The sequence below is a fragment of the Salmo salar genome, chromosome ssa27, assembly GCF_905237065.1.
Source record: "Salmo salar chromosome ssa27, Ssal_v3.1, whole genome shotgun sequence".
NCBI classification, from domain to species: domain Eukaryota; kingdom Metazoa; phylum Chordata; class Actinopteri; order Salmoniformes; family Salmonidae; genus Salmo; species Salmo salar.
Window position 1 is genome coordinate 13,522,164 of NC_059468.1, and position 72,089 is coordinate 13,594,252.

General features: G+C 43.0%; 1 protein-coding gene across 1 annotated transcript; it reads left to right on the forward strand.

Annotated features, from left to right (window-relative positions):
• The first annotated feature begins 30,785 nt into the window (after window positions 1-30,785).
• LOC106588300 (zinc finger protein 516) lies at window positions 30,786-44,853 on the forward strand. The gene is made up of 6 exons (XM_045709196.1): window positions 30,786-31,077; window positions 31,180-31,989; window positions 32,048-32,323; window positions 34,199-35,563; window positions 40,196-40,260; window positions 40,949-44,853. Exons 1-6 carry the CDS (start codon window positions 30,786-30,788, stop codon window positions 40,997-40,999), a joined length of 2,859 nt encoding a protein of 952 aa, XP_045565152.1. The 3' UTR covers window positions 41,000-44,853.
• The last annotated feature ends 27,236 nt before the right edge of the window (window positions 44,854-72,089 follow it).

A 72,089-nucleotide genomic window follows, 5' to 3' on the forward strand; every position in this document is an offset into this window, starting at 1 on the left:
CATTGTTAGCTACAGCTGCAGCTAAGACTCAATAGCCAACTTGGCTAGCAAAAACAAGTAAAATGCCAAAACAAAGCTAAGTGTAAACAAAATTCAAGAGACCGTGTATAGAATAGGAGGTTGGAGCATTTGCAGAGTTATTTCATAGAAGTGATTTCGCCATGAAGGGCCTCCAGTCCCCCTCTATATCAATCACTGACTGCTTTTATCTAATTGAGGGCCTTAAATAAAGTTTCAATAGATTCAGAGACAATGATCAGCACTACAAACACTTTTAGAAATCATGAAACACACTTCTCCACTTCGACTCACATTCTCTCCCTCCATCCACTGAGACATGACCATCAATCCAGTGAAATGTCAATTTATGCTCCAATGTGCCTCGCAAGTAATAGGCTAAAACGAATGACCTATTACCAGTGTTATCATATAGCCTAGCTTGAGACTCAAGTTTTGAAATATACTGTGAGACTCTACGTTCTTTATAATAAATCAGACCCGTCTTAATATACAGTGCCTTCAGAAAGTCTTCATACCCGTTGACTTATTCCACATTCTGTTGTGTTACAGCCTGAATTCAAAATGGATTAAATGTATTTTTTCTCTCACCCATCTACACACAATACCCCATAATGACCAAGTGAAAATGTGTTTTTAGACATCTTTGCACATTTATCTCAAATGAAATACATAAATATATCATTTACATAAAAATTCACATCCCTGAGTCAATACTATGTAGAAGCATATTTGGCAGTGATTGCAGGTGGGAGTCTTTCTGGGTAATTCTCTAAGAGCTTTCCACACCTGGATTGTGGACCATTTGCCCACTATTCTTTTCACAATTTTTCAAGCTCTGTCAAGTTGGTTGTTGATAATTGCTAGACAACCATTTTCAGGTCTTGCCATAGATTTTCAAGTAGATTTAAAGTACCAGACAAAAGTTTGGACATACCTAGTCATTCCAGGGTTTGTCTTTTTTTATTTTTTATTCTACCATTGTAGAATAATAGTGAAGACATCAAACCTATTAAATAACACATATGGAATAATTTTTTTGCAAATTTCTTTACATCCCTGTTAGTGAGCGTTTCTCCTTTGTCAAGATAATCCATCCACCTGACAGTTGTGGCATATCAAGAAGCTGATTAAACAGCATGATCATTACACAGGTGCACCATGTGGTGGGGATATTTAAAGGCAGCTGAAATGTGCAGTTTTATCACACAACACAATGCCAGAGATGTCTCAAGTTTTTAGGGAGTGTGCAAATTGCATGCTGACTGCGGGAATGATCACCAGAGCTGTAGCCAGATAAGTTAATGTTAATTTCTCTACCATAAGCCTCCTCCAACTTCAATTTAGAGAATTTGGAAGTTTGTTCACAACCCCAGACCACGTGTATAGTGTCTTGTGGGCGAGCGGTTTGCTGATGTCAAAGTTGTGAACAGAGTGCCCAATGGTGGCGGTGGGGTTATGTTATGGGCTGCCATAAGCTACAAACAACGAACACAATTGCATTTTATCAATGGCAATTTGAATGCACAGAGGTAACGTTATGAGATCCTGAGGCCCATTGTTGTGCCGTTCATCCGCCGCCATCACCTCATGTCACCCATTGAGCATGTTGGTGAGGCTCTGTATTGACGTGTGCAACAGCATGTTCCAGTTCCCGTTAATATCCAGCAACTTCGCACAGCCTTTGAAGAGGAGTGGAACAACATTCCACAGGACACAATCAACAACATGATCAAATATATGCGAAGGAAATGTGTCACGCTGCATGAAGCAAATGATGGTCACACCAGATATTGACTGTTTCTTTGATCCACACCCCTACCTTTTTTTAAAGGTATCTGTGACCAACAGATGCATATCTGTATTCCAAGTCATGTCAAATCCATAGATTAGGGCCTAAATAATTTATTTCAATTTACAGATTTCCTTATATGAACTGTAACTCAGTAAGATCTTTGAAATTGTTGCATGTTGCATTTATATTTTTGTTCAGTATAAATAGCCTATCATTTTTACCAATTTAATTGAATTATAAATATAACTTCTCCGCCCATGCACTATAATTAGGTATTAATAAGCTATTAATAATTTCATTAATATCATTCAATACATTGTAGGCACACCTGATCTCTTGCGCCCAACAGAGAATTGCACTCACTTGCATTTTGACTCATGAAGTGATCTCGACTAACATGCTGACCAGACCGCTCGCGTGCGTGCGTGCATCCGCCATCGCGCACATGTTGATTTTGTCCACCCACACCAGACGCGATCAGGACACACAGGTTGAAAAATCTAACCAAACTCTGAACCAACTATATTAATATGGGGACAGGTCAAAAAGCATTAAACATTTATGGCAATTTAGCTAGCTAGCTTGCTCTTGCTAGCTAATTTGTCTTGGGATATAAACATTGTTATTTTACCTGAAATGCACAAGTTCCCCTACTTGAACAATGAATTCACAGATAACAGGGTAAACCGAGTTTGTTTCTAGTAATCTCTTCTCCTCAGGATTCTTCTTCTTCTTCTTTGGACTTTATATGGCGGTTAGCAACCAACTTTAAGGTGCATTACCACCCTCAACTGGACGGAGTGTGGACCTCAGTTCATCTTTCTTTCAATCACCCATGTGGGTATATGCTCCTAAAAAATAATGAGGAGATGGGAGAGGCAGGACTTGCAAGGCGTCAAGCTTCACAAATTGAACCAAGTTCTATTTTAGCACCTGGCTACACAGACGCTCATTGACGCGTGTGAGCATTGTGGGTGCAATGATTGAATAACATGTATGTGTACATTTATTTTGCAACACTCGCGCAAGCGACGTGAGTGGTGTGGTCAGCATGCTTCCCCGGGATGATCAGGGGGTTCTTCTCGTCATGTCCGAGTTTTGCTTCTGTGTTGCGACCCCCAACTCTCAGGCTATGGCTGCGTATTGTGATTATTACTGTTATATCAGGGAATTATGTTCTAGTATTAGTCTATTCATTATAGGCCGATGGTTTATAATGTGTAGGTGTACTGTCCTCCGTATGCGTTATTGCACATATTTTGACCGCAAGATAAAACCCTTCACATCAATAATCCTCAAAGCATGATCTCCATGTTCACAAGATTTATTATTAAGTTGAAACAGCATGAAATGAAAAAGCTTCCTAAGTCATACAACATAAAGGATGGATGAAGATAGTAAGCAGACAACTAAAACAGAGCACTGAGCTCTACATGAGGCAACAATGACCAACTTCCTCCAAACAGGTCACACGACGGATCCTTTTTAGGTAAAGTAAAATACTCCAGATCAACACTAGGGAGAGCCAAATTCAAGGTAAGTAATATAGGTAAGTATTAGAACTAAAACAGAGCACTCCCCACCTGGCGTGATAGAACGCCACTCTGATAACTATGGAATGTCCATATAAGAGACCTTGTTTGTTTAGACCTCTGAAGGGAGGAGAAGGACCGTCTATGTGACGGGCCTAAGAAAGAGCTTAGTCCCTTCTTGCTTGCAGAGTCTAACCTCGACTTTACGGACTTTACCATCCTTGCTGGGAAAGACCTGAGTGATCAGTCCAACAGGCCATTAATTCCTCTTGACTTGTTTGTCTTTGAGGAGCACAATGCTTCCATGCTCGAGGTTGGGCTGGTTTGACTGCCACTTCCTTCTTATCTGAAGTGAAAAGAGGTATTGTTTCCTCCACCTATCCCAGAAAGTATTTGCAAGATGTTGAACCTGAAGCCAATGCCGCTTAAAGAGGTCCTTGGCGCCGAAGGGGCACTCACTTTCTGTGTGAGGAGAGTAGCAGGTGTAAGTATGAGGAGGTCATCTGTATCTGTAGAGACTGGAACCAGAGGTCTGGCATTGATGATGGCAACCACTTCTGCCATAAGAGCAGTGAGCGTTTTGTGACTTAGCATTGAATGACCCTGTTGGAGGAACATAGAATCCAGGATTCTCCTTGCTACACCAATCATCTTCTCCCAGGCACCACCCATGTGAGAGGCATGAGGCGGGTTGAATATCCAGGTGCAGCCCTGTTCTGACAGGTAGGTATCCACAGAGTCGTCGTTGATTTTCAAGGGGATCTTAAGTTTCTTGCAGGCCCCAATGAAGTTGGTCCCATGGTCGGAACGAATCTGCTTTGCTGGGCCTCAGATCGAGAAGAAATGCCTTAGGGCGTTGATAAAGCTTGATGTATCCAGTGACTCAAGAACTTCAATATAAACGTCTCTCACGCTCACACAGGTGAATATGACGGCCCACCGCTTACTGTGAGTGAGGCCTCCTCTTGTCCGGTGAGAGGCAACGGTCCATGGACCAAATACATCCAGGCCGACATGGGTGAACGGCGGTTCGGGGGAGAGACGATCAGCAGGAAGGCTGGCCATCTTCTGTGCCTGTGGGGGACTGCGAAGTCTCCGACAGGTGACACACTGGTGGATGATGCTGTTCACACACCTTTTACCACCAACTATCCAAAGACTGGCTGTAGGAATGGCTCCCTCTTTGAAAAGGCGTCCCTGGTGTTGGATCCGTTTGTGGTAATGCCTCACCAGTATAGTTGCAACGTGTTGCTTCCCTGGGATGATCAGGGGGTTCTTCTCGTCATGTCCGAGTTTTGCTTCTGTGTTGCGACCTCAAACTCTCAGAAGGCCGTCTTTATCAATGAATGGATCTAAGGCTCTCAGAGAGCTTTCTTTGGGGATTGTTTCCTGGTTCCTGATGCACTCAAACTCTCTTGGATAGGTTTCCTCTTGGACTGTCCGTATGATTATATCCTTTGACTGAGAGAATCCGTCTGGTGTGCATGCTGTCTGACAGTAGTGCCAGCCCTTACAGTTGCTGTTTTTTTTGTCGCTGTAGTGTTGTTGAAGAGACGAGCGATGTGGACGAGGTGAGTGATGGCACGAGTCAGCGACTTCCACGTGGAGGACCTTGAAAAGCGTAAGGATCCAAGCTGCTTGGGTGAAGTTATTGTCTTCAGTGTAGACACTTGATGGCGAATATCAGCATCTGAGGAGGGGTTGATGAGCTCAAAAGCATCCCTTTCAAGACTGAGAGACTGGCGTGTCAGAAACTCTGGGCCAGAGAGCCAGGTTGTGTCTGAGAGGTAAGCTGCAGGGACGAATGTCGTCACATGATCTGCAGGGTTCTGATCTCTAGGTACATAACGCCACTGTTCTGGACGAGTAGATCTCCTTATCCGATGGACTCGATTGCTCACATAGACGTAGAAATGTTGGGTCTCGTTGTAGACGTAGCCTAACACCACCTTGGTGTCTGTGTGGAAGGTTGTATAGTCAAGCTCGATGTCTATTTCTGAGGTGATGAGCTTGGCCAACTCGACTGCCAAGACTGCTGCGCAGAGTTCCAACCTTGGAGTCGTGTGTTCTGGGCGTGGCGTCAGTTTTGCTTTACGCAAAACAAAGCCCATGTGACTCAATCCTTTGACGTCTGTCACTTTGAGCTAGGCAACTGCGCCTATTGCCTTTGTGGATGCATCCGGGAATATGCATAGTTCTCTTCATCCTTAGTGAGACCTTAGTGTAGGCCCTAGGGATATGGAGGTTACATAGCTCTTTCAAAGACTCTCTCCATGACTCCATTTCTGGAGGCAGGGGGAGTCCCATTCACTGTTGGCCATTGTGATCTCCCTGAGAATAGACTTGCCTTGAATGGTGACAGGGGCCACAAAAATCCCAGTAGGTAATACAGACTGTTCACAGTTGATAGCACTCGGCATGTGAAGGGCTTCTCATCTTCAGCTATCTTGAAGGTGAAAGTGTCAGTCCTGAGGTCCCAGTTGAAACCCAAGCTGTGCTGCATAGGCAGAGTGTCTGACCCTATGTTGAAATCTTTGAGGTCGCTTGAGCGATCTTGAGATGGAAATGCTTCCATTACCTCCTACTTGTTCGAGGCAATCTTGTGTAACCTCAGATTAGAGTTAGCGAAAATCTCTTGTGTTCTCTTGAGCAGGGTGACTGCATCTTGGACTGCAGGAAATAACTTTAAGCCATCGTCGACATAGAAGTCATGTTCCACAAACTGTCTGACATCAGGATCGTAGTTTGTTTGTCCTTGTTGAACAGACTGTCTGAAGCCGTAGATGGCCACTGCTGGAGAGGGACTGTTGTCAAAGACATGGACCTTCATGTGGTAGTCGATGATATCTTTGGACAAGTCGTTGTCCTGGAACCACAGGAATCTCAGGAAGTTACTGTCTTCTTCCTTTACCAGGAAGCAGTGGAACATTTGTTGGATATCTGCTGTCACAGCGACAGATTCCTTACGGAAATGAGTAAGCACCCCAAGGAGTGTGTTGTTGAGGTCAGGCCCAGTCATGAGAACATCACTGAGGGATACTCCATCGTATTTGACACTAGTGTCACAAACCACATGGATTGGACCAGGCTTCTTTGGGTGATAGACACCAAATGTAGGCAGGTACCACCGTTCTTCTTCTTTTTTCATGGGCCGAGTCACTTCAGCATGACCATTCTCGAAAATCTTCTCCATGAAAGAGACAAAGTGGTCTTTCATCTCAGGCTTCCTAAGGAAGCTGCATCTGAGGGAGGAGAAGCGTTTCAGCGCTAGAGGTCTATTGTCGGGGAGACAACGTCTTGATGACTTGAATGGTAATGGTGCCACCCAGCTGTTGCTGTCGTCCTTTCTCATCCCTTCCTTCATTATTTTCAGAAAAGAGCTGTTTTCAACAGAGAAGGCCACTTTATTGTTGTCTCTTGTTTGCTGGAACACATTGCAGCCCAAGTGAACTTCCTCTTTGTCGCAAGGAAGACTTTTGTAGCAGCATAATGCAGGTTGATCGGGAGCTTGGGCATTCTGCAATCTTTCTTTCACCAAGAAGAGGTTGAGATAAGGCTCGAAGAGATTAGGGCGTCCTTTCTCCAAAGTGTTTGTGTAAAAGGTACTCACTGAGAGAGGCTTGTGAACGCTCCCCAGGCAGACATTGCCTATTATGACCCATCCGAGGTCAAGCTTCTGGGCATATGGTGAGTCATGGGGCTCATTAACTTGCTTGCGCACCTTATGGACATTATCGGAGCATGATGGGAGCCTTGGGTTCGAGTTCTGGGATGAGGTGAGCAAGGGGCTTCAGGTGAGCATGGTAGAGTGCTGCGTCTGGAGTTGGGATCTCAGATCGGTTGTTCGGGATCTCATTACACTCGATGAGAGTTAGCAGCGGAAGACTGACTTGCCCATCCATAGATTCTACCTGGTAGCCGTTGGCTCATCTTCATACTGTCTCCATCACCCCGGCGCAGGTCTTAAGGGAGTAGGGAGAGCTGGGGCCTTGTACCCTGAAGATATCGAAGAACTCAGAACTGTCACGTCCTGACCAGCAGAGGGCGTAATGGTGTTAGTTTTGGTCAGGAGGTGGCAGGGGTTTTGTGTGTGTGAATGGTTGTGTTGGTGATTGGGACTCCCAATTGAAGGCAGGTGTGTTGAGTTGCCTTTGATTGGGAGTCCTATATAGGAGTGTGTGTTTTTCTTTGGGGTTGTGGGTAGTTGTTTTTGCACTGCGTTTGATAGCCTGCAAAACTGTTGCTGTCTTCTTTATTGTTTTTCAGGTGGATGCTTTACTCTTTTGAATTAAAATATGAGTATCCACATACCCGCTGCGCCTTGGTCCATTTTTGAAGACAGTTGTTACAAGAACGAACCAATGATCTGTTGCTTTGCTCGTCGAGGATGGCATAGAATTTCACTGCTCTATCTCGGTAGGCTGTTGGGTAGATTTAGACGAGGCAGATCTTAGAGCAAGACCTGTCAGTGATGTTTCCACTGCAGACTTGCGTACACTGAGACGTTACATCGAAAGGAAGTGTGAGCTCTTCCTTCCCACCGTGCTCTGTAGGAAGGTCTGCTTTTTTGACCCAGGGGGGTGGTCCTGGATGAAGGGAGGTGTTATGACTCTCACTCTCACATTCTGCGCAGCTAACGCTTGACTTGCAGTTCTTGGCAATATGAAAAGAGGATGAACAACATCTAAAGCGTATGCCATTCTCTTTCAGCCTTGCGTTGGTCCAGTGGTTTCTCGTGGAAGGCGCAGCACTTCCGTAAGGGGTGAGGCTACTTGTGTATAGGGCACTGCTGTTCGGAGTTCTCGGCTTTCTTGATAGGCTTGTTTGAGTCAGAGGAGGTAGTGGGGGATACCTCTGTTTTGTGAACTGAGACTTTTCTCTGCCTGCTTTGCTTCCAGGGAACTGTCTGCTTTAGCAGGAATGTCGGCAACAAGGTTGAAACTGAGGTCGTTCCTGATTCTGGCTTGCTGGATGACGAAGTCAACAAAGAAGGCAAAAGGAGGGAACGGAACATGATATTGTTGCTTGTAGTTGGAACCAATGGAGATCCATTTCTCTTGTAACCCGAAGGGCAGTTTCTGGACTATAGGGTTAACAACTCGAGCTGTATCGAGAAAAGCTAGACCACGGAGGTCTCCTTTGGCCTTGGTGGACTGAAGCTCCATAAGCAGGTTTCCCAACTCCTTCAGCTTTGGGTAGTCCTTGTTGCAGATCTTGGGGAAACTGTTGATTTGTTTGGTGAGCGCACTTTCTATCACCTCTGGCGAACCGTAGCATTCCTCAAGTCTATCCCAAACCATCCTCAGACCTTGTTCTGGATGGTTTACATAAACGGCTCAGATTTGTTTTATATGTTCAGCAGACTCTTTTCCAAGTCACTTAACCTGTTATGGATAGGGGGCAGTATTTTCACAGCCGGATAGAATATGCATATAATTATTAGCTTTGGATAGAAAACACTCCAAAGTTTCTAAAACTGTTTGAATGGTGTCTGTGAGTATAACAGAACTCATTTGGCAGGCCAAAACCTGAGAAGATTCTGTACAGGAAGTACCCTGTCTGACCATTTCTTGGCCTTCTTTGCCATCTCTATCCATTACAAAGGATCTCTGCTGTTACGTGACACTTCCTACGGCTCACATGGGCTCTCAGACGGCGGAAAAAGTTGAATCGTGGCTTTGCAGGCTCTGGTTGAAACAAAGTAGCGCGTTTGGGTAGTGGCTGGTTACAGTACTGTGAGACTCAGGTGCGTGCCCGCGTCGACCGAATGCTTTGTTTACTTTCCTCTGTTTACCGAAACGCAGATTCCCGGTTGGAATATTATCGCTTTTTTACGAGGAAAATGGCATAAAAATTGATTTTAAACAGCGGTTGACATGCTTCAAAGTACGGTAATGGAATATTTATAAATCTTTTGTCACGAATTGCGCCATGCTCGTAACCCTGATTTACCATTTCGGATAGTGTCTAGAACGCACGAACAAAACGCCGCTATTTGGATATAACGATGGATTATTTTGGACCAAACCAACATTTGTTATTGAAGTAGCAGTCCTGGGAGTGCATTCTGACGAAGACAACAAAGGTAATCAAACTTTTGTAATAGTAAATCGGAGTTTGGTCAGGGCTAAACTTGGTTGGTGTCTAAATGGCTAGCCGTGATGGCTGGGCTATCTACTGAGAATATTGCAAAATGTGCTTTCACCGAAAAGCTATTTTAAAATCGGACATATCGAGTGCATAGAGGAGTTCTGTATCTATAATTCTTAAAATAATTGTTATGTTTTTTGTGAACGTTTATCGTGAGTAATTTAGTAAATTCACCGGATGTTTGCGGGGGGTATGCTAGTTCTGAACGTCACATGCTAATGTAAAAAAAGCTGTTTTTTGATATAAATATGAACTTGAACAAAACATGCATGCATTGTATAACATAATGTCCTAGGGTTGTCATCTGATGAAGATCATAAAAGGTTAGTGCTGCATTTAGCTGTGGTTTTGTTTTTTGTGACATTATATGCTAGCTTGAAAAATGGGTGTCTGATTATTTCTGGCTGGGTACTCTGCTGACATAATGTCATGTTTTGCTTTCGCTGTAAAGCCTTTTTGAAATCGGACAGTGTGGTTAGATTAACGAGAGTCTTGTCTTTAAAATGCTGTAAAATAGTCATATGTTTGAAAAATGGAAGTTTTCGGATTTTATAGGAGTTTGTATTTCGCGCTACGCCCATCATTGGATATTGGAGCAGGTGTTCCGCTAGCGGAACGTCTAGATGTAAGAGGTTTAACTAGAAGATCCATTTCTTCACTGTAGGTTAAGTCTAAGCCTCTGATGGCGTTGTGAACAGAGCGCCGCCAAGCCCCGTTGCTCTTCGTTTTTTTGGTATTTTGGTATTTTATTAGGATCCCCATTAGCTGTTGCAAAAGCAGCAGCTACTCTTCCTGGGGTCCGCACAAAACATGAAACATAATACAGAATGACACAATACAGAACATCATTAGACAAGAACAGCTCAAGGACAGAACTACATACATTTTTAAAAAGGCACACGTAGCCTACATATCAATGTATACACACAAACTATCTAGGTCAAATAGGGGAGAGGCGTTGTGCCGCAAGGTGTTGCTTTATCTGTTTTTTGAAACCAAGTTTGCTGTTATTTGAGCAAGTTCCATGCAATAAGGGCTCTATATAATACTGTACGTTTTCTTGGATTTGTTCTGGATTTGGGGACTTTGAAAAGACCCCTGGTGGCATGTCTGGTGGGATAAGTGTGTGTGTCAGAGCTGTGTGTAAGTTGACTATGCAAACAGTTTGGGATTTTCAACACAATGTTTCTTAGAAAAAGAAGAAGTGATGCAGTCAGTCTCTCCTCAACTCTTAGCCAAGAGAGACTGGCATGCATAGTATTTAAATCAGCCCTCTGATTACAATTAAGAGTAAAACGTGCCGCTCTGTTCTGGGCCAGCTGCAGCTTAACTAGGTCTTTCCTTGCCGCACTGGACCACACGACTGGACAATAGTCAAGATTAGACCAAACTAGAGCCTGCAGAACTTGCTTTTTGGAGTGTGGTGTCTAAAAAGCAGAGCATCATTTTGCAATCATTGAATCTATATGTTTTGACCATGACAGTTTACAATCTAAGGTAACGCCAAGTAATTTAGTCTCCTCAACTTGTTCAACAGCCACACCATTCATTACCAGATTCATGTCTAGCACTTAAGGAATGATTTGTACCAAATACTATGCTCTTAGTTTTAGAGACGTTCAGGACCAGTTTATTACTGGCCAACCATTCCAAAACAGACCGCAACTCGTTGTTAAGGGTTTCAGTGACTTCTTTAGCTGTGGTTGCTGATGCGTATATGGTTGAATCATCAGCATACATGGACACACATTCTTTGTTTAATGTCACTGGCAGGTCATTGGTAAAAATAGAAAAGAGTAGAGGGCCTAGAGAACTGCCCTGCGGTACACCACACTTTACATGTTTGACATTAGAGAAGCTTCCATTAAAGAAAACCCTTGAATTCTATTAGATAGATAGCTCCGAATGCACGATATGGCAGAGGTTGAAAAGCCATAGCACTTAATTACGTTTTTTCAACAACAGGTTATGGTCAATAATATCAAAGGCTGCACTGAAATCTAACAGTACAGGTCCCCCAATATTCCTATTATCAATTTCTTTAAACCAATCATCAGTCATTTGTGTCAGTGCAGTACATGTTGAGTGCCCTTCTCTATAAGCATGCTGAAAGTCTGTTGTTAATTTGTTTACAGAGAAATAGCATTGTATTTGGTCAAACACAATTTTTTCCAACAGTTTGCTAAAAGCTGGCAGCAAGGTTGGTCATCAAATTGGAGTAGACCCGTGGTGATGAGCTCACGACAAGCGAAGTACCTCACAAAGTTGTTAACGTTTGGGTTCTCACTTTGGGGTTCTTCCCATGTGCGCTTGTAATGTGGAGCAGGTGGATGACTTCCGTCATTGTGCATACCTCTTTGGGTCCAGCTGTTGTTCTGACCTTCTTGAAGGGAACCGTGTATGCTTGGGGTGAGGTGAAACTTCTGGGCTGGCCTTGACTCCGGATTAGGGAAGCGGCGGTCTACAGCGGTAGTGGTGTCAACAGGAGGAGAACTGATCTCAGGCTTGAGACGTTGTAATAGGGTGTTACGTGCGGGCTCTGGCCTGATATATCCCTGTCTTGTCTCGTCATCAGAGGACGGCTCTACTCCTGTGATTGGCTTGGGAGTGTAGTAGGATTTATCTTGCTCCATGAGAAACTCCTTAGTTCGCTGTGTGGGGTCGAGTTGGGTGGAGTCGAGCTTGAGTCTGCAGCTACTTTTCTGACTGCCAAAGACAGCAGCGGCCTCTAGAGCCTCAGCTTCAGCCACTGCTGCTGCCGCTTCCTTTTCCTCTTTCAGCACATCATTAGATGCTTCTAATTGTGCTTTTTTTATTTTCATTCTCCTTTCTTTCTCCACAAAGGAGAAGCGAGCTTTTGCAGCTTCTGCTTTTGCCCTTGCTATAGCGTCTGCGGCTCCTGTAGGTGAGCTGTTTGAATGGTAAGATAAGGCTGAGGCACGAGACCTAGACTTGAAGGTGCATGCCTGCTCCTCGGCCATAGTGTATTGGAAGTTGTCTGTACTCTGTCGTAATTATCGTAGGCCTCTCTTGGCGTTGTGACGGTTAGCAGTGTCTGTTGCTTGATCCAACTTGTGGTCCTGCTCACTAGAGACCTGTCATTTCATGATAGGCCGATGTTTTATAATGTGTAGGTGTACTGTCCTCCGTATGCGTTACTGTGCATATTTTGACAGCAAGATAAATGCCTTCACATCAATAATCCTCAAAGCATGATCACCATGTTCACAAGATTTATCGAGTTGAAACAGCGTAAAATGACAAAGCTTCCTAAGGCATACAACGTAAAGGATGGATGAAGATTGTAAGCGGACAACTAAAACAGAGCACTCTGAGTGTAACAGTATTGCTTCCGTCCCTCTCCTCGCCCCAGGGACCCTCTGCACACATCGACAACAGTCACCCTCTAAGCATTGTTACCCATCGCTCCACAAAAGCCGCGGCCCTTGCAGAGCAAGGGGAACAACTACTTCAAGGTCTTAGAGCGAGTGACGTTATCGATTGAAACGCTATTAGCGCACACCCCGCTAACTAGCTAGCCATTTCACATCGGTTACATGAGCTCTACATGAGGCAACAATGACAAACTTCCTCCTAACAGGTCACATGACAGGTCATTTTCTAGCTAAAGGAACATCTCCAGATCAACACTAGGGGGAGCCAAATTCAAGGTAAGTAATATAGGTAAGTATTAGAACTAAAACAGAACAGTAGGTCTATGTGAGTTGCATTTTAAATGTTACGTAGGCCTACAAGTCTATTTGGTCTGTAATGCAAAATCACATGTTAGATGGTTTGTTGTGTGTGATCAATTACAGTAGGGTAGGCTTTTATGATAATTTAATAATAATTTGAGTTGCCACATTTTTGCTGGCCCTGCCATCAACAGATTTCTGCGTATGTCCCTGCCTACCTCTACAAAAACATGGTTACTTGGAAGCATATAAAGACATTTTGGGAATATTTGATTGTACGATAAAGTAATCAAAACCACTATTGATTATGACCAATGTGTGATTCTTGTTTTGTTTGACCCTCTCCATGGGACCATGGGTAACACTCCCAGCTATTTGCCCAGTGATTGGGGGGTGGCTGGTGGGGGAGAGATTATGTTTCTGTGGGGTAATTGGAGATTAGGGGATCGTGTGGCATGTCTTTTCAGACACACACACAAAACTGGAGCATTTGCTTAATGGTAGGGCGAGACAGCGGAGTAGGCTTTGTTCTGTTCAAGCGACAGCTGTTGCCCACATTGGTGAAATGATATACTCAAATCTGTACACTCCCAACTGACATGGCAACCTCAGAAGGTTTCATGGACATTCTAGTTGTTGTGGTGTGTTACTTTCATTATTGGATTGTAACTTTGTATTTAACATAATAGCTTCATACTCACATAGACAATTTTATTGTTTCGTAAATCTAAGATGGAACCAAATATGTTAATGTTAATGAATACAAGTAATATTGGACCAGATGGGTGAATCTTATTGTCTTCTCCTTGTCCATTTCCACTGTTCAAATTGTCTTCTTTCGTGTTGGATTTTACATGCAAAGTGTTTGCCTCCTTTTACAAATTAATTTAATAAAATAATATAATTCTACCTTGTGCTTTGTATTTATTTTCTAAACATTGAAATCAATGTTGCATCCGTGTTTGCACTTGTGACAATACAGTAGGTGAGATAATTGGAGGCATTATTTGAGCAGCTAGTGGCAATAGTAGGTAGCCTACATTATTTTTTATTTATTTTACATTTTAGTCATTTAGCAGACGCTCTTATCCAGAGCAATTTACAATGAGTGGATACAGATAACTTTCCCAATCATACCGCTCAAGAAATGTATGTCGGTCTATTAAATAATTACATTATATTGACACACTAGTTTGAAAAACATTTGGCTTGTATAGCCAACAATGGAAACCCCCGAGTATTCTCCTGTGAAATTCCATTCAACCCACATAGGATTGCTGAGAGCTGTTATTAGGCTACGTGAGTCAGGGTAGCTAGCCTACTTTATTACACATCCAAAACAGAGATAACGTAACTATCAGCCACTGTGGAGGTGGCGTCACGCAGACATCTTCACTTTGAAGTATGCCATCGATGCACAGTCATCTACCCTGCCCTTAGGTTTTTAATAACATCAACAACGTACAGGTAAGAAGAGAACGATTATAGGCTAACATTACCTACATTTACAAGCGTTTTTATAAATGGTGATGGGTTCGCGGGTTATTTTATATAATTATTTGTTTATTTATTAGCGGTGGATGTCCGTGTAGAGAGGCAGAGTGGAGGGATTATTTCAACACCACATTCCATTGAAGAAATTAGATCAAATCTAGCCTAATTTTGTCATAAAATGTTTTTATACCTAGGCTACAGAAACTACGGTCTGGTGGAAGCATAAGGCGGAGCTTAGCTCCTACTTTTTTGTTTTGATGCGTTTTTGTCTTGAAGCCTATTGCTTGTAACTGTTAAGTCTGTCGAGTACTAAGCCGATTCTATTTCAAGGGTAGCGAGTCGAAACGGGACATGGAGACCATGATTAAACGACCCGACTAAAATTTTGCACTTCGGGCATATTGAGCGCAGCAAGAAATCACGCCAGGAATTCATCTGGGAGCAGTAGGCTATAAACATATAATTGGAGGATTATCCCCGCTAAAATAATTGGGCAACTTTTAACGGATGTAGGCTACTGTCATCGTGTTTTTTTTTTTTTTAACCTAGTGTGTTAGGCTACTGGAGGACAGAACAGATTCGTTTAGCCCTTGATTATAGTCAGGTAAGGGACTTTTTTAACTTAAAAGATGGAAACACTCAAGTGATATTAGGTTATGCAACGAAAGTCCATATGCAAATATTTGCCATTGTTTGAATTATTGTTTTTCATGGTGTCCCCAAAACGGTTGAGCACAGTGCATTGTTCTGAAGAGGAGGGGATAAACCGTCCTTCAATGGTTAATTAATTCACAGTGCGAACTTGATGTTCAACAGGCAGTTTGGAAGGTTCTATAATATCTAGATCTATAATGTCTACTGAAGACAACTTGACTTGATTAGAGACAGCGTTTCATTTTTGACTTGACTCCACAAGATAACGAAAACAGGCTTGGCCTACTCTGCTGTCACACAATTGCTTATCCTTTTCACATATCTTTCTGCCTCTTTACATTCATAAGGCCGACTATTGGTGCTATCATTGTCAGTGCACATACACAAACTTGTGTTTGTGAGTGGCCCTAACAAGAGACAAGGCGCCTATTGTACAAGACCAGCAGCAGATTACTAGAATTCCTTTTCTCTACACTTGCTCAATGGCTTCTCAGTCTACTCCATCTGGACTGCCTAAAAACCCACACTGGCAACTTTAATATTTGAACGTCTTTGTCATTCTTCAACTGTTGCTGCTGTTTAACCTTCTCACCACAGTATGTTGGAGACCTATAACGAAGATATGGACAGTTTGGCTAAAGACAGTTAGACCATCTCCATGTTGAGATGTATTTCTGTATTACAGGTAGGTATCCACACAGCATGCTGTAGAATGGTCAGCCAGGGCCAGAGACACTAAAACACCACTTTCAAATCTAAGTCTCGTGACTAGGGAAAATGTACAAAATCTTTGGTCACCCAAGTAACAATGGCTTGGATGACTTGCCTCCTGGATAGCCCTGCACTTTGAAAGAAAGCATAACAGGGTAGGCCTGATGCAGTGGACATCAAGCTCGGCAAAATAGGATGTGACATATAGTAATCTGATGATTAGAGGTCTGTAAAAGTAATGATGTGTGTGTGTGTGTGTGTGTGTGTGTGTGTGTGTGTGTGTGTGTGTGTGTGTGTGTGTGTGTGTGTGTGTGTGTGTGTATATATATATAGATAGAGAAAGATGCCTGTAGATGGATCTGGATGGTTGAAAGAATGTCTGTCTTGTCTGTCTATCTCCAGGCCATCAGACTGTTAAACAGTCACCACAAGCCGGCCTCCGCCCAGTACCCTGCCCTGAACATAGTCACTGTTACTAGCTGACTACCACCCTGTACTCTACCCTGCACCTTAGAGACTGCTGCACTATGTACATAGTCATTGAACACTGGTCACTTTAGTAATGTTTACATACTGTTTTACCCACTTCATCTGTATATCCTGTATTCTAGTCAAGGCTAATCCTATATAACTACTGCTGTACACACCTTTTCTATTCATATATTGTCCATAGTGTCTATATACACCATCATGTATGTGTGTATTTACATTTTTGGGATTTGTGTGTATTGTTAGGTATTACTGCACTGTTGGAGCTAGAAACAAGTATTTCGTTGCACCTGCAATATCGGCAAAATATGTGTACGCGACCAATAACATTTCATTTGATTTGACAGACATATTTTTTTGTACAGACAGATGCAGACAGACATATATATTGTAGGTAGACAGGCAGACAGATACATAGTAACTAGAGATAGATAGATGGATGGATGGGTAGATAATTATTGAAAATACCCCCCCTACCCCATACACACACACCATCCCCCCGCGTGTGGCCAACATGTGGGGAGGTAATCCGCTGCTATTAGGGTAATCTTCTCAGCATGGCGATCAATCGGGAGTATGCTCAGCAACTATCAGGCAGGCAGAGTATTGCCGTCCCCAACAAAATTAGGGGCAAGGAAAAATGATTTAATCATACAGATTAAGTGGGAGAGACATGGCGGCGGCGGGGGGGTTGGGCGGAGACATGGCGGAGGGAGGTTGTGTGTTGAGATTGTTCAGTGATAGGGTTTATCACTGTCCACATGTTTTGAAATCATGTGGATAGGTAGGATCTTGAAATCATTGCAGTCGTGTGTTATTACCATGATGGGGGTATTCATGACGCTTAGTGCTGCGGTCAATGTATGGTACAGGACAACCTGCTTAAAAAAAAGATAACCTCATATTATCAATAACCTAATAGTAATGGTTAACCCCCATCTAAGTCATTGTTATTATGCTGAATAGAAGTAGGATCCAATCTACAGCATTGTAAAAATTTACTGCACTTTACTGTAGGGTCAGTTTTCTGAATAACCTACCTCCCGTATCAGGCACAGGGTACAGTAGTGGCATCATTAGTAGTATGCAAATTCTCTGCTGTGCCACTGTGGACCACTAACTGGAAAAACACCACTCATAGTCAAGAATGACAGTTTAGCATAACATCGTTGACATGTTTCAAACTCAAACTGTGAGTGTGCTTTTGCTTAAAGTTCTTTGTGCAATAATGTGTGTAAAGGCTGTAGAGAAAATAAGAGGGGTTTTGGTGTGTGTAAGTAGAAGTGTGTTATTTTTACATGCTAATGACAGTGGGCAGTCAACGTATTGTAGCAGAGAGAGAGAGAGAGAGAAGAGCTCACTTGCGGCAGCTGTGTTTAGAACACACATGCTGGTGTCTGGTGAAGACCTTGGCTCTGGTCAGTTGGCAATGCCACAACTGAGAGCAATGTGGGCAGGGGACTTTGTCCTGGCATGGTGTGTGTTTTTTGTTTGTTTGTGTGTGCTTGTGCATCCGTTAGTGTGTATGTGCATCAGAGAGATTTTGCTGAAGGTGCATCTTCTCTTTGGATGTTGGTACTAAATAAAGTGACACAGAAGGATCGACTATCTAACCATAGAGGCTGTTCATGTGACTGTCTTGGCAGCATTCAGGATGCTTACTGTCCCTGTTTTTGGCTTTCTAATTTTGGGATAATTTGAGCATTACCATGCTTCAAATGAAGTCCTGGTACAGAGCTTTCAATCAGGTTAAACAAATAACCAGATGGGTTTAAACACAATGTATATGCAGTACACAATGGCACTTAAGGGCCAATATTAGGCATCTTTAATAATAAAAAAAAATCACTAAGGTCTCCCACTCTATATAGATGGGGAACATGTTGCCTGATTAGTGAATGGATATAGGTGCCAACATTTGTTCTTCTACTTGTTATTCTGCAAATTAGGCCTTGTCATTTAAGAGAACTATATTGGGAGGTGTCATGTAGTTTTAAGCTATTTATTATTCATATGGTTTCATGCAAGTGGTTGCATTGTTACTTTTTAAATCTGCAAATTGCCTTGTTCTACTGCTAATACCAGGGGTGGGAAAACTACAGCCTGTGGGTTTTTGTGGTAAATTATTATTTTGGGTAAAAAAACCCACTCAGGCCACACTTGAACGTCTACAACTAGATAGAAAGCATGTAGAAATTATAATGGAACAATATAGTTTCAAAATAACTGCCCCTTTTCTGACCCTCATTGATTTTGACCAAAAAAATCGGTCCCCAAAAAATCTGTGCAGCACTCTGTTGAATTTCAAAATCCCGGCGTGGCCCTCGAGCCAAAAGTTTGCCCACCCCTGACCTATGTGGTACATTGTAGAGACTTTGGGGGCTCTATCCAATCTGTATTGCTGAAGCGTTACAGATAGCGCGATAGAAATGAAAGGTAATTTCTGATTGAGCCTCCGCTAACGCTGGAACATTGCCTTTAAATTTCAATCCCACTGTAATGCTGAACTTCCGCAATACGGATTGAAAAAAGCCCTTTGTCACGAAGGCCGTTATTGTAGCTACACTTCATACGATGAAGTTAATATTCATATCTCTGACTTAATATAGCATTTCATGTGTTATTCATCCATTGAAAATGTGATTACAAACCATTCAGTTGAGTTGGTTATGTTGTTTGGGTTGAAAAGTGACATTGCGTTTACACAAACTAACTCCATCACCCCATTGATTCACAGTCTGCTATAAAAACTAGACTTGAATAAAACCAATGTCCTCTGGAGTTTATTTTTTATTTTATTTGACCTTTATTTAACTAGGCAAGTCAGTTAAGAACAGTGGGTTAACCGCCTTGTTCAGGGGCAGAACGGCAGATTTTGTACCTTGTCAGCTCGGGGATTCGAACGTGCAACCTTTCGGTTACTAGCCCAACGCTCTAACCACTCTAACCACTAGACTACCCTGCCGTTGCTGAGCAACTGTTCTTTTTTTCGTCCCATTTGAAATCAAGCTTATGTCACCTTTTCATATCTGAGTTCCTGCCTATTCTGTGTCAGTGCTTCATTCTTTTCTGTGTCTGAATATGCTTCCTTATGGTTGGCGTTCAAATAGCTGCATTACAGTTATGTGGACTTTCCAGCCATTCATTGATGGCATTAATTGATCGATAAAATACCAAGGGAAGTCAATAAAGCAGTAAGACATGAGTTTACTCATTAAGGCCTGGAGTTGTGCAGCTCCGATCTGTAGTGTTTCCCATTTGAGTGGTAATGTTCTCTTGGTCTGTCTGACTGTGGGTAGATACAAACTAACCAAGATTGATCAGCTGGGAAAACTCATACTCCCATGGTTCTCCTCTCTCCTCCCACTATTTCTGTAGTATTGAGCCCTTAGATGAATTGTCTTCCGACAGGTGGCGTTACTTCTACGCGATGCTCGTCCCTCAACCGACCTGTCTTGTAGGACATGGAACTCGTACTAAAATTTTTGTATTCCCGAGCATCTGCCATTCAAAAATGTTTTTTTTTTCCTAATTTGAGATATCACAGCACTCTCGCATGACTCTCCATGAAATAACCAGAATAACTAGCTATATTATTACAGACGTTGTGACAGTGATTAAATAGTTTGCAATTGTGAGAAAATAAAAACAAAGCGGAGCTATCCCCTGCAAAAGTTATGTACAAGGACGTCAGTCGCCAGTGCAGTGACTTACTTGATCAGCGGCTTAGCTAACTATTGTAGCTAGCTTACTGAAATTTACCTAGCTAGCTAGCTCTACATAAAAACCTTGCTTAGCCTTTTTAAATTACGTTAAGTTGTAGACATGCAGGCCCAAAATTAAGAGGGACAGTTATCAGAAATCAGTCCGTTTCTCAGCAATCGCTAACATTACATTGTATCGTTGGGTCAGCTGTGCACAGCAGCTTCATGAAAACTCATAGTGTAAGCATTAGTACCACTACAGTATATTGCTAGCTAGATTTTTTTTGAAAGATTCAATATTGTGTATGTAGCACTAAATATGTAGCTAGTTGGTTAGCAGCATTGTTTCAGTGACTGGCTCAGCTAGCAAGCTAATGTTGGACACATTTATGATAGCTTTCATGCCCATAGTCAAAATTCTGAAATACTGCCCATTGAAGCACAATAATCCTTAGCTACATGTAAAACTGGGTGACTTTCTCCCCCAAAAACATCAACATTATTTACATACTCATTGTTTTAGCTTAGATTAACTGTTTTTAGGGAGAAATGGGGATCAGCAGACAATGTTACCTACCGTAGGTAACATTTTCAGATCTTATATAGCACATTGTAGCCAAACTACTTTTGATCTATCCCATTACTCTTTGTGAGATACGAGACATATCACTGCAGGCGAAAACGTTGAGTTATCTGAAGTAAGACAATGCCCTTAGATTCTTATTTTCAGAATCACCATCCATTACAGCCAACATAAAACAAGACTTGAAGACTTGAAACCAACTGAAGCCAAATTCTCAGAGGTAGGGGAGGGAAACATATTGAGGGGGGTGGGCTGCCTTCTCTGTATTTCAATATACAGATGTAAAATCTTAATTTGATCATCCTGTTGCAGGAGGACTTTCCTGCGTGTCAGGACATGTAAAACTTGTAGTGTATTTGAGGTTTACAAAGGCTTTTGAAGGTTGTAATTTCCACTTTGAAACTTGATTTTCAACCCCTACAAAAAGGTCCATGAATTCTAATCCACATAATTCAAATGTCTTATTGCTGCAAGATTATTTTCCTGCTGTAGCAAACTGGCTCAAATTAAGATCTCACATCTGTATTGAAAACACTGGTAATATGTCCAGATGGGAGATGAGGAGGCGAGGCAGTCCTAGATCCCTTCTGTTCAGTCCTCTGAGACAGGGAGAAGACAAGATTGGATGGGTGTCCAGTTACTTATACTATAGTCTTCCAATGAGGCGGTGTTGGAAAAGATGCTGCACCACCTCAGGGAACATGATCCCGATGCAGCCAGCTGTAATTAAATGCACACAGGAAATGAGGACCTATTGGATACCACTTCATTAGAATGGTCCCCCACAAATGATGTGTAAATGCTCAAACTGTCAACAAACTATACATTTTAAATCCCCAATATGAAACTTTTTTGGGAGACCCAACCAAATTCACATAGACAGATCTATAATGCACATTTCTTTCTCATTGAAAGCAAGTCTAAGAAGCTGTAGATCTATTCTATGTGCGCTATGTTTATGCTTCCTGTTTTTAAGTTTTTGCATCTTTTACTTTCGGTTTTATACACTAGCTGAAAATACAGTATTTTTGGTTATTGAACATGTATTTCACAGCAGTTTAGATGGTACAATGATTCTCTACATTGCTTGTTTTGCCACATTAACTGAAATTAGGCAAATTTTAGCAACCAGGAAATGGTGGAGGGTTTTCTGCATATTGCACCTTTTAAAAATGCAAGGAGGATCAAGGCACTCTCTAATTAAAATGCATTTATTTGTATGGCATGTTGAAGGGAACAAGGATTAAAGACTGACACGTTTCGGCAGCATGGCCTTCATCAGGGAGTATGCAGATGTACTTTGCACTCAAGGCCAAAGAGCACTTTCTATTTACAAAAATACCTACTATTGTGTACCCTAGCAGTGATCCCATTCCTTCTTTTTTCTACAAACTATTGGTTTTATTTAGTGACTGCAAGACCGCAAATGATTTAATAATACTGTTTTTAACCTTGTATTTAGGCCTAACTGTTGACCAACTACTGTTTGTTGTGAAAGGTGGTGATATACTGGGTGTTTATTTATTTATTTATATATATATATATATATATATATATATATATATATATACTGCTCAAATAAATAAAGGGAACACTTAAACAACACAATGTAACTCCAAGTCAATCACACTTCTGTGAAATCAAACTGTCCACTTAGGAAGCAACACTGATGGACAATACATTTCACATGCTGTTGTGCAAATGGAATAGACAACAGGTGGAAATTATAGGCAATTAGCAAGACACCCCCAATAAAGGAGTGGTTCTGCAGGTGGGGACCACAGACCACTTCTCAGTTCCTATGCTTCCTGGCTGATGTTTTGGTCACTTTTGAATGCTGGCCGTGCTTTCACTCTAGTGGTAGCATGAGACGGAGTCTACAACCCACACAAGTGGCTCAGGTAGTGCAGCTCATCCAGGATGGCACATCAATGCGAGCTGTGGCAAGAAGGTTTGCTGTGTCTGTCAGCGTAGTGTCCAGAGCATGGAGGCGCTACCAGGAGACAGGCCAGTACATCAGGAGACGTGAAGGAGGCCGTAGGAGGGCAACAACCCAGCAGCAGGACCGCTACCTCCGCCTTTGTGCAAGGAGGAGCAGGAGAAGCACTGCCAGAGCCCTGCAAAATGACCTCCAGCAGGCCACAAATGTGCATGTGTCTGCTCAAACGGTCAGAAACAGACTCCATGAGGGTGGTATGAGGGCCCGACGTCCACAGGTGGGGGTTGTGCTTACAGCCCAACACCGTGCAGGACGTTTGGCATTTGCCAGAGAACACCAAGATTGGCAAATTCGCCACTGGCGCCCTGTGCTCTTCACAGATGAAAGCAGGTTCACACTGAGCACTTGACAGACGTGACAGAGTCTGGAGACGCCGTGGAGAACGTTCTGCTGCCTGCAACATCCTCCAGCATGACCGGTTTGGCGGTGGGTCAGTCATGGTGTGGGGTGGCATTTCTTTGGGGGGCCGCACAGCCCTCCATGTGCTCGCCAGAGGTAGCCTGACTGCCATTAGGTACCGAGATGAGATCCTCAGACCCCTTGTGAGACCATATGCTGGTGCGGTTGGCCCTGGGTTCCTCCTAATGCGAGACAATGCTAGACCACATGTGGCTGGAGTGTGTCAGCAGTTCCTGCAAGAGGAAGGCATTGATGCTATGGACTGGCCCGCCCGTTCCCCAGACCTGAATCCAATTGAGCACATCTGGGACATCATGTCTCGCTCCATCCACCAACGCCACGTTGCACCACAGACTGTCCATCCCTCAGGAGACCATCCGCCACCTCATCAGGAGCATGCCCAGGCGTTGTAGGGAGGTCATACAGGCACGTGGAGGCCACACACACTACTGAGCCACATTTTGACTTGTTTTAAGGACATTACATCAAAGTTGGATCAGCCTGTAGTGTGGTTTTCCACTTTAATTTTGAGTGTGACTCCAAATCCAGACCTCCATGGGTTGATAAATTGGATTTCCATTGATTATTTTTGTGTGATTTTGTTGTCAGCACATTCAACTATGTAAAGAAAAAAGTATTTAATAAGATTATTTCTTTCATTCAGATCTAGGATGTGTTGTTTAAGTGTTCCCTTTATTTTTTTGAGCAGTATATATATATATATATATATTTTTTTTTTATTTTTTTAATGGGGGTTTTGTCTGTAAAAATGTTTCAGATACAGCATTTTATGATATTTGAAAAACTCCTGTCCTACATATTGACAATAGGATTTAATGATTTGCTTTATTTCAAGTAGAATTCACATTTGTTGACAACTCAATCCAATGCTAAACAAAATTGGTTGTTTAATCTGTTGTCTTTGTGGGTAGTTACTTCCTGGATAAAGCTACATAAGAGTGATAGCTTAGATGTAGCCTACACAGCCTTAGGCTATATGTTTTACCGGCTTTAGACTGCGTGCCTTTCATTTCATAATTATGTAAGCTTTCCTTACTCTTTACTCTTACCATGACAGAGATGCATCTGAAAATGTTGTGCTTATTGCCAGGCTATACGATACTAGGATTATCACCATGTTTAGCACCATTTCAGCGTCAATTTCACCTACAATTTGATCAATCAGGAAATTGGCACTTATACTATTATAAGTATACAATTAGCACATTTACGCTCATTGTAATCTCTGTATAGTATTCTACAAAACATTAACCTGCCAGGCTGCCACTAATTAAATGTGAAAGATGTGCTGTGTGCGAAATTTAATGAACTTGGATGAGATGGATCATATGTGTTGGCCATATTACTTTAGATATTCTCATTTGGGTATTCGACCCTTGTAGCATTTCACATTATTATATTCACTATGTTTGACAGAGAAACAGACAGAGGGTTGGATGGAGAGAGAGGGAGTCTGAGCTGACCTTACCATGATAATCTAATCCCTGTCGAGAGTGCTTTTTTTAGAGAGCAAGTTAATGCCACCAGATTATACTCCAGTGTCTCCCACACCGACCAATCGAGGCTGTAGAGATGGAGAGGTCTGTGCTGCACTGTCAGGCCCACCAGGAAAATACAGGAAACACCGCCTCGTATACACAACATTCTGGAATTGCTCAAAATCGGGCTTTAAGCTCACCTAGGGGAGCAATATGTGTGTGTGCTTGTGTGTCTGTGTGCATTTGCGTGCATTTTCTTCATTCCCTCGATCTCCATGCTCAAGATCCCTCCCTGGTTTACCTCCAGCACATTTCAGTGGTGTAGCAGGCCTGGAATGTTAAAAGGCAGGTCATTGAGCAGCTCATCACATGCTATCAAGAGTAATCCCTGTGTATTTGTTGTGTAACCGGGTGGAGAGTTGAACACACACACACACACACGCAGCAGCATAACCACACCAGCTGCTGGTTGCTTTAAGGGCCAGACATGCTGTGTGTTTGTACTAGTGCACATTTTGCACCTCTTATGCCATAATGTTAAATCAAAGAAGGAACATGAGACTTCATCATATATCTTACTCATAGTTTAACAATTGCTTGAACCTTTTTGCTTTTCTGAGGGATATAGACTAGATCTTTTTGTTGATTTGGGAAAGCGGTGTTTCACTGTAGAATTAAGTTATAGTCGCAATGGCGACAAGACATCCTTCCTCATGTCTGTTTAGCTGATAGAGATACTGTTTATAGATGTGGTCCACACAATGTGAGTGATTGACATCTATAAACAGTGTTTCTTACCCAGACATGCAGTTTCTTGTTTCCACATAATATTTGACACGTCTACTCAGTGGGCGTGTGTTTCTGACACGTCTATAACACAGTGTTTCTGACACGTCTATAACACAGTGTTTCTGACACGTCTATAACACAGTGTTTCTGACACGTGTATAACCTCCAGGACGTGGATTAGGCAGACAGTGTAGACAGTGTTAGTCAGTGTGGCGGTTGCTGGAGCTGCAGCGCGGCCCGGTAAACAACGCCTCGTTTAAAGGGCCTCTACACTGTGACCTCACCACGACAGACGGCTGTCATCCTCGTCGCCTCTCACACCTCTGTCTGTCTCTTTTTAGCTGGACATTGGAGCGGACCCTCTGTGGCCAAAATAGGGACACATTGGGACCAAACAGCATCCCTTTGTGATCAAAGTGGAGGCGTCCCCCTGCCTATCTCAGTTGCTCAATTTACTATTGTTCTCGTTTTGTTTTATGTTGTCTTGTCTCGTGTTTTGTCTGCTGTCTTATGTATTTAAAAAAATAATAATCTTCCACCTACAAAATAATCAAAGTGAATCACTGGGATAATTTCACCCAATCCCTAATTGACCCAAAGTCTTTATGCATCTGAATTAATTGGATAGTTGTAAGCAATATCTTCATAGCTGCACCTTGCCCTCTGATAAACTCACAGGAATTGTGTACTCCAATCCTTACAGATCTAGGAGGGAGTAGGGGCTAGAGGTTGATTTGGGATTGGGCAAGACACAAATTTGGATCACTGACAGAAGCACACTGTATAGCATAACATTAGCATAAGGACTGTCACATGCTAGCACTAGTGGCTATGTTGGCACAGCTTGCAGTTGGTTGAGAGAGCATATGTGGGTGACTTAATCATCACACACAGACAACACACTCACATACTCAGACACAGGTTCACTGGTGCGTGCACGCATAGCTGCACACATGCATGTATTCACGTACTGTCTCTCTTTCTCTCACGTACCACACTCTCTCTCTCTCACACACACACACACACACAGGCTCTTAGCTCAGCACCAGAGCCCTGGCCATGGGGAGTTTATGCTGAGCTGGTTTGGACGTCAGGCTGAATAAATGTGAGGACAGCTGACTGGACATGGCTATTCATCTGCCAAAGAAAAGAGAGAGGGAGAGAGGGACTGTACAGAAAAAGTCAGCTCATAGCAACATATTTGGCTATCTGTGTGTGTGTGTGTGTATCATCCATCGCCGTGTCCTCTGTTTTTTTGTGTGTGTGTGTGTGTGTGTGTTTGTCTGAAGCATCACACTTCCACTATTTTGAAGTCAATGTTACATCTCTGTTTTCATTGAATGTGTTATCTAGCTAGGCTATAGCCTATATCAGGGCTCTCCAACCCTGTTCCTGGAGAGCTATCCTCCTGGTGGTTTTCGCTACAACCCCAGTTGTAACTAACCTGATTCAGTTTATCAATCAGCTAATTATTAGAATCAGGTGCGCTAGGTTAGGGTTGGAGTGAAAACCGACAGGATGGTAGCTCCCCGGGAACAGGGTTGGAAACCCCTGGCCCATATTATGTATTGCCTTCCTTTATGTAGATCATCTGAGAGAACACTGCCCCTCTCATCTTCAATAGAGCTTACCCTCTTTGTAAGGTTCAACATAGAGCTAATACATCTTTAAAGGCACACTCCTACATTTGTTTTGAATTGTAAATATTGCAGATTCTACCTTTTTTTCCCAATAGCCTCTTTTTGCTCTTTGTTTGTATTGCTATGTTGTCTAAAGAACAAATCAATGATCATTCAAGATCATGGTCTTCTCTATTAGGCCATTTCTGTTTAGTTTGGACTTTTGAATAACAGAGATTTATACGAACAGAGACAATAAAGGAACAGCCACACAGCACACTGTCAGACGCCTTCTCACTCCACTAAATGACACAGCATGTGTTTAAACCCTCTCATAGAAAGACTGTTTGGTTTGTTTTTGTGTGTGTATGTTGTGTGTGTGTTTTCAATTCAGTAAAGTTTGGTGGAGATGTGGCGAAGTCCACGGAAACAGAATTATGTTGAGACTCTGATTTTTTTACTCTAAAATGTATGTCAAACAAAAACCAATGATTGCAAAGTTCAACAAACTGTACAGCTCTATGCACAAGGGCTATTTGGAAGAATTTCCAGAACATTTTACAAAAACACATTTACTTGAACAGTACAGATGCAAAAGTTTGGTAACAGAATGCCGGCACAAACAGTCATTCTGTTCCCAAACTTTGCATCTGCACTGTTCTTCAAGTAAATATGTTTTTTCAAAATGTTCGGTGGAAATTGTTAAGTCTGACCATGGAGTTGCTCATGTCTGTTAAACATTTTGTTAGAGTTTATAAAAAGATGGTGTTGCTGCCTATTAGGATAGTTAAGGTTGCTATATGGCATTTTAAGACCCCAAACCTAACAATGACCTAGTTGGAAACACTTCATACCCTCCAAAAAACTTTACCGGGGGTGACTCATTTAGTCTGCTTGTAAGACACACACACACACAGGCCTGATGGCCCTCCACTACCATCTGTTGCCTCCTTTCGCTCTGACATCATCCCACCATCCCCCATTGTGTTAACCCATCATCACCCAGCCCGGCCGTCACCTTAACCCCCCCCCATACAGAGCCACTGTGCCACTCGGTCTGTACGCTAATCCCTCAGCGTCTGCCCTCTTAACACCTGCCACCACACTCGTCTAACTCAACTCCCATTCTGGAGCCCATGCCAGTTTCTTGGCTGTTTTGCTGGAAGAGCACACACATTGAAAAAGCCCATAGCAGAACGCACACACACACACATGCTGAGACGCGCACACACACACACACACACACACACACACACGGCTCAGAGTGGCCTGAGACGGGACAGATAGGTCTCTTTTGTCATCCCCCCCCCCGCCACTGCTCTCTCACCCCTAGACATCTTTTGCAGGCCCCATTGCACAACAATGGCCACTGTAGGACCCCCTGGTAATGGTTGGAGGGCGAGACGTGACCAAATGTGACAGTTCTGGTGCAGCTGACACAATGGTGTTTCTTTCCCGCGGCTGCCTGTACTGCGTTGGCTTTAAGAGAGCCTGGGCACTTTGCGCACTGTTATAGTTTTTGAGAAGGAAGTTACCATCTTCTGCTGTGGTCTGGAAAACCACCCCCCTGCCGCCAATTACTTGGCCATAAAGGATGTGTGTGTGTGTATCATCCACAAAAATAAAAAAACACAACTTGGAACAGATACCCCTTCACAAAGATACATCTTTATCTTAGACATAAATAATAAATACTTTAAAAAATATATATTCTGAAGTTGTTTGATATAGGAACAGCTCACATTTTATTTTAGGGTATCTATAGTGCTGGAGGAGTTGACTATGAAAATATGTATCATATTTTTCTCTTAACTATACTGATGCCACCTGCCCCATTTTTATAATTATTTTATCTGTGCTTTTCTCAGTGTCTTTTGTATGAGTGAGGTTAACTACTGTTCGTTTATGACATTTCCCTTCATATTAATAACCACTCGATGTGACCTTGGCGTTCACTGTTGGTATTGTGAGTGTGTGTGTGTCTGTCTGCATGTGTGTGACTGTCTCAGCCTGTTTGTTTGTCTGTGAGATAAAGAAATGTAGTTTGTTGATAATGGTGTATTGATGGGGTTTGGAGTGGACTGGCCCTGAGGCCTCATCCTGACTGGTCAGGACTGAATGCACCTCTTCATGCTTCAGTACACACATGCAATTAAGGCATGGGGAACAGAGGACACGCACACACACACACACTTTCAGTATAAGCTTCCTTTAAGGACAACCATCAATCATCCTGTTGTGGACAATAGCCATTCAAAAGTAAGTGTAATGCAAATTCTCTCCCTCTCCTCTCTAACACACGCCGTTACATTTATAAAACTTAAATACGCACAGACGTAACACTCTCTTACGTTGTGACAGTGAAACATACACATTCAAAAACCGACTATATGTGGAAATTATGGTTGTTAGTAATAGTAGTCCTATGTAAACTCTTTACACTTGGGCCCAATGCGAGAAGCTCTTTCAAATGAATGCAAACTTAAGGTGTGGTTGAAATCATTTTAAATATACCAGGGAATGGGATGTGTATTTTCTATTTATTAGCAACCATCATTGTATAGAGGCTAGTCCTTTAGACAAACTTGTTGATGCTCTTTTTATGGTCATAGTGTTGTTTTGTTGTTGATGACTGCAGCATGATAGCATTTCCCCCCTGTTTGACCTCCTGGTGACTGTCAAATCAAATCAAATTTTATTTGTCACATGCACCGAATACAACAGGTGTAGACCTTACAGTGAAATGCATACTTACAAGCCCTTAACCAACAATGCGATTTTTAAGAAAAATATGTGTTAAGTAAATAATAGATATGTAAAAAAAAAAAGAAATTAAAGTAACAAATAATTAAAGAGCAGCAGTAAAATAACAATCGCGAGGCTATATACAGGGGGTAACGGTACAGAGTCAATGTGCAGGGGCACAGGTTAGTCGGTGTAATTGAGGTAATATGTACATGTAGGTAGAGTTAAAGTGACTATGCATAGATAATAAACAGAGAGTAGCAGAAGCTTAAAAGGGGGGGGGGGCAATGCAAATAGTCTGGATAGCCATTTGATTAGCTGTTCAGAAGTCTTGTGGCTTGTGAGTAGAAGCTGTGAAGAAGCCTTTTGGACTTCCACTTGCCGTGCGGTAGCAGAGAGAACAGTTCATGACTGACAATTTTTAGGGCTTTCTTTTGACACCGCCTGGTATAGAGGTCCTGGATGGCAGGAAGCTTGGCCCAAGTAATGTACTGGGCCATACGCACTATGTGGTGCCTTGCAGTCGGAGGCCGAGCAGTTGCCATACCAGGCAGTGAAGCAACCAGTCAGTTCTCTCTGTCCCCGTCTGGGCCTGTCTGCCTCTGTCTGTCTCTTGGTTGAATATATAGCCTACCAGATGTCAGTTATTGTATTGGTTGTGTGGTTATAATAAAACCTATTATTAGATTTATAATATGGCCTAATAGTTTTTTCTTGTTTTTTTAGGTGTTTTTAATGATAATCTCTCCAGTCTTAATGATTGCTAAAGAAAATCCCTCCAACAACATAAGTAAAGCAGCATCTACAGACCTATCCCTCATCACAATCACTATGAGAACCTTATGACTTTGGAGCGCACGGGTCAGTTTTCTTCATCAGGGATCAACAGACACTTGAGCTGCCACAGCCCATGGAGGTGGTGTCGAAGCAGGAGCGGGCGGACCAAAGCAAAGCTGACGCTTTCAAGAGTGACCAGGAGGGGGACAATGCGATGGCCTCAGGCCACACCTGTGGTCTCTGCGGACGGAGCTTCCCTCTCCTTAGCTCGCTGTCCCAGCACATGCGCAGGCACACTGGAGAGAAGCCGTACAAGTGTCCTTACTGCGAACACCGGGCGGCCCAGAAGGGCAGCCTGAAAGTCCACATCCGCAGCCACAAGCTGGGCCTGTTCAGCCGAAGCTTGGGCAAGAAAGAAGAAGAGGGCAAGAAAAGGGAGGGGGAAGTGGAGGAGGAGGATGTGGAGCAAGGACAAACACAGAGAGACCCCCAGCAACTGGTTAGTCCCGACAACAACCTTGCCAAAGGCGCCTCGGCCAAGAAGCACAAAGTCAATGGCAAGACAAAAAAGAAAAGCTCCAAGAAGAAAGATGACGACGCAGTCATCCAGGATGGCGGCAAGGAGGACAAGTCACAAACCACGGCTGAGGGCAACTCATTTCCGGGAGGGACTAACTGGGTGGACGAACGGGACGAGGAGGCCAGTGCTGGCTCCTTCCCCTGCGGGTCTTGCAGCCAAGTCTTCCCCCAGGCCCTGCTCCTCAAGGCCCACATGAAGAAGCATCGCGGTTCCCTAGACCACGGCTGCCGCATCTGCGGCCGGCGCTTCCGCCAGGCCTGGTTCCTCCAGAGCCACATGCGGATTCATCGGGCCAAAAGCCAGCTGCGGGGTGGGGGTGGAGACAGCAGCAAGTCCCCAACCACCCTCAACGGGGTCCCCCGGGAGCCGGCGTCCCTGGTGAACGATGACTGTCTCTACGAGCTGTGTGCCGGCTGCGGCAACTTCTTTTACGACCGCAAGACCCTCCGGCTGCACGAGAGGGTCCACAAGCAGAGCCATACCCCCAACAAGCCGCTGCAGCAAGACCCTGACAACGGCTCGTCATCCCCCGCCGCCAAGAGTCGCTTCCTGGAATGCCTTAACCTTAGGGCAGCTGGGGCTGGAGAGGCAGCTATGGAGGGGAGTCTTGGAAGACGGATCCCCGAGCTGGACCCGGTATGCAGTTACCAGGCCTGGCAGTTGGTCACCCGGGGGCATGTGGTTGAGGTGACAGATAAAAGTCTAGGCTGGGAGGAGAGGCTGGCGGATGCCGATGTGGCGTTTGACCAGGAGAAGGGCGAGTATGTGCCGCTGAAACAGGAGAAGCGGAAGAGGCAGCTGGACTCCTCCCAAAGCAAGAAGAAGAAAGGATCCCCAGGATGTTGTTGTTAATGGTGGCTGCGGTGGGATCTCCCACCAGCAGGGTGACCGTAGAAATAGCCGCACCTTGTTGAATGGGCTCAGCCCAGAGACGTTTGGAATATTGCAGAAAAAGGTGAAATATGGTCATCAATCCAGCAAGCAAGCCACCAAACCAAACTCTTCCAGTCAGCCCAGCACACCAAGACAAGAAAATTCTCTGTCTGCCTCTTCCATAAAGAGGAATAATATCAGGGACCCAACCTATGAAGGTAAGACAAAACCACACTATCACCTAGATTAGCAACAAGAATTCGATTTTTGTGAAATTACATGACAAAAGGCATCTTGGTTGTATTCACATTTAAAATCCTGATTCTGAAAAAAATATTCCTTAAAAGGAGCAATTTTCTTGCCACCCATGTGGCGAAGCAGTCTAAGGCACTGCATCACTCAGTGCTAGAGGCGTCACTACAGACAAGGGGTTTGATCACAGATTGTGTCGCAGCCAGCCGTGACCGGGAGACCCATGAGGTGGCGCACAATTGGCCCAGCGTTGTCTGGGTTAGGGGAGGGTTTGGCTGGCCGGGATGTCCTTGTCCCATCGCGCTCTAGCGACTCCTTGTGGCGGGCTGGGCACATGCACGCTGACTTCCGGTCGCCAGCTGTAAGGTGTTTCCTCCAACACATTGGTGCGTCTGGCTTCCGGGTCAAGAAGCAGTGCGGCTTGGCGGGGTCATGTTTCAGAGGACACATGACTCTTGACCTTCGCCTCTCCCGAGTCTGTATGGGAGTTGCGACGATGGGACAATACTGTAACTACCAATTGGATATCACAAAAAGGGTAAAAAAATGAAAAAACAGGACCATTTTTCTTACTCACAGCAATAATAATGAAATAATCCCCCCAAAAATTCAGACATTACCACATTACAATATTTCACTGGTCATCCCCAAAGCCAACACCTACTTTGGCCGCCTTTCCTTCCAGTTCTCTGCTGCCAATGACTGGAACGAATTGCAAAAATCACTGAAGCTGGAGACTTATATCTTCCTCTCCAACTTTAAGCATCAGCTGTCAGAGCAGCTTACCGATCACTGTACCTGTACACAGCCCATCTGTAAACTGCACACCCAACTACCTCATCCCCATATTGTTATTTATTTTTGCTCTTTTGCACCCCAGTATCTCTACTTGCACATCATCACATCTATCACTCCAGTGTCAATGCTAAATTATAATTATTTCTCCTCTATGGCCTATTTATTGCATTACCTCCCTAATCTCACTACATTTGCACACACTGTACATAGACCTTTTGTATTGTGTTATTGACTGTACGTTTGTTTATCCCATGTGTAACGGTTTTGTTTTTGCCGCACTGCTATGCTTTATCTTGGCCAGGTCGCAGTTGTAAATGAGAACTTGTTCTCAACTGGGCTACCTGGTTAAATAAAGCTGGAAATAAATGGGGAAAAAAACATGCTTACATGGTAAATATGCCCATAACTAGCAACTCACAAGTTTGTAATAGTCTTGTAATGTTTGAAATTACACTCATGACATTGACAAGCAAAAAGTGATGGATATATTTATAATTCTGTAGCACTTTTCTCACATTTTGAAGTAGTATGGAAGTGGATGTCTTAGTTCAGTTTTCCAGTTAAAAGCTGGTGTTCAGTTGTCATGGAGCAGTACTCATACAGGTCAAATGGGTGTTCAACAGTTGCCTTTAGGGTGCCACTGCAAATGATATGGCTATGGCGCCATCGTGTGGCATGGATTGCCCATTCCACCCTTCATCCTACATAAAGGAATATGAAAGGCCCTTACATCTGGTACTGTGAGGCCTAAACCTTTCTGTACCATTCATATAGCTTGACATTTGTTGGAATGTTTTCTGGAATATACTTAAGGGTTCATGAAGGTTTCATTCAACGGTTGAATTTAGCATGTATTGAAAATAGTTGAGTTGTTAGGGTAAAGGACTGATGAAAAGTAGCATTACAATGTCCTCCTCTCTCATCCACATGTTTGTGAAAGCATGTTACCACTTATTAAATCTTCATACCTTGCTGAAGCTCATTTTCTTAAAATGTCTGTTTTTCAATGTGAGCTTAGTCTACCTGTACTCTGCTATCCACAGATACCAAGCCATACTTCTGCGAGCACTGTGACTTCCACACCAGCGACCCCTCTTGCCTCACGTTCCACATGCACAAGCTGCACAAGCACATCAGGGATGCACGTCATCACGTACTGGAAGCTGTTATGGAAGACCCGAGCCACGGCACTCCCAAAGTCTCAGGTTACATGGAATATCTCCGGCTGAAGAGCACACTGCTCAGCCAGCCCTACTGGAATCCTCCTGGCCAGGAGAGGGCGGCATCGAGCGGACAGTCTGAAAAGTCGAGGAGCCTAAAGGTCAAAGGGCAATCCTCTCAGGATGCTATCATCAACGCCAGCCTCCTCAACCTGTCTGCCCCGCCCGAGGGCCAGCAGGAGGATAGTGGTGCGAACCCTGTGGCAGCGCTGTCCGAGGGTAAGCTAGTCAGACACCAGTGCCCGTTCTGCACCCACACCACCCATTACCTGGAGGTGCTGTGGATCCACCAGCGTGTGGCCCACAGGGTGGATAGTGGCAGCTCCCTGGCCCCCAAGTGGGCCCCCTACGTCACCTGTTTCAAGGGCTCCAAGGCTGCTGGACGACGCACGGGGCCCCCGCCTTTCCTGGAAGGAAAAGACTGCCCAGCGCTCCTAGTGCCCCGGTCCCAGCGCACCAAAGCCCCAGGTTCCACTGCCATGCAACCTTCAGGTGGAGGCACCAAGAGGCCAAAGACCCACACAAGCACTACAACTACTACTGCCCAGTCCAACACTAGCCAGGCCATGGTGTCAGGGTCGCGTACCTCCACAAGGTCACCCCCTGGTGGTGGGAAGTCGCTCCTACCTCAAAAGAAGAAGTCGTCAAGCCTCCCAAACCATACGGGGGAGGTGGCAAATAAGAGCGCCCGATCTAAAACAGAAGCCCACCCTAAAGTTCCTGCCGCCTCAACCAGCATCCGAGGCTTCTCCCAGCAGTCGACAAGCAGAACCAAATCTGGAAGCCATCATCGGGCGGCTGCCGAGGGAAGCCTGCTTCCGCAAGAGGGCCTCGGCTTTATTCTCGCCAGGAACCATGGCAGGGCCGACCACACATCCCATCTTACCCCAGACAGAACTCACCTACACCCCCGTCCACACCCACACAGCCATCCACAGGATCCCCCTGCAGCCCTAAAAGGTCAAGACCTTTGGTCAGTCACAAACATGTTTGGGGCGCAGGGCAGCAGTGGGTACCTGGCACCCACCACCGTCTTCGGCCATGGGAAGAGGGAGTCGACTGCTGGGGATAGCAGAGACACGCCGATGGACATGGACATCCTGGGTCTGTTGAAGAACTACAACCCCCACGACCTGGCAGCTCTCTACCAGCACTGGGGCTTTGTAGATCCCAGGCTTGACCAACAAGGTAAAGGGGGATTGAGTGTTGGGTAATGTAGTCCTTTTTTACCTTTATTTAACTAGGCAAGTCAGTTAAGAACACATTCTTATTTACAATGACAGCACAGTGCCTTGTTCAGGGGCAGAACGACAGATTTCTACCTTGTCAGCTTAGGGATTTGATCTAGCAACCTTTCCGTTACTGGCCATACGCTCTAACCACTAGGCTACCTGCGGCCCCAATGCCATTAACCTCTATGGGCAAGCGTCCCACCTACGTAACAGCCACTGGCAGCCTGGGGCGCGATTTTCAAAACGTTAAAAATCCTATTACTTCAATTTCTCAAACATATGACTATTTTACAGCTATTTAAAGACAAGACTCTCGTTAATCTAACCACACTGTCCGATTTCAAAAAGGCTTTACAACGAAAGCAAAACATTAGATTATGTCAGCAGAGTACCAAGCCAGAAATAATCAGACACCCATTTTTCAAGCCAGCATATAATGTCACCAAAACCCAGAAGACAGCTAAATGCAGCACTCACCTTTGATGATCTTCATCAGATGACAACCCTAGGACATTATGTTATACAATACATGCATGTTTTGTTCAATCAAGTTCATATTTATATCAAAAACCAGCTTTTTACATTAGCATGTGACGTTCAGAACTAGCATACCCCCCGCAAACTTCCGGGGAATTCGCTAACATTTTACTAAATTACTCACGATAAACGTTCACAAAAAGCATAACAATTATTTTAAGAATTATAGATACAGACCTCCTCTATGCACTCGATATGTCCGATTTTAAAATAGCTTTTGGTGAAAGCACATTTTGCAATATTCTAAGTACATAGCCCAGGCATCACGGGCTCGCTATTTAGACACCCGGCAAGTTTAGCACTCACCATAATCATATTTACTATTATAAAAGTTTGATTACCTTTTGTTGTCTTTGTCAGAATGCACACCCAGGACTGCTACTTCAATAACAAATGTTGGTTTGGTCCAAAATAATCCATCGTTATATCCGAATAGCGGCGTTTTGTTCGTGCGTTCCAGACACTATCCGAAATAGTAAAGAAGTGTCGCGCACATGGCGCAATTCGTGACAATAAAATTCGAAATATTCCATTACCGTACTTCGAAGCATGTCAACCGCTGTTTAAAATCAATTTTTACGACATTTTTCTCGTATAAAAGCGATAATATTCCGACAGGGAATCTCCTTTTCGGCAAACAGAGGAAAAAAATCCCAAAGGCGGGGCGGTCGGGTCACGCGCCTAAGCCCAGTGTCCCTTGATCGGCCACTTGAGAAAGGCGATAATGTGTTTCAGCCTGGGGCTGGAATGACGACATTCTGTTTTTTCCCGGGCTCTGAGCGCCTATGGACGACGTGGGAAGTGTCACGTTAGAGCAGAGATCCTTAGTAAATGATAGAGATGGAAAAGAAGTTCAAGAAATGGTCAGACAGGCCACTTCCTGTAAAGGAATCTCTCAGGTTTTGACCTGCCATTTGAGTTCTGTTATACTCACAGACACCATTCAAACAGTTTTAGAAAATGTAGGGTGTTTTCTATCCATATGTAATAAGTATATGCATATTCTAGTTACTGGGTAGGAGTGGTAACCAGATTAAATCGGGTATGTTTTTTATCCAGCCGTGTCAATACTGCCCCCTAGCCCTAACAGGTTAATAACAATGGCATTGATTTTGTATTTTTATATTTTTTATATTGTTCACCACAGCCCTACATAATTCAGCATGTAGAGGAAGAGAAGGATACATTCACAAAACTGACCATGTACTCTACACTGTACACTAAGGTCACTTTGAGAGTAGCAGATCTAACCTGCAGCTTGTCGTCGGAGATACCATCATCATCCTCTTTAGCCCTTTGAGTCACATGTAATAACGTGACCTTTTGTAGTATGCGTTTTTCATTTTATTTGTCCTCCGCCTTTTCGGTTTTTCTACGAGTGTTTTGGCATGAATGCTAATAGCTTGGGGGAAACATGTTTGCCAAGGCCGACAGAAGGACAGTGCATGTTTCTGCCGGTGATAGTACCAGTCAAGGAATAGGTCTCTCTGTCTGCTGTCGACCTGTGTGTGTGTGTGTGTGTGTGTGTGTGTGTGTGTGTGTGTGTGTGTGTGTGTGTGTGTGTGTGTGTGTGTGTGTGTGTGTGTGTGTCACAGTGGACAGGGAGGACGGCTCATATTAATGGCTGGAACAGAGTATTTTGGCTGGAATGGAGTGATTGGAATGGTATCAAACACATGAATGTGTTTTAATAGCATTACATTGACTCCATTCCAGCCATTATTATGAGCCGTCCTCCCCTCAGCAACCTCCGCCGGTGTACCAGTATGTGCGTGCATGGATCACAGTGACACAGATGGGCAGTGGGCACCCAGTACTGTGTGACAAGGATAAGGGTGTGTGTGTCTGAGAAAGGGAGAATGAAAGAGGTGGCATCGAGACTCTACACACACACACACACACACACACACGACACACACACACACACACACAGTAAATTCCACTCCCAGAACATCAGAGACCTGACACAATTGGGGTGACAGCAGGAGAAAGAGCAGTGAGCAAGTACAGGGAAAGAGAGGGAGAAACAACAAGGAGCGAAAGAGTGACCTAGTGAGAGGGATATGCAGACATAGAGAGAGGAAAAGAGCGAGAGGAGTACATCTGACATGTGACACGGGAGCGCTGGCCAAAGGCATCGGCCGGGCAGTTTAATTTGCAGTAATATATGCGTTACTTCCCAGGCAGCCAGGGGCTGTGTCAGGGCTGTCAGATTTGGTACGAAAGTTGTTACCCACTGCCCTGAATGAAGCCCACCCCTCCCCCATCTTAATGGCACATCGGAAGTACTAATGAGCCCAATACTCTGTGGCTTAGGTGTTCTAGCGGTTAGCATCGCTGTCTCCAGCACACATGTATACCTGTGTCTGCATGGGTTCAAATCTAACCCACAGCCCTTTTGACAGTCTCCTATTCTTTACACACTATCACTCTGACTTTATTCTGTTCATTAAAAAATCTGAAAGGAAAAACCCAATGACCTAACTAGCTAGCTACTGTTTCTTCATAATACGTGCCTACCGCACAGCGCCGGTGAGTAAAAAGATTGGATAAGTTATAAATTGCGTGAGATAAATAATTTATCAATGGAACAGGTTAGCTACCTATCCAACACTGCAATTAGAGCTAGCTAACGTTAGCATACTTTAGCAGGTCAGCTGCAATGGTAGATAGCTAGCTAGCATATACTCCATGAACAAAGCAAACTTTCTAGCGAGAAAAATAGAGGAAAGAGAGTGGTGTTAATGATTTTAGAAAACTGTTCATTAGATAATCCAGCTGGTCGGCATTGTTTCCTATGCATTCTTGTGTTCAGACTTCTGATGGTAATAACTCAGAATTGGATTGGTGCAAGTGTAACCCATGTGAAACGGCTAGTTAGTTAGCCGGGTCACGGCACCAATGTAACAGTGTAGGTTCCGTCCCTCTCTTCGCCCCAACCTGGGCTCGAACCAGGGACCCTTGCACACATCAACAACTGACACCCACGAAGCATCGTTACCCATCGCGCCACAAAAGCCGCGGCCCTTGCAACGCAAGGGGAACAACCACTTCAGGTCTCAGAGCGGGTGACGTCACTGATTGAAATGCTATTAGCGCGCACCACCACTAACTAACTAGCCATTTCACATCGGTTACACAAGCAGAGGCTGAATGGATTGGTGCAAGCACAGATTTGCATGCACACAAACACATACCCACACACATGAAAAAACATAATTTACATTTCTTTACAAAGTGTGTATTGTGCCTGTGAATGCCAGTCTGCCCGTGTGTGTGCTTTTGACCTTGGATGGCAGTCCCTCAACTTTGAACAAACACATTTGCTTGTGATGTCAGTTATGGGGATGTACAGTAATTGGTGTGTGTGCATGCTAATGAGATGCCTGACCACCAGCACAGTGACCATTGGTCCTCTGTAGCTCAGTTGGTAGAGCATGGTGCTTGCAAAGCCAGGATAATGGGTTTGATTCCCTGGACCACACATATGTAAAATGTATGCACTTATAACTGACTAAGTTGCTTTTGATAAAAGTGTCTGCTAAATGGCATATTTTATATAAGTGCATACATTTTACATATGTGTGGTCCAGGGAATCAAACCCATTATCCTGGCTTTGCAAGCACCATTATCCTTGCTTTTCTTTCAAAAACAAGGACATTTCTAAGTGACCCCAAACTTTGTGTGTGTGTGTGTGTGTGTGTGTGTGTGTGTGTGTGTGTGTGTGTGTGTGTGTGTGTGTGTGTGTGTGTGTGTGTGTGTGTGTGTGTGTGTGTGTGTGTGTGTGTGTGTGTGTGTGTGTGTGTGTGTGTGTGTAGCCCACAAATCAATTGAAGACCAAAAACTAGAACAAGCAGAAAAGCCATCGCTTTTTCCCGCTCGTCACTCCAAGGCAATATTACCCTGAAATCTAAACGGAATATTGCCCTAAAAATACAACAGATACCTTAACTTACTGTGATATTATTAGGTTCAGTTTTTTTCTTGTAACTCTTCGTTGGGAAGGTCTTGGGATTCTAAAGTGTTGCTCTGTCTCTCTTGATTCTACAGCGATGCTGCAGTACAATGGACATTTTGGAAATGAAGTCCATTCCTCCACGGAGGCCTCCAAACAAGTATGCTACTTTCCATGTTTGGGTTTTGTTTTGCTAGAAGTAGAATCCGTCTCCTTACTGTGTGCCCTTCGATGTATATCTCCCTCTGCATTCCCCCTATCCTGTCAATAACAAAAAACGAAAGGTATTTAGACCTTTAAAATAATTCCTCATCACTCCTTTCTGCTCCCAGCTCTGAGAATCCAAAAGAGAAATCAGTGTATGAAACACTAAAGGCGAGGCAGTGATACTTGAGCGTCTGTGTCAGACTGCTGTCTCCCTCTTTCTCTGTTTGGTACGAGGAGCTGACAGGAAAACAAAAAATAAAAAAGCCTTGACATCCCCCTTGGGGTAACAGTCGTGCGTCTCCATATGGCATGTCAACATCCTGCCAATCATGACCACACGCAGGCCCTCCTGGACTCTCTCTACCTACCTGTCTGTTGTTCTCTTCTTATATTCTTCCTCTTCTGTTGCCTTTGTAATGTGTGAGACGTGAGGACACACTGACACACACTGAAAGATTAACTCACACACAGTCACACAAACTGACATTTTTGCACAATCAGAAACACACTTTCAGACACAGAAGTATACTTGCACACACAAATACACTCATAGAAAGACAACTGACACTCAGCAACACAAACGTGTCTTGGTATGATCTGTGATCTGACTCCATTTTGCCCCTTATATCTGTCCTCTACAGGCGAGCGGCCGTTCCTCTGCTTCCACAACCTCTCTTAGGAAGGGGACATGAAAACTCTGCATGCCACATGCCCTGAAAACTCGACTTCCCAAAATGCATTGTTGCAAGATGAGAAGCCTGCAGTCCCTCACAGGAACCAAGCCATGACTACAGGAGAACAGTGGCACTTCACTTGTGGGGCCCAATTGTCTCAAGGGACACTCTTTGTCCACAATTAACTAACCCTCCCGGACTGATAAAGCTACCATTACATGTGGACGTGACAGAGTGGAAATTCTTCCCCAACTGGGGTGTGAACTCACAGCCCTCTACACTGTAACTCAACATACACAAGAAGCACCGTCAACACCTCAGCACACAGAAAGGACAAGGCATTTCTGCATCCAGAGTGACAGAACTTCTCAGGAATGCAGTAGCGATGCACTTAACCATCTGCTACATCACAGGGCCAGGCTTAGATGTTTATGTGGTGACAATATACTGACCTAGAAATGGTGTAGTTGTTCAGCTCATGGTGATTGAGTTCAGGCTGGGTTAGTGATAACTGATTCTAAATCAGTTGTTAAAGGGCAGAAAACCAGGATACCCCAGGGTGTTTTATGTAACCTTTAATGCAAACCCTTTAAATCCATGTCAGAGCAAAAAGACAAGCAAAGACTGAAACTTTCATATTGTATCCCTCCAGAGAATTGATAGAACATTTTGAAATAATCGGATTGGTACGTGTGTTTACTGTGAATGTGTGTTAGTGTTTTAGTCATCTGTTTATTTTAGCTTTTGACACTTTTTTTTGGTGTTATTTGGAAACTGTTTGGATTGGTCAACCAGCTCACACAAGAAAAGTTACCATCCACCTTGAAAGCTGGAATCTTTAATAGTAAAACTGCCATGTCCATTTGTGATATTACAACAAGAAACAAATTACTGCAAACAACAAACACGTTTTTTTCTCTCGTACATCATCGCGATAGAACAGCATATATTCATAATTAATATTTTTTTTACCTTGATGCACGACGCTCCCCACCTCGTGATGCACGACGCTCCCCACCTCTTGATGCACGACGCTCCCCACCTCTTGATGCACGACGCTCCCCACCTCTTGATGCACGACGCTCCCCACCTCTGCTTCGTCCAACAAACAAAATCAATAACAATGGTCATGGGGTAGACAGTGGTATGGTTTCTCCCATCTTTAAGCAACAGTAATGAGGCAGCTGTTTGTGACTTACCGTCCATCTCCAACCATGTTTACATGAACAACAACTATGCTAGACTCTGCTGACCAGGGATGTAGTGGAGGGTAAACGCACACAATTCTGGCAAGTAGCCTCAAGGTTGGAGCGTTGGGCCAGTAACCGAAAGGAATACGAATACTGGAGCCAACAATGTGTCGGGTTGCCCTTGAGCAAGGCACTTAACCCTAATTGCTCCAGGGGCGCTGTACAACAGCAACCCTGGTCGTGACCCAACTCCCAGCGAGTGACTTGAGGAGTTGGGATATGCAAAGAAATATATATATAATCCTAATCATTATAAACTTGTGTAAGCACCCTCCAAATTATTTACTCACCTTTTAATTAGTGAAATGACGTTTACCCACTTATTATTGCGTTCCCAGCGTAGATCAAAGCTCAGAAAACTTATTTTCTTGATATGAGTTCTACTCGCGCCTTCCTTCTTTTAGCGAACGGCTAAACTCTGCCCTCTCGCGAATCGCAGCACAGACCGAGGGCCAGTGAAACAAACTACCCCAGCAGACCAACGACAAGTGGCTATAAAAGTAGGCAACTAGAGACGCCGCTGACAGACTAGTGGGTTTGCGAGATGCCGTACATAATTGTATTATTTTTTCCTAAACGTACGCGACTCCTGCCGTGTCTACAGACATCCCCCAAACAAACATAAAACCTGACTCTTGGAGAATGAGTGTACAGCTGGCAAATAGTTGCGTATAGATATGTCAGTCAGGTGGCAGAGACTTCTAGTATTGCCATAACATTAAAGGGATCTGGCTAGTGTTTGCCAGCTAGCTAGCTGGATGAAGAAAGAAGCTAATGTTAAATGGCGCTTGACCAGAGCAGGGGCAAAATATAGGCTACTAAGTTCTCATCATAAATTTGCTTTACAGAGAGTACTAGTAAAGATATTTATAACTAACCCAAGATAGACCAGAGCCTGTCGTTTCCAATGGGAGCAAATTAATCATAGTTGGCAGAATAAGTAAGGAGTTGGGCAGAGCCAAGCACAAGTTAGTTTGATCCTACTGGCGCGTTCTAGCATTTATATTGCATATGTCCATTAGGGAACGCATACTCTGAAGTGCGCGTGTGCAATAACTACATTTGGCCTTGCCCTCCTACTAAACAACACAACTTTGGGAAAGGTTAAAGTCTACAAAACACAGTCCACTCTGTTACAGATTCTAGTTTTGGAAACAGAAAACTGTATGGAAATCAAATGTTTACTCAATGATTTATTTTTGTGGAATGTCGGCCAAAATCCATCTCGCTCTATCTTCTTCCACTGCCGGCAACTAGACTTTCTCTCATGACCATATTTGGCAATGGGTGGAAATGCCAACCGGATGCTTCACATTTATACATCAGGTGAAATATCTGGCTCATTGTTCTATCTGTGGGACTGGTCAGACAGACAGTGGTGTGGCAGACAGTGGTGAGGCTGCGGCAGGCTGCGAAGCATGCAGAGAGCGAGAGGCTAGTACAGTGGTTCCCAAACTTGGGGTCGGGGCACCCTGTGGGGTCCCCTGAGAAAATCTGTACTAATCTTATTATACAAATTTAAGAACTTACAAAAATAAGAAATATCAATATCTCGCCATATCCTACCGTCCCTATAGGCCCACAGTAAAATGCGAACAATACAGATATAAAAATGTAACACGTCTTCCTTTATTTCGTTAGTCTTATCTTGATCGCTCACTGGACTTTATAGTTTACCCACCCTTTGTTTTACCACTATATCAATGCTGCTGACTATGTATGTTCTGTCGCATTAAGTTTGTATATCCACTCAAGTGGATATCCCTACATTGAAAGACTGGCTTCCATTGCTAGGGAGCACTGACCATGTGGAACATTTCAAACATTGTGTTTCTCAGACCTCAGAAAGTTGTCTTCTGTTGAGGTAAGTCCACGTCCCAGGCTATGTGATCCAGACGGAATGGAAAATGAATCCAAAACAAATGCATGGAAAAGAAAAGCACTATGTAACTTACAGATTTGCAGTGCTTCATGCGTATAGCTGGATCTACACAACCAATGGTGTTGTGGACTTGAACAGAAGGCCACTTTTGAGGTCTGAGAACAGAAAATGTCCCTTTTAGAAGGTAGATGTGCAGTTCGACTCCATGAAAATGACTACTCTTCAATGAGGAGGATTGTGGGTCAGTCTTGGATTGTCTGTTTCGAAAAACACTGTTCTTTAGTTCCTTTTTGCTGTGTTTTACTTTTTGTGTTTTGCTGGATCACTGGATATCTGTCTTAGAAATGGCTTCTGCAGTTTTTTTCAAGTTATTTTAGCTGCGCACAAGGAAAGAAAGCCATCCATGTTAAAAAGTACCAATCTGATGTTATTACTACATTATTTATTGAATATTATATGATAGTTATCCACCTTGATCGATTGTCGGTATGTTAAAAAAAAAAAAAAAGGTTTTATGAATTGAAGTCAGAATTATATAGATTGTAAAACGATAGATGTTTGTAATAAAAGGTTGGGGCTTAGATGGACATGTGTTAATCAGACCGCTTCATGATGATTTGCAATGTTCACTCAGTGCTCAGATATTCTGTGACTTTTAGGACTTTAGATGATGAGGCTGTATTTTCAAAGTATTTATATTGCATAATACCTGTTAGTACGAATAAAACTTGATATATTTACATGGGCTTGATATTGGTCATTTCCTTATCCCAGAGGCTCTTTCATCAGCCTTTGAGGTGGTATGTTTATAACAGTCACACACATGAAAATGTAGTATAAATGGTTGTGATTATGTAACATGAAAAGTTCATACAATTACAGGTATTTGTAATAGGCTTAATTTATCTCTCATAATTGTTCAACAGTGCTTGGTAAAGCTCTTACACCAATTATTCTTGCTCATATAGTTATATTAGAAAGTAAAAAGTGTTACAAAGCAATATGGAAGGAATTTGACATTCATTTTCTGAGAGGATGGATATACATTGAGTGTACAAAACATTAGGAACACCTTCCTAATATTGAGTCTCTTTTGCCCTCAGAACAGCCTCAATTTGTCAGGCATGGACTTTACAAGGTGTCAAGTGTTCCACAGGGATGCTGGCCCTGTTAAAAATACTTCTTTAACATGTCTCCTCGCCTTCATCTACACTAACTTCAGTGTATATTTGGCCTTGCGTTTTCAGTTATTACCCTGTTGAAAAGTGGATTTGTCTCCCAGTGTCTGTTGCAAAGCAGAATGAACCAAGTTTTCCTCCTATGCTTCGCTCTATTCCTTTTATTTGTATCCTTAAAAAAAACTCCCTAGTCCTTGCCGATTACAAGAATACCCATAACATGATGCAGCCACCACCATGCTTGAAAATATGAAGAGTGGTACTCAGTGACGTTTTGTGTTGGATTTGCTCCAAACACTATGCTTTGTGTTCAGGAAAAAAACTTTCTTTTACACTTTTTTTCAGTATTTTTTGAGTGCCTTATTGCAAACAGGATGCATGTTTTGGAGTATTTGTCTTCTGTACAGGCTTCCTTTTTTCCCCCACTGTCATTTCAGTTAATATTGTGGAGTAACAACAATGCTGTTGATCCATCCTCAGTTTTCTCCTATCCCAGTCATTTAACTCTGTAATTGGTTTAATATCACCACTGGTGAAATCCCTGAGCAGTTTCCTTCATCTCCTGCAACTGAGTTAGGAATGTCGCCTGTAACTTTGTAGTGACTGGGTGTATTGATACACCATCCAAAGTGTAATTAATAACTTTGCCATGCTCAAAGGGATATTCCATGTCTGCTTTCTTTTTTCCCCCCCATCTACCAATAGATGCCCTTCTTCGCGAAGCATTGGAAAACCTTTGGTGTTTGTCCTTGAATCTGTGCTTGAAATTCACTGCTCGACTGAGGGACATTACGGGTAATTGTATGTGTGGGGCACAGAGATGGGGTAGTAATTAAAAAATAAAGTTAAACACCATTATTTCACACGTAGTCCATGCAACTTATTATCTGACTTGTTAAGCACATTTTTACTCTGGAACTTATTTAGGCTTGACATAACAAATACTTATTGAATCAAGACATTTTAGCTTTTATTAATTTGTAAACATTTCTAAAACCATAATTCACTTTGATATTATGGAGTATTGTGTGTAGATCAGTGACACAAATCTAAATGTAATCCATTTTAAATTCAGGCTGTAACACAACAAAATGTGGAAAAAGTCAAGGGGTGTGAATACTTTCTGAAGGCACTGTATGTTGTTCCAAGATAAACCATGTTCAAATTAAAATGTTAAGTTATAATCATAAACATGAACATAATTCAAATCATTTGCTCAAAGAATAGAAAAGCATAGGCAATAAAATCTCAATATGGCGTTCAGCAAGGCTCTAACCTTTACCACAGGTCACACCACATTCCCTGCCATTGTGCCCTGGAGGTTGTGCCAACTGACAAGGTTTCCCTTGAATGGAAACATTCAAGGGTTTTTCTTTATTTTTGCTATTTTCTACCTTGTAGAATAATAGTGAAGACATAAAAACTATGAAATAACACACATGGAATCATGTAGTTACCAAAAAAGTGTTAAACAAATGAAAAAGGCAAATAGTGGCAACTTTGAAGAATTTCAAATATAAAATGTATCTTGATTTGTTTAGTACTTTTTTTGGTCACTACATGATTCCATATGTGTTATTTCATAGTTTTGATGTATTCACTATTATTCTATAATGTAGAAAATAGTAACAATAAAGAAAAACCCTTGAATGTGTGTCCAAACCTTTGACTGGTACTGTATGTAAATAAGATATTTCAATTTTTTATTTATAATAAATGCGCCAAAAATTCAAAAAAATTGTTTTCGCTTTGTCATTATATGTGAAGATTAATGAGGAAACATTTTTATTGAATTGATTTTAGAATAAGGCTGTAACCTACCAAAATGTGGAAAAAGTCAAGGTGTCTGAATACTTTCCGAATGCACTGTAAATGGTTAATTTGCCGCAAAATCAACATTTTCCATTGGCCATTTCAGTCTCCGTGAAACACATTGAAAACCTGTGGTCTGAATGCAAGAGGGCAGTCCATAAACGCAGACGAAAGATCTGGAAGGATTATGTACGGAGGAACGGTCTAAGATCCCTCACAATGTGTTCTCCAACTCCTCTTAAAACATTTGAGAAAAAGGCTCAGTGCTGTTATCCTCACAAGGTGTGGTATCGAAAGGTATTGAAAACAGGGTGTCAATAACTCTGACCCCTTTCTTTTTGAGATTTTTTAAATGACTTGTTAAACACAATTGCTTTCTCTGAGCAATTGTATTAGTATAAAATAATATCTTTTTTTTAGTATACCTACATTTTTGCTCATCTTTATCAAGGTTGTCAATAATTTCAGACCCCCCCTTTTCTCATTGATTCTTGAAGAATTTAACTTATAAATGCCTCATGAGCTTAATTCAACTTTCGTGCCACAGCGGAACCCAAAATATAAACTTGTTTTACTCAAATGAATGTAAACACTTTATAGCCTAAAAACATGGTTAAAACTATAATGTTGATATCATGGATGGTTAGTCGTTGCATCCATTGCTTTGTCTATGAATTTGAGAGTGGTTACAATTTTCCAGGCCCATCCTTCAGCTTTCACCGAAACAGAGGGCGGTTGGATCCTACCCTAACCCTAACTTTATTTCCACTTCTCAGTTCAACCCTAACCCTAGCCTCAAACTAACTTCATATCCACATCCCAGTTCAAGCCTAACCCTAGCCTCAAGCCTAACTTCACATCCACATCCCAGTTCAACCCTAACCCTAGCCTCAACCCTAACTTCATATCCACATCTCAGTTCAACCCTAGCCTCAACCCTAACTTCATATCCACATCCCAGTTCAACTCTAACCCTAGCCTCAACCCTAACTTCATATCCACATCTCAGTTCAATTCTAACCCTAGCATCAAACCTAACTTCATATCCACATCTCAGTTGAACCCTAACCCTAGCCTCAACCCTAACTTCATATCCACATCTCAGTTCAATTCTAACCCTAGCCTCAAACCTAACTTCATATCTACATCCCAGTTCAACCCCAACCCTAAGCCTAGCCTCAACCCTAAATTCATATCCATCGCCACATCTACATCTCAGTTCAAGCCTAACCCTAGCCTCAACCCTAACTTCATATCCACATCCCAGTTCAAGCCTAACCCTAGCCTCAACCCTAACTTCACATCCCAGTTCAACCCTAACCCTAGCCTCAACCCTAACTTCATATCCACATCTCAGTTGAACCCTAACCCTAGCCTCAACCCTAACTTCATATCCACATCTCAGTTCAACCCTAGCCTCAACCCTAACTTCATATCCACATCCCAGTTCAACTCTAACCCTAGCCTCAACCCTAACTTCATATCCACATCCCAGTTCAACTCTAACCCTAGCCTCAACCCTAACTTCATATCCACATCCCAGTTCAACTCTAACCCTAGCCTCAACCCTAACTTCATATCCACATCTCAGTTCAACTCTAACCCTAGCCTCAACCCTAACTTCATATCCACATCTCAGTTCAACTCTAACCCTAGCCTCAAACCTAACTTCATATCCTCATCCCAGTTCAACCCTAAACCTCTAAACGTATGCATGGTGTAAGTACAATTTCTATCAGGAGATGGCGCACAATACCAAGGATTGGGTGGAGAAGAGTTCAGCCGCAAAGAATGAAAGGCATAAAATAATATTACTGTCCATTTAGGATAAACTATGGCTCATTTATAGACAAAAGTTAGAAAATGTAACCACATCACATAATACAAGGAATAAAAATGCCATAGCAACATTATTAAATATGTAGTTAAGTGTGGATTGTCAAAATGCATCAGTAAGAACCCTCGGTATAGCCATCCGCTTAAACAATGGGCATCATTTGGGCAGCTAAGCACAGATCCATTATCAGTTTTGCTCTTTTAATCAAAATGATTGGGATTGGGTTTAAGCTGAGGTAAACTGGCCCCGCTCAGGTGTGAAAAATGTTTGTTTACCAAGCACAAAACATCCTAAATCTAAATCAACAGTTTCCATCCATGCCTCAAATCCTTACATCCTTTCTGTTCCGTCGCATCTTCTGGCATCACTTCGGTGAACTCCTTCCGATGCTTTTTGAACACACAAACACACAGCAGCGTGCACCTATCACATCCTGTTTGTCAATGGGACCGCATCATCTCTAGGCCTGGTGACAGTGTCAGTCATCCGCCTAAAATACACAGATCATGGCTAGAGCCACGAGCAGAGGACCAGTGAGTTTTGTGTTGGCCGTAGGGCCCAGAGAGTAGATCATGTCACCAGTCAGGCTGGGAGAAGGAGAAGGAGATGGGTTGCCATATGTTCTTTGACGGGAAACTGCCTCGCTTTAGTTCAGCCCTCTTGCAGGCAAGAGGAGAGACGGACTGGTGGTTGATTGGAGTGACAGGCGTCTCCTGTCCTGTCGGTCCTTGTGCCTTGTGAGGAGAATCTCTCTCTCTCTCTCTCTCTCTCTCTCCGTGTGTGTGTGTTGGGGTCATATGCCCACAGCTCGATTACTGCAGAGAGACGCTGTCTATTGTGGGAGGTAATATTACATGTGCGCACACACACACACCCTTAAGGCAGTCCATGGTGTGTATATAGACATTATGGACAGTATATGATAGAAAAGGTGTGTACTGCAGTAGTTATATAGTATTAGCCTTGAATAGAATACAGTATATACATATGAAACTCTCTTCAATAGCCGTCCAAAGGAGGATGGGCCTGGATATCTGGATATCCTGGTCAATGATGCAGTCTCCCGAGAGGATACTTTCAAGACATTTAAAGTGTGGTGCAATGGCAAGTGAGGAGAGATGGAGAGTGTGGGTGTTTCAAGTGGAGGATCAGATGACCACTGACATAGGACCTCTGTTTTTGGGATGTTAACAGACAGCCCCATTCTGCTCTGTGCTCTCACAACTGCTGTGAAGTTGGCTTGCAGAACTTCTGGGGTATGGACCACAAGAGTACAATCATCTGCGTACTGGTACGCGTTCAGATTTTAGCTTTGTGGCAGCTTGGAGCCTCCAATTGTTGAAGAGGTTCCTGGTCAATCTGAAGTCCAGTGTCACCCCACTTTCTGTTTTCATGTCCTTGTGCAGGAATGTTGTGACACTCAGGAGGAAGAAATTGAATAGGACCGGCGCTGTCCCACCCTATTCAACAACCAGTGAGAAATCAGAGCGCCAAATTTAAAACCAAAATGTCATAATTCAAAGTTCTCAAACATAGGACTATTTTACACCATTTTATAGATACACTTCTCCTGAATCGAACCACGTTGTCCGATTTCCAAAAGGCTTTACAGCGAAAGCAAAACATTAGATTATGTTAGGAGAGTACATCGACACAATACCCACACAGCCATTTTCTAAGCAACTAGCATGCATCACAAATACCCAAAACACAGCTAAATGAAGCACTAACCTTTGACGATCTTCATCAGATGACACTCCTAGGACATTATGTTATACAATACATGCATTTTTTTGTTCGATAAAGTTCATATTCATATCTAAAAACAGCATTTTACATCGGCGTGTGACGTTCAGAAAATATTTTCCCTCAAATACTGCCGGTGATCAGCGCCACAATTTACAAAAATACTTGTCATAAATGTTGATACAAAATGAAACTGTCATTCAAAGAATTATAGATGAACATCTCCTTTATGCAAACACTATGAAAGATTTCAAAAAAGCTTCACGAGGAAAGCACTCTTTACAATAATCTGAGTACTGAGCTCAGAAAAATACACTAGGCTATACAGATAGCCGCCATCTTGGAGTCATCTAAAATCATAATTTGCATTAGAAATAATCCCTTACCTTTGATGATCTTCATCAGAAGGCACTTCCAGGCATCCCAGGTCCACAACAAATGTTGTTTTGTTCGATAAAGTCCATAATTTATGTCCAAATAACTCCTTGTTGTTCACGCGTTCAGTAAGCTACTCCAAATGTAGAAAGCGCGCGGACGATGTCGCGATGAAAAGTTAAAAAAAGTTGTATTTACATTCGTTCAAACATGTCAAACGTTTTAAAACATCAATCTTTTGGGCCTTCAGAACGTGAAGATTCAGTAATATTTCAACCGGAAGGTTCCTGTGTCTTGAAAAAGGTTTTGGAACGAGAGGATCCATCCTCATGAACGCACGCCAAGAAGTGATGTCATTTTCTGGGTGACAAACTTCCCAGGCTTCTCATTTGGTCTCTGTTCATCGTAGACGCTTCAAACAACTTTCTAAAGACTGTTGACATCTAGTGGAAGCCTTAGGAAGTGCACAATGAACCCTAACTCACCGTGTGTTCGGTTGGCAATGACTTGAAAGGACTACAAGCACCAGAATTCTCACTTCCTGCTTAGATTTTTCTCAGGATTGTGCCTGCCATATGAGTTCTGTTATACTCACCGACATCATTCAAACAGTTTTAGAAACCTCAGAGTGTTTTCTATCCAAATCTACTAATATGCATATTCCAGTTCCTGGGCCCGAGTAGTAGGCCGTTTAATTTGGGTACGTTTTTCATCCGGCCGTGAAAATACTGCCCCCTACCCTAGTGAAGTTAATGGTGCAGGAAATCTAGCTGGGACTTGCTGAACACACACACACATACCTGATAAATGCACAACTTCTTCAATACAACGACATAACCATCTCCCATGTGATTGACACGGCATGGTGACTGGTAGACACAGTCATTAACGGGAGCTGTATTCATCTCAGGAAACAACGTTTCTCTCAGACCCTGTTTATGAATCATTAGTTAAAACCACGTAACACACTAGGTTAATGATGCTCGTACTGCTACATTACCCGCAGAGCGAGAACACAGTTGTGTGTTTCATGAACAGCCCATAGTCTATTCTACTATGGATTTGAAGGGTCTGACTGGGGAAACACCAAATACGATCTGCCCACACAAAGTTGGGGTATTTTTTATTTATTTTTGTTGCAATTCAAATGCCATTTTATTTTCAACCAGGGCCTTTTAATTGAAGGATATCATGTTTTGTGATGAGCAACAGGATGAGTTACAGTGTCCGTATTGGGACAGACTCAGAGAAGGTATCAGGCAGCCTCACAGCCTGAGGCTGTCCTAATATGGACATAGAAGTTTTATAGCTTTACTGTACATTATGTGCTGGTTATGCTCTGGTACATGCAGCATGTGTAAATTGTCGGTCCTTTCTCTCATCTCAGGAGAGCAATGGGGACAGGTGGCCATCTTGACAATAACAGATGCTGAACCAACAACACGTTGATGAAATTGTGTGGAAAGTTAGACAAGGGTTGTGAAAATCAAGTCAGCACTTTTTTTTTCGGAGTGGGGGGGGGGGTGCTCCTCCTCAAGGCAGGGTCCTCCATGTTATTAAGCGTGTAAGCAGTTTATTCCCCCGTGACAAAGAACCAAACAACAGCATCCGTGTCGTATTATGTATCGGTCGCCTTTTGAAATAGAAACGGGTGACGATGGGTTATAAATCGAACTTAAAGTCAATAGATAATTCACAGACTTATGTGGCTTCTTCGTGTGAACACTACTGCGTACTCATTGTTCAACAAACAACTATGGAAGTCGAGGAACAATATGTGGAGAACAATGAGACAAAGTGGGCCTTTGTTTGTTTTTGCTGAGGGGTGGAATTGTGTTCTGGCATTATGGCTGTGTAGCATCCAATTTAGGGTGTAAAAGTCTCCTCGTCCTGGAAAGCTTAGCTTCATTGTGTGTGTGTGTGTGTGTGTGCATGCATGTGCGCGTGTGCAGCTAGTTTATCTTAGAGTCTGAGAATTCACAACAAATTCTTTCCTATTCCACCCACAATGTGCAGACAACAAGGATGTAACATACCTCTATTCAGAGGAGAACCAGTCATTCCATGCATGCTTTAGAGAGCATTAGATACGCCCTGAATTTGAACTTGAGGCCAGGCAAGGATCAGTTCGACCTCAACTCAAGACATTTCAGTGGATTGATAAAACGTTTAAGAATGATCCACTGTGGTTTCCATCGGGGTTGTTAATTCATGGGACAAATCAAATGTGTTGAATTAACAAAGTGAATCTGAAATGGAACCAAACCCTGATTTTGGCCTCACCTTCTTGCCATTTAATTTAGCTGTTAAACTTGTTATAATACCTTTTGCTACTGTGTGCTCTACTGAACATGACCCAGGTCTTGGGGCTGCACACCTGTGGGTCTTGAGGACCAGGATTGAAGAGCACTGTACAGCAGGGCCTCACATTTACTCAGTGTATTCTAGTCTAGTTTGATTCCATTCGGTTGTTTCTTTATATATTTTTTGCTCTCTTTAAGGGTCCCATCATTATGCGGTGTAGTTCGTTGTAGAAACTTAGTAAATGTAGCTAACTCAATTGAGATTCCAAAGCTGCACCATACAAAGAGTATGAATCCTTCTGGCAAATGTCATAAATTTAAAATATATTTTGTTATCTAACCACTGCAATTTAGTTGGACAGTGTAAAGGAGTACTTTGCATCTTGGCTTGTTTTACATTCATGGAGAAGACTAGTCATGAATGGTTCATGTTACAGTTGTGAATGCCTTATGACTTACCATTTAACTGAAGTGTAATGTCTCATTTGAAACCTCTTTCAAAAAATGGATCACATTTGTTTTCCCTATTTGTGGCCGTTCCTGGACCATTTCAGTACCTAGACACTCTCTCGCTTTCTCATTACACACACACACACACACACACACACACACACACACACACCCCTCAGGAGTGCAGAGAAGTGATGGATGGACATGTGTCTGCATCACAAAAGCACCTATCCACGCTCCGGTGTCAGCTCGCCTTTATCAAACGGCGGCCTGGGTATATTCTGCTGTGATGCCTCATTACCCAGTGCCACTGAGGCGTCGTGCCTGAAATGTTTGAGCTGCTCCCGTCGCTTCCTCAACACCTTCACCCCTCCTCCCTCCCTCATCCTCCCTCTATCATCACCGCTCCTTATTGTCCTCTCTTTCTCATAGAGATATCTCCTATTCTCCGCTCCACTCTTCTTTTCTCCTTCTGTGTTCAGTATTTTCTCTCACACCGACCTCACCCTTCCCTCCATTCTCTTCCTTCCTCCCTTTCTTCCTCCCTTTCCATCCCCTCTACCCCCGATGACTGCATCGCCCTGTTCTCTGTCTGGGGACTTTGTCACACCTCTTGAGGTATGGACGACAATCAGTGGCAGCCGTTACAGGGCACAGCAGCGGCAGTTGCAGCGCTCTCGCTGGGCCGAGTGATGGATCTCACTGCGACTGACGCCGTCTCTCCGGCTCAAGCACTCAGTGATCGCATTGCTAATGAGGGCGCCATCACTTTAGCCCCAACCGGGGTGAAGGATGGCAATCGGCGGCCGTTGGTATTGGAAAACGATTGACGGGGACAGGGTGATTAGAGGACCCCTGAAAGCCCCCTTACCCCATGACCCCTCTTTAGACCACTCTCCCGCCCCCTCACTCACTGCCACTGACCGCTGTTTGACATCCTACGATAGGAAATTGAAGTGGGTTCGGGGACGTGACAGAGAACGATGATTCCAGGTAGAGTCACCTGTACACCTGGGCCATGTTTATTAGGGCATGGAATGTTTGGCAGCATTGTGATCTAATATTTATATGGCATCTAGTGTCAAGACATTTCAGTTACTACAACTTGTGTGATGTCCAACCATCAATCCCGTTGAAATAGTTGCCATTTCCGAGAAATGGGCTGTGTTCATTAGGCTCAAAACGGGTGACAAAAAAACAGAAACACACATTTTTCTTTGTGTGCCTGACCCTGTTCAATGCTGTGATGCGTTACCCCAGAGCAGAGTGGCATCAATTTTGACCCCCTGTAATTGGTCAGCTTCGCAAACGTTTCCAGGAGAAGGAAATAAAGAGAGCGAAGGAGAGAGGAGGGAAAGAAAATGTAAAAACTCATCTTGTTAGAGAAAAACAAACAGCCTTGGGTCTCCTGGTTAGCAGTGCAGCACTATTACTCTCCTGATAAAGAGCCATCACCACACCACGCGAGGAGAACACTCCATCTTTATAGATGGAAAAAAGCTGCTTTTTTCAGCCTCTTTCCTCCCTAGTGGTGTCTGCTTACTGTAACTCTTATTCTACTCAAGTCCATATACCAGGGACCGCAAGAAGCCCAGATATAATGTTTGACTAAAACATAATCATTTCAAACCTTGCTTACATGTGTATATGGTCTCTCTATTATGCATGGGAATACTTGGGAACATATTTCTTAAATTAAAATCCCTTGGAGCTGATTTCCTAGTGTTTTTACAGTCTTCTATGTTCAACAATAAAAAAAATATGCTTTTTAATTATGATTTATTTATTACAATTTTTGGGGGGCCACCCAAAACCCCCCGCAGGCTGCCAGTTTGGGAACCCTGCCATATACTATGACATATATACTATGGTTAGCTAACAACGTCAAAAAACAATGCACACGCTTCAAAGGGGGTGAAGGATGTGTGTTGTTACGGTTCTGGATGGCCAGATAGCTAGCAGCATTGACAAGAAGCTGCCATGTGGTGAATCGTTAGTGGCTCATTTCAGCTTGTTTGATCTTCTTCTTGATACCATGTCTTGTTTTGAGGTGTTTTGATTGATGTCACGTCTAGGCTAATATGTCAAAAAAATTGCTGTAACAATGTATTTGAGAGACAACTGCATTGTGCAACTTTATTTATGTTTTCAATAAACTTCGGAGACAAAATATAGTTTACATGTTGTCAACAATCTAAGCCTGTCTGTTTTGCCCCATAGTTGCGCACGCTTCGGTTTTGTTGCTAAACAACCAACCCGTCTATATTACATTCTTAAACATATGACTGAAGCCATACTCATATCAGTGCTGCCTCTACAGGATCGGTGTCCCCTCGCCCCCCCGCAGGACAGTTTAGCTAACGCAGGCTAATGTGATTAGCATGAGGTTGTAAGTAACAAGAACATTTCCCAGGACATAGACATATCTGATATGGGCAGAAAGCTTAAATTCTTGTTAATCTAACTTCACTGTTCAATTTACAGTAGCCATTACAGTGAAGTAATACCATGCTATTGTTTGAGGAGAGTGCACAGTTATGAACTTGTAAATGTATCAATAAACCAATTAGGCACATTTGGGCAGATTGCTATCATTTTGAACAGAAATGCAATGGTTCATTGGATCAGTCTAAACTTTGCACATACACTGCTGCCATCTAGTGGACAAAATCAAAATGGTGCATAAACGGGAATAATACAATGTGACCTTTGTCTTGCATTTCAAAAATTATGATTTATAAAATCATTATTATTTTTTTCTTTGTATTGTCTTTTACCAGATCACTCCTACAATTTACTTTTTGCTCTTTTGCACACTAGTATTTCTACTTGCATATCATCATCTGCACATCTATCACTCCAGTGTTAATTTGCTAAATTGTAATTACTTCGCTACTATGGCCTATTTATTGCCTTACCTCCTTACGCAATTTGCACACACTGTATATAGACTTTTTCTATTGTGTTATTGACTGTACGTTTGTTTATTCCATGTGTAACTCTGTTTTGTTGTTTGTGTCACACTGCTTTGCTTTATCTCGGCCAGGTCGCAGTTGTAAATGAGAACTTGTTCTCAATTGGCCTACCTGGTTAAATAAAGGTGAAATAAAAAAATATTTAAAAAAAACATTAATTTCACATTTCCACAAACTTCAGTGTTTCCTTTCAAATGGTATCAATGTCCTTGCTTCAGGTCCTGAGCTACAGGCAGTTAGACTTGGGTATGTCATTTTAGGTGAAAATTGAAAAAAAGGGTCCAATCCTTATTGAACCATTAAGTTTTGCATCTACAACAGCAGCCCACTTAACTCTTTGAAAGTACTCGCTTCAAACCCAAGAGGTATGATTTGGTTTGTGTGTTTAAATTTACCATACATGTTTGTTCCATGTATTGTATGATTATGGGTTTGTAACATATAAAAAGCAGCAAGAAGCATCCCACTTGGCAAAAACTGGTTGAATCAATGTTGTTTCCATGTCATTTCAACACACAAATTCAATGTGATGACGTTTAATCAACGTGGAAAACGGATGGGATTTGAAAATGTAATCAACATAAGGGAATTTGGTCTTTGTTTCACCAAACTTTTAGCTTAAATCCAGTGACATGAAGTTTTTTGTTGATTTCACATTGAATTCACGTTAGTTGACAACTGAACCAAACTAGACGTTGAACTGAAGTCTGCCCAGTGGCATGAAATATCTATGAAGAATACTGCTAGTCACAGAATTGTGATTATGTTGTTAGCTGGTTCAACTACATGGCTATTGTTGGCCAAACGAGGGGACCCATATACAAATATAGTATATTCAATGTTAGTGTTTCATCTCATCAGACTCCTATAAAATCAAATCAAATGTAGCCACTGACTTCAATCCAAACTCCTCTCTCTCAACATTTGAGTGCCTATCGTCGACCACTGGGTCGTGTTTATTAGGCACCAAACAGAAGCAAACTGGGTCAAACAGAGAGTTACTACTTGTACTTGTTCAATTAGAAACGTGTTCCATTGCAGAAAGCTGTAAAATGTTTTCCCTTGTGTGCCCTAATGAACACAACCTGGATACATGGAATGGCTTGGGACTAACTAAGTCATGCAGATACAGAGCAGGGAAACATAATGGATTTGGGACTGTGGCACTGCTGAACTTCTTAATTTGAGATTATAAACAACTGCACGGTAGGGCACTGTGAAAAGCATATCCATTATTGGTTATGATATGCTCTTGATAATAGTAATTGGACTTTGAAAAGGCTAATTACATTTGAGCAAAACAGTTTGTACCAGTAACCAATTGTGTTGAATTTGTTGGAGGTATTAGAGTGTCAATATTGGCGTGTGTGTGTGTGTGTGTGTGTGTGTGTGTGTGTGTGTGTGTGTGTGTGTGTGTGTGTGTGTGTGTGTGTGTGTGTGTGTGTGTGTGTGTGTGTGTGTGTGTGTGTGTGTGTGCGCGTGCGCGTTAGAGAGAGAAAGAGACTAAGGGCTGAGTTAGGTAATGGACAGCCATAAATACTGCACAAATGCGATTTGTACTGAGCCATTGTTATGAAACTGTGTTCCCGAGACTAAGAGAGATGGAGAGAGAGACAGAGCGAGCCAGCTAAGAGACACAGAAGAGAAATAAGACATATCAATCAAATTAACACATGGGCGACTTGATTGTTATCTCCCCCAACTCTATTGTAGCCAGCCGCGGTCATGGCCGAGCCCCAGGCCAGGGTGATTTATCAATGCAAAGCTAATAGCATCAATATGAATCTAACTAAAAATCTATATTTCATTACCAAATTGTTAGCGGGAATGAAGAGGGATGAGCGGGAGCCGACTCCATTCTCCCGGGTGGGAGCATCTGGAGTTCACGGAGAAAGCATGAGTGATGGGCGACTTCAGGGTCGTGGGGAAGGACACTGTGAGGACATGAAGCTTGAGGCTTGGCCTGCAGTGGCCTGAACGTGAACACTCCCTTTCTGGTACAACTAAACGCAACACACAGACCATTTTCATCTGATGTAGCCTAGCTTGTAGTTTTTGTCGGACGTCTGATGTAGCTTGTATTGTATGTCCTAACGTAGGTTTGTCGTGACTGAACCTATAACAGCACACAGGCAGGTCCTGAAGTACACTGAACAATACTCCATGTGCTCTATTTCAGTTGAACTGTAAGGTACAGGCTGAGTACCTTCCATACCACAGTGGCCTGAACATTCTGTTGTCTCCCACTCTATTTCAGCTAAACACACAAGCACAGGCTGGCATTCACTCTTTTGGCTTCTCTTAGACAGAACACACATTCTGCATTCTCATCTCCATCACACATTCTGTCTTTCTTTGCATTGCTCTGATCCCATCTTCTCTTTGCTCCTCTCCTTTTACCATAGACCCCCTCCAGTTCCGAATAGCTCACACACCTTCCACCTTTTTTTGGACTCCATCCCAACCAGAGGTTGATGTCAACTTAATTGGGGGAGACGGGCTTATGGTAATGGCTGGAGTGGAATTAGTGGAATGGTATCAAATACATCATGCACATGGTCTCCATGTGTTTGATGACATTCCATTCGCTCCATTCCAGACATTATTATGAGCTGTCCTCCACTGATCCCCACCTGTTCCTAGCTTTCGCTCCCTCCTCACCCTCTCATCTTCCTCTTTCCAGGCTTTTCTCTTTTACTCCCTGTGTCGATTTTGAGTGCAATTTAAACAAACAACTACTTCTGAATCATCTTCATCCAGCATGCACGACTGCACGTCTTTGGTCTTCAAACCAATGGCAAAACATTTAGATTACTCACTATTTAAACTGTGTTTTATTTTACTTCCCTTGTAAGTGAGCTTTTGATGAGCACAGATCGAAGTCCCCCTATGTTTATAAAGCCCCGGGCAAAAGCTCCAGAGTTACAGTAAAACTAACAGACTTTTCTCTGGATGTCGGGAAACATCATTTGATCTAAGAGAAGCAGCTCCAGTGGTATATGATGATATGATTGCACTGACTGACTTCAGGAAGAAAGCAATAGATTATGAGTCCCTAAGGTGGTCTCTGGGAGTGACTTGCCAGTGTGCATCCTTCAGAGTCTGAGATAATTTCTTCCTTTGGTTGGACGGTAATTGGGTGCACATAAGGCCGTCAAGATGTCTTACATAAACATTGCATGACACACATGTTCACTACGGTTTCCACAGGAAAATACATACACTTCAACTTTCATTACAAAATACTTTCAGGTTTGTGTTCAGTGGAAAATACCAGGTGTATTAGAATCACATTCCCTAAAAAAAAAGGCATTTTACGGTTAGTTTTAAAAAGCAAATATTTCCATCACAACAATCTTAATTTGTATTTCCTTTGATCTTAAGCTAGTTATGATACACAGTACATTATCACAGCATCTACAGTTGAAGTCAGAAGTTTACATACACCTTAGCCAAATACATTTAAACTGAGTTTTTCACAATTCCTGACATTTAATCCTAGTAAAAATCCCCTGTTTTAGGTCAGTTAGGATCACCACTTTATTTTAAGAATGTGAAATGTCAGAATGAGAGTAGAAAGAACGATTTATTTCAGCTTTTATTTCATCACATTCCCAGTTGGTCAGAAGTTTACATACACTCAATTAGTATTTGGTAGCATTGCCTTTAAATTGTTTATCTTGGGTCAAACATTTCGGGGAGCCTTCCACAAGCTTCCCACAATAAGTTGGGTGAATTTTGGCCCATTCCTCCTGACAGAGCTGGTGTAACTGAGTCAGGTTTGTAGGCCTCCTTGCTTGCACATGCTTTTTCAGTTCTGCCCACAAATTTTCTATAGGATTGAGGTCAGGGCTTTGTGATGGCCACTGCAATACATTGACTTTGTTGTCCTTAAGCCATTTTGCCACAACTTTGGAAATATGCTTGGGGTCATTGTCCATTTGGAAGACCCATTTGCGACCAAGCTTTAACTTCCTGACTGATGTCTTGAGAAGTTGCTTCAATATATCCACATGATGTTCCTGCCTCATGATGCCATCTATTTTGTGAACTGCACCAGTCCCTCCAGCAGCAAAACACCCACACAACATGATGCTGCCACCCCCGTGCTTCACGGTTGGGATGGTGTTCTTCGGCTTGCAAGCCTCCCCCTTTTTCCTCCAAACATAACGATGGTCATTATGGCCAAACAGTTATATTTCTGTTTCATCTGACCAGAGGACATTTCTCCAAAAAGTATGATCTTTGTCCCCATGTGCAGATGCAAACCGTAGTCTGGCTTTTTTATGGTGGTTTTGGAGCAGTGGATTCTTCCTTGCTGAACGGCCTTTCAGGTTAGGTCGATATAGGACTCGTTTTACTGTGGATATAGATATTTTTGTACATGTTTCCTCCAGCATCTTCACAAGGTCCTTTGCTGTTGTTTTGGGATTGATTTGTACTTTTCGCACCAAAGTACATTCATCTCTAGGAGACAGAACGCGTCTCCTTCCTGAGCAGTATGACAGCTGCGTGGTCCCATGGTGTTTATACTTGCGTACTATTGTTTGTACAGATGAACATGGTACCTTCAGGCATTTGGAAATTGCTCCCAAGGAAGAACCAGACTTGTGGAGGTCTACAATTCTTTTCTGAGGTTTTGGCTGATTTCTTTTGATTTTCCCATTATGTCAAGCAAAGAGGCACTGAGTTTGAAGGTAGGCCTTGAAATACATCCACAGGTACACCTCCATTTGACTCAAATGATGTCAATTAGCCTATCAGAAGCTTCAAAAGCCATGACATCATTTTGTGGAATTTTCCAAGCTGTTTAAAGGCACAGTCAATTTAGTGTATGTAAACTTCTGACCCACTGGAATTGTGATACAGTGAATTATAAGTGAAATAATCTGTCTGTAAACAATTGTTGGAAAAATTACTTGTGTCATGCACAAAATAGATGTCCTAACCGACTTGCCAAAACTATAGTTTGTTATCAAGAAATTTGTGAAGTGGTTGAAAAACGAGTTTTAATGACTCCAACCTAAGTGGATGTAAACTTTCGACTTCTGTACGTTAAGTGTCCTATTCGACAACATGGCTGATTCTGTAATTGAATCTGGACCCTAAACAATCTACAGAAATTGGCTTTTTCTGAAGTTCTTTCTTCATTTCCTCGGGTCCCCTCTCCTTCTCGCTTTCTCAAACTGCATTGGAGGAGAACACCCAAGGTCTGTGCCCTAAAACCTTCTCCTCCAATGTGTTTGAAGAAGGAAGTGAAGAGAGAGGACTTGAGGAAACATTAAAGAAAGAGCCCAGCTCTTCTACCGCAGCTCAGGGATTGTGGTTACTCCAAAAGGTATCGAATCAAACTCGTCCTACCTAGAGACGACCAAAACCACCTTTGCTGGTGAGTATAATTAGTAGCTCTGAACCAACTCAGCTTGAACACTATTAGAGCGCAATAAGAAGTGCTCCATTTATAATTATCAAAGGAGAGGAGAAACAGGTGTTTAAGCTCTCTGAGACTGAAGGAACAGTGTATTTGTGGGGAACAGCTCTGCGAACAAAGCCAAGAGAGAGAACCAAGAGAGAACAGCAGTGTCCCAATGGTTTTCAACAATCGTGTACCATCCCTCGTTAACTTTCATTCGTGACCAATGATATAAAAAAAAAATCATTAGGTAATGCAATAGTTACCTTGGCCATCATCCATTTTGTTTTCAACTGCATGTAGTCCCTTAAGATCATTGTTCATAATGACAAGAAGATTAGTAAAAGGAATAGCCAAAATGGAGATTGAGACACACATGCAAAACAAAGATAATTTTAACAATGGCGTGTTTAAGAAAACTACATTGACGCTATTTCGATCCAATTTGCAGCTTTTTTTCCACAACGTCCCTTGACAGTCACGCTTGCTGTGCATGTGATTATAGTGGTGAGGATCTGTTAAGAAGGAACAGTGTGGAGGGAGGTCCCTTGAGTATCCTGGTAGATGTTTGCATTCAGGAGGACGGTATGTGAGGCTTGGGCATTTTACCCCCTGGAGGAAAAGCCTGTTCTGACTACTCAGTTGTTGGAATAGCTGGAACTGAGGCTGTTTTAGTACAATACAAGACACATTTGTTACTAGCCCCGTAGAGAGTAAAATAAGCCACTATGGGAGACAAGGCAGATTGCTGGGTATGTGGCTGTGGATCTGTCTTTTACTTTACACACATTTGGTGTCTCCAAAAAGATGGCCAGATTAAATTGACATATTGTTGCCAAGAAAACAAACGATTGGGTTGGTTCCACAAAAAGGTTGTTTGGCTTACTATGCCTATTCAGTTCCTTCTATGACCATCACTTTCCATATTTAAGTGTCTGTTCTTGTTGCCCAGGTAACATCAATGGTGTATTCATTCCACTGATTCTGTTGAAAAAACGTTTCTTAAGCAAACGGAACAAAAACGGGGATAAACATAGCTGAATTTGTCGAATAGAAACCCTTGTTTGCAACTGTTGGACTAATGATTACACCCTATATCAGCTAGATGCAGGCAAGAGTGTGCAAGGCGGTATTGAAGGTCCCTATCTGTCCCTCTGTCTGTGTCCCTCTGTCTGTCAAATTTGTCTCTCGACCTGTATGCACCTACGTTGTAAACTTTCACTCATAGGCTAGGTTGTAGCAACCTCATGATGGGTATAGGGAAAATGTTTGTATCATATAGTAGCTTAAACCTATCGATATTACATTGAGCTGGGTGAATGGAATATGAATGAGAGTCATCCAATAGGCTGTAATAGTAATAAGGCCATGCTCATGAAAAATAATCATCCTACCTCATCTTAAACGGCACTGACTGCCACTGCACTATACTGTGTAAATTATCATGAATTGAAATGTGTTCATAGCGATTTCTTTATTTGCCTAGCATCATCCTATCAAGCCCAACTTATAATTTGGGTCAGGGCAAGGAGTTTGAGTAGAATCTTTGACTGACTCACCACCCCTGTCGTTAGTTACCCTCCCCGGGGCATCCCAAGAGAACAAGTCCTCACACTACAGTGTTACATTCACTTGGTAGATCGTGCACACTCCTGTGCCCACATTCGCAATCTCTAACCTTGGTCCACCTGCTTGTGTGTCACTGCTGTCAAGAGGGGCTGTGAACCTGGCCTGGTGGGGACGGGGCCTTGACCAAGGGGTGAGCGTTTCAATGGCGATACACACACAATCCCCTCAGGGTTACCCCTTCATCCCTATAGCGAAAGGATATGCACTCTCTCACCACACCGCCTATGTTTTTCATTTCTGTTTTTGATGTGCATAACAGAGGTTAGGAGCAAATGAACAGTAGGATAAGCCCACTGGCTGGCCAGGGACCAGTTATATGGAAACTCTACATCTAATTGTTGAACTCTTAACCCGTACGACCCAACACACACAAACAGACACTCTGAGAAATGATTTGTATTGATGTTATGTCCCCATGTGAAACTCATTTGAAAACGGTTGACATTTGTTATTCTGTTTCAGCGTTGTTTTAACAGTACAGAGTGTGCTCTACATTCAGTGGATGGTTCTACATGTGCACATGTAGTCCCGTTCAATTATTATTTAGTCCCATGCATTAATACACTCTTAGAAAAAAAGGTTCTTTGAGGACAGGTAGGGTTTGGGGTCGGGTTCTATGTAGAACCTTTGTAGAATAAAAAAGTGTTTTCCTACAGGGACAAGCCTAAGAACCCTTTCAGGTTATAGCTCTAAGAGTGTAGGAGTGTAACCGCATGCATGATACACAACAGCGTTCAACAAAATGACTTCTCAGAGAAGCGTACAAGTAAGAGGACATAATGAGTGTTTTTCACCTCCGCTGCCAACTCTCACATCCCTCCTCTCAGGAGGATGTAGAGATGGATAGCACGTCCTCCACTCTTCTGTGGCGAGAGAAGAGGAGAGGAGGTGAGAGCCACATATTGGATCAGGGTTTCCAAACACAATCAATCTTTGTTTGAACAAATGTTTAGCAGATGGCTCTGAGTTTTTGACAAGGGGCCTCCCACGTAGCTCATTGACTCTTTGTCATATCTTTACAATGGATTGTTATGAGTAGAGATCTATTGAGAGAAGACAAAGCTGTGTGCAGTTAAAAAGGAATGGTTACTGTGTTATGGGCATTATTATTATCTAAAACTTGAGATACTTGCAGTTTGACAAAAGCTAGTTATTCACCTGTCAGTCATAGAAATACAATGAATTTTGTGTAAAAACAGTATAAGCATAAAAATGGCATGCTCTATATGACCAGCGTACAAAGCTCATGAGCCACAAAACATTTTTTAATTCACATAGATTTGAGAAGAAATTTAGGAGGGGAGGGACCGAAGGTAAGCCAGAGGAGAGATATATGATGGCAATCTCTATCAATTCTCTCCATCAGTTATTTACTGTCCTCAGCTGGATATCCTCCAAACTGCTTTGCCACTCAGTCATATGTGCCTCTGAAATCTCCTTATCACCAATGTCCACCTGTCTGGCCCAGCAGTCTGTCTTTTGCCCGCTGTCCAACCATTACTGGCACAGTAGGGTCTGTTAAGCAGGTATGAGCGACAGCCGCCTCTACTGCTCTAGCAAAACTTTGAAAAAGACAACAATGGTAACTACCACATACTGTAACTGCCATTTTGATTCGAGGTAGACTTGGCTCAAGTTGAAAAGGTGGGAAAGCAAACAGTTAAAATCACAGTACAGATATAGCTGAGGCAAATAACACATTGGTATAATGGAGGAATGTCTTGCCTCTGTTGGTCTGACTTTGATGATATTCAGTACCATCTCAGGCATGAATACCTGACAAAAATCAAATTTACAAAATCATCCTACTAGGGTAATTTTTTGGTTTAAATAGTCTTACTATAACCCTGCTTTAGTGGTACCAGATTTAATAGAACTACGTAAGCAAATATCAATGTAAATGTGATTTACTTAACCCCCACATTCAATTGTGAGGCCAATATTTACTTGCCCTCTCTGTAAGTGTAACAGCTACTGTTCCCCCCTCAGGACAAGGCTGGCATGCAAGTGGCAAACACTGCCACCACGTCGCCACCCGTTAAGGCAGCTTCTCACACATCTTCTCGGATTGACTAGGCGAATTAAACTTGTTTACCCGGATACCTCCTGTCCTCCCTCCGATGTATCCCTCCGAACAGAATGAGGTCAGACGTGCATTAGGAGACATACAGGGGGAGATCAGCAAGATTAGATTAGTTGAAGCGCTTCGCAAGGCCACCGTTTTGACAATGTATATCCCCGAGCCACCCGGTGATGGCTACTCGGTTAGCTGCTCTCGACGTTGCCGAAACAATGTGTTGATTTGAATTTCCTGTTGCTGGACGCTCTGTGTCCATACAGTTTATGGAAATGAACATGTCATTGCGTTGGGGTTAAATTCATTCCAGCCCCCACTATTTTAGATTAAGTCAAAAGAGGGAAAGGCAGAAAAACATGGAGATGACCTCTAAGCTTAGGCCTCTGCGGTTCATGTACGTAGCACCAAGTTCAAGTCGCTAATGTGTGTCACTAATGTGGATGTGGCGGTGTTCATTCTATTGTCGGTTTCACTCTGGAACATTCTGCATTTGGAAAAAGGAACACAATGATAGTTTGACCTTGGAGGTGTCTAAAAAATAAGTGCTCTCTTATGTTACCATGAAACATAGCCAAAAGGAATGAACTGTATTGCACTCTATCACTATGCTTGTGTAACTTTTAACCCTTTAACATGTGTGATTACAGCAAAGTGATGTGGGGTGTGGGTGTGTGTAGCTATGGGAATGCGTAACCAGATATTTTCTCCTTTGCACAACCAACTTGGCTTTACTACCCAGGAAAAACTTGCTTTGCATTCGTTCTTCCCTTCTTTTGTTGTTTTCCTCTAAAGAGAGATTTGTCTGGGCCTATTGTCTTCCTCTCCCATCTCTTTTGTTCTCTACCCCCTTTTGATTCCTCAGGATCGAGGAGGAAAACCATGATTGTATAGCCTCAGGTAAAGATTTGGTAGGTTTACATATCAAAGCTGCTCATTTTTTTCTCTCCCTGTCTTTCAGTTTCACAGAAGATTGTTTGCCTTACCACATGAGAAGAGCAAATCCGCCGAAACAAAAGGGATTATCCGCGCTCTGACGGCGTTGTCTCATTTATCTGTTTTAACTCCTTGCCAGGGTGACATGTCAGTGTCATGACAACCCTGCACGATGCACACAAGGTAAACATGTGAACAAAACAGGGTATTTGTAAATGGCAAAGCAAGTAAATGCTCTCTCAACTGATTGTCTTGTGGGTTCCGTTTGGAGTTCTCTCGGTTTCCCAATATTTCTATTGTGTTGAATAAGAAGTTTGCCTTCAATAAAATATATCTCATATTGGAGAAATGATTTGTATTTAAGGCTGCAAACTACTGACATATCCTTAACTTCTGTTATGTGTAGCAATTGACAAACAACATTTTGTTTTTTGGGCCGAATTAACTTGATATTCTCACAGAAGTTATTGATTTTAAATGTTTTCCATTGAGTGCTGTAATGAACATGACCCTGGAGGTTGAATTTGCTCTGTTAGGAGAGGGGAGCTAAAGGCAGAGACAATGCTACTGATGGGTGCCATCCGCGAGCACATGTTCCAATCTGGAGCAACATCCCTGAGGGGACTAAATGGACATGACAGTTATTGAATACAGTCATCATGCGCTTCTACTCTGATGCTCTGGAATGCACAGCATCTTTTAGTATTGTTGCCGTAACTCGGGGAGAGAAGAAGGCTACAGAAGAAGGGACTTGAAAAGGAGGAGTCCGACTGGGGGAGAGAGATAGAGGGTAAGCAAATGTAGCATGATGGGGACAGACGAAAGGAGGATAACCGTTGAATCAGAACTGTACATTTACTGTCCAATGTCTTCAAAATACTATACTGTTATAAATATACATGCTGAACATATACTGTATGTTTATCGATATATTTATGTATACATCAAATACTGTATATCGAAAAGGCATGAAACAAAGTTCCTCATCCTTGTGCCATCCTCTTGATCATCAACCTCAGATTATATGGACTTTTTCTTCAAATTATCCTCATCAGAAGTTGAAACCCTACTGCGTCTACACTTGACACTTACATGCGACTTCCGCTATCCGAATATGAAGATCGCATTGAAAAGACAGGTCGGATTGTGTTCAGATCTGGCTGACCACTTCAGGTGGTGGTCAGGGACGTATTGTGTTTGGATTTCTCCTCAATCTGGATGCAATCAGGCTACCGAAAGCGCATACAGTGGGCGACGTTATCAGCACTCTGACCACAAGTCTACATAAAACGTGTGTTTTGGGAGTGAGGGGTACCTTTTTTTAATTAAACATTGGAGGAATTATGTTCCTAGCGTGTAACGTTTCTTTCAGTCTTCATAAATGGTAGCGAGCTTATTTAGAAAAAGAGAGTTACGCTAACCTGTTTGCAATCCCCTTACAGTGAGGGAAAAAAAGTATTTGATCCCCTGCTGATTTTGTACGTTTGCCCACTTACAAAGAAATGATCAGTCTATAATTTTAATGGTAGGTTTATTTGAACAGTGAGAGACAGAATAACAACAACAAAAAATCCAGAAAAACGTATGTCAAAAATGTTATTAATTGATTTGCATTTTAATGAGGGAAATAAGTATTTGACCCCTCTGCAAAACATGACTTAGTACTTGGTGGCAAAACCCTTGTTGGCAATCACAGAGGTCAGACATTTCTTGTAGTTGGCCACCAGGTTTGCACACATCTCAGTAGGGATTTTGTCCCACTCCTCTTTGCAGATCTTCTCCAAGTCATTAAGGTTTCAAGGCTGACGTTTGGCAACTCGAACCTTCAGCTCCCTCCACAGATTTTCTATGGGATTAAGGTCTGGAGACTGGCTGGCCACTCCAGGACCTTAATGTGCTTCTTCTTGAGCCACTCCTTTGTTGCCTTGGCCGTGTGTTTTGGGTGATTGTCATGCTGGAATACCCATCCACAACCCATTTTCAAAGCCCTGACTGAGGGAAGGAGGTTCTCACCCAAGATTTGACGGTACATGGCCCCGTCCATCGTCCATTTGATGCGGTGAAGTTGTCCTGTCCCCTTAGCAGAAAAACACCCCCAAAGCATAATGTTTCCACCTCCAGTTTTGACGGTGGGGATGGTGTTCTTGGGGTCATAGGCAGCATTCCTCCTCCTCCAAACACGGTGAGTTAAGTTGATGCCAAAGAGCTCCATTTTGGTCTCATCTGACCACAACACTTTCACCCAGTTGTCCTCTGAATCATTCAGATGTTCATTGGCAAACTTCAGACGGGCATGTATATGTGCTTTCTTGAGCAGGGGGACCTTGCGGGCGCTGCAGGATTTCAGTCCTTCACGGCGTAGTGTGTTACCAATTGTTTTCTTGGTGACTATGGTCCCAGCTGCCTTGAGATCATTGACAAGATCCTCCCGTGTAGTTCTGGGCTGATTCCTCACCGTTCTCATGATCATGGCAACTCCACGAGGTGAGATCTTGCATGGAGCCCCAGGCCGAGGGAGATTGACAGTTATTTTGTGTTTCTTCCATTTGCGAATAATCGCACCAACTGTTGTCACCTTCTCACCAAGCTGCTTGGCGATGGTCTTGTAGCCCATTCCAGCCTTGTGTAGGTCTACAATCTTGTCCCTGACATCCTTGGAGAGCTCTTTGGTCTTGGCCATGGTGGAGAGTTTGGAATCTGATTGATTGATTGCTTCTGTGGACAGGTGTCTTTTATACAGGTAACAAGCTGCGGTTAGGAGCACTCCCTTTAAGAGTGTGCTCCTAATCTCAGCTCGTTACCTGTATAAAAGACACCTGGGAGCCAGAAATCTTTCTGATTGAGAGGGGGTGAAATACTTATTTCCCTCATTAAAATGCAAATATAACATTTTTGACATGCGTTTTTCTGGATTTTTTGTTGTTGTTATTCTGTCTCTCACTGTTCAAATAAACCTACCATTAAAATTATAGACTGATCATTTCTTTGTCAGTGGGCAAACGTACAAAATCAGCAGGGGATCAAGTACTTTTTTCCCTCACTGTAGCTTTGCTAGCTAGCTTGCTTGCTAGTTTTCTCCAGTAGTTGGCTACTGCCCTCAATAGTTGTTGGCTGCTGCCATGTTGTTCTGTTATTATCAGATTTAGCATGTTTCACCGTTTGCAGAATGCATACTGGAATTTGAGTATAGTGCTGGAAAAGGGAATCCAGACACAATGTGGACACGGTGGATATTTAAATGTAGGTGTAGACACATGATGTGTCCGGAATTCCATCATCAGAACTCCACGATCAGAATTCAAAAGCTGCATGAACTGTCAAACCTAGACATGGCCATTGAGTATTCCACGGGACCTGTCACCTCTCTTTCCATCAAAACACAGCGACTAGAGAGAGAGAGCGCACCAGCGACATGGGAGAATTAGAGGGAGCATACTTAAGCTCACACAGGACACAAGACAAGACAGGATAATTACACCAGATAGGACAGCTTGACCCTAGCACCCCTGCACACAGACTATTGTAGCATAGATTCTGGAGACTGAGACCGGGGGGGCACAGCCCCCACTCCACTAGAGGGATATTAAGAGACCACCAACTTACTACCCTGAGACAAGGCTGAGTATAGCCCACAAAGATCTCCCCCATCGCACAATCCCGAAGGAGCGCAAAACCGGACAGTAAGATCACCTCAGAGCCTCAACCCACTCAAGTCGATTATAGCAAAAAAAGCCTGGCATGACCTGACGCACCCTTGCTAGGAACGGCATGGAAGAGCACTAGTAAACCAGTGACTCAACTCCCGTAATAGTGTCAGAGGCAGAGAATCCCAGTGGAGAGAGGGGAGCTGGCCAAGCAGAGACAGCGAGGGTGGTTCGTCACTCCAGTGCCTTGCCATTCACCTTCGCACCCCTGGTCAGACTACACGCAATCATAGGACCTACTGAAGAGATGAGTCTTCAGTGAAGCCTTAAAGGTTGAGACTGAGTCTGCGTCTTTCCCATGGATAGGCAGACCATTCCATAAAAATTGAGCTCTATAGGAGAAAGCCCTGCCCCCAGCTGTTTGCTTAAAGATTCTAGGGAAACAAAGGAGGCCTGAAGAGTTTTGTATATATTATTTGTCCTTAGGAAGGCAGTCCTTTTTAAAAATGTTGAGAGGAATGAGAGATTCGATATAGGTCAATAGTTGTTTTTATTTTTAAGGTTTGGCTTTTACTTACTTTTGTACACATCTGGAGGATAGGTAGCTGTTTATTACGTTCAACATAGGAAGGTCAAGTACAGGAAGTATCTCTTTCAAGGCGAGACCCAAATGCAGACACAGGAGGCAGATGGTTGAGCTCCAATATTTATTATAAATAAAGGGGTAGGCAAAAGGCAGGCCGGGGACAGGCGAGAGTTCATAAACCAGGTCCGAGTCCAAACAGTACCAGGCGATAGGCAGGCTCGAGGTCAGGACAGGTAAGGGTTCAGTGATCAGGTCCGAGTCCAAACAGTACAAGGGGATAGGCAGGCTCGAGGTCAGAACGGGCAGAGTGGTCAGGCAGGCGGATACGGTGTCAGGACAGGCAAGGGTCAAAACCAGGAGGGCAAGGAAAAAACAGAGACTGGGAAAAATAGAAGCCAGGAGAACCGCTACCTCTACCTTACCTGACACCCTAGACCCACTTCAAATCGCATACCTCCCCAATAGATCCACAGACGATGCAATCGCCATTGAACTGCACACTGCCCTTTCCCATCTGGACAAGAGGACTACCTATGTAAGAATGCTGTTCATTGACAATAGCCCAGCCTTCAACACCATAGTACCCTCCAAGCTTATCATTAAGCTCGGGGTCCTGGGTCTGAACCCCGCCCTGTGCAACTGGGCCCTGGACTTGCTGACGGGCCGCCCCCAGGTGGTGAAGGTAGGAAACATCACCTCCACTCTGCTGATCCTCAACACTCCCTGTTCTCCCATGACTGCCAACAAGTTTGCAGATTACACAACAGTAGTAGGCCTGATTATTAACAATGATGAGACAGCCTACAGGGAGGTGGTGAGGGCCCTGGCAGAGTGGTGCCAGGAAAATAACCTCTCCCTCAACGTCAACAAAATGAAGGACCTGATAGTGAACTTCAGGAAACAGCAGAGGGAGCACGCCACTATCCACATCGACGGGACAGCAGTGGAGAATGCGAAAGCTTCAAGTTCCTCGGCACACACAACACTGAAAATCTGAAATGGTCCACCCACATAGACA

What these genes read in the sequence shown, in the direction of transcription:
- LOC106588300 (XM_045709196.1), top strand. Translation starts at nt 30,786, where the DNA reads ATGGAGGTGGTGTCGAAGCAGGAGCGGGCGGACCAAAGCAAAGCTGAC. An exon ending in GGCGTTTGACCAGGAGAAGG is followed by an intron (nt 31,990 to 32,047) that starts GCGAGTATGTGC and finishes CTCCTCCCAAAG; the next exon opens with CAAGAAGAAGAAAGGATCCC. An exon ending in CAGGGACCCAACCTATGAAG is followed by an intron (nt 32,324 to 34,198) that starts GTAAGACAAAAC and finishes TGCTATCCACAG; the next exon opens with ATACCAAGCCATACTTCTGC.